Below are 72,089 nucleotides of genomic sequence, written 5' to 3'. Positions count from 1 at the left end.
TCAGTAAGTCAACAAAGATCTCTTAAGGCATTTAAACCAACTGTTGCTGCTTAAAACTGATGGAAACAATACTGATTGTGGACGGATGCATCCTTGTAGGATTCCACGTGGGAAGTGTGGTAGCAGGTTAGGGATACAAGTGCGTTTAAGGAAATGGGTTTTAAACTCCCAATACAGACTATCTCACTGACAAATGTGCAGTCTCTGGTGCATAAAATCGATGATCTCAGCGCCAGAAGCTGAATCAAAGGGACATTAGGATCACGTGTGTCCTCTGTTTCACGGAATCCTGGTTAACCCCTTCTGTACCAGATGCAGCGATTTAGATCGACGGGTTTACTATACACCGTTGGGATAGATCTATAGAGTCTCTCAAAAGCAGAGGTGGAGGAGTATGCCTCATGATCAACTCCTCTTGGTGCACAAATATATTGGTGCTGTCCCAATTCTGCTCACCAGACCTGGAATATCTGGCAGTTAAGTGCCGTCATTTTTACCTACCATGAGAGATTTGCTGGATCCTTTCAGTAGGAGTATCCATTCCACCTCAAGCCAATGTCCATCAGGCTTTAGATGATCTGACCAATGGGATCAACTACATGAAACAGCACACCCTAACACCTTCACCATTGTTTTGGGGGATTTTAACCAGGCCAGTCTGAAAAAAGTCACTAAGCAATTACCATCAACAGATCACTTGCAATATCACTGGAAACAACACACTGTACCTTTGTTACACCATCATCAAGAATGTCTATCATGCTGTTCCACACCCTCACTTCAGGAAGTCTGATCACCTGGCTGGACTTCTACTCCCTGAGCATAGTCAGAGACTGAGGATGGTGGCACCAGTAGAGAAGACCGAGAAGGTACGGACAAGGGAAGCACAGGAGCACCTACAGAACTGCTTTGAATCTGTGGACTGGACTGTATTCAGGGATCCACCTTTGAACCTGGATGAGAATGCTGCAGTTGTTACTAACTTCATTAAAACCTGTGTGGATGAGTGTGTGTCTACAAAGACTTACTGTACATTCCCAAACCAAAAGCCGTGGATGAACCGGGAGGCACATCATCTGCTGAAGTCTAGGTCTGTGACATTCAAGTCTGGTGACCCAGGCCTGCACCAGAAAACCAGGTATGATTTCATGGGCAAAGAGACAATTTTGAACAAGGATGGAGGCAATATCAGATGCACGGCAACTCTGGCAGGGTCTGCACGACATTACTTCCTACAAAGTGAAACCCAATAGCATGAATGGCAGCAATGCTTCACTCCCAGATGAACTCAACGCCTTCCATGCCCACTTTGAAAGGGAGAATATAACTACCGCTACACCTGATGACCCTGTGATCTCTGTCTCTGAGGCCAATATTAGGCTGTCTTTAAACAGAGTGAACACTCGCAAGGTGAAAGGTCCCGATGGAGTACCTGGTCAGGCTTTGAAAACCTGTGTCAACCAACTGGTGGGAGTAATCAAGGACATTTTCAACCTCTTACTGCTTCAAAAAGGCAATAATTATACCAGTGCCCGAGAAGAATAATGTGAGCTGCCTTAATGACTATCGCCAGGAGCACTCACATCGACAGTGATGAAGTGCTTTGAGAGGTTGGTCATGACCAGACTGAACTCCTGCCTCAGCAAGGACCTGGGCCCATTGCAATTTGCCTATCGCCACAATAGGCAGATGCAATCTCAATGGCTCTTTGCACAGCTTTAGACCACCTGGACAACACAAACACCTATGTCAGGATGCTGTTCATCGACTATGGCTCAGCATTTAATACCATCATTCCCACAATCCTGACTGAGAAGTTGCAGAACCTGGGCCTCTGTACCTCCCTCTGCAATTGGATCTTCGACTTCCTAACTGGAAAACCACAATCTGTGGAGATTGGTGAAAACATCTCCTCCTCGCTGATGATAACACACCCCTCAGGATGTGTGCTTAGCCCATGGCTCTACTCTCTATACCCATGACTATGTGGCTAGGCATAGCTCAATTCCATCGATAAATTTGCTGATGATACAACTATTGTTGGTAGAATCTCAGGTGGTGACGAGAGGGCATACAGGAGTGAAATATGCCAACTAGTGGAGTGGTGCCGCAGCAACAACCTAGCACTCAACATCAGTGAGATGAAAGAGCTGATTATGGACTTCAGGAAGGGTAAGACAAAGGAACACATACCAATCCTCATACAGGAATCAGAAGTGGAGAGAGTGAGCAGTTTTAAGTTCCTGGGTGTCAAGATCTCTGAGGATCTAACCTATTCCCAACATATCAATGAAGTTATAAAGAAGGCAAGACAGTGACTATACTTTAGGAGTTTGAAGAGATTTGGTATGTCAACAAATACATGCAAAAACTTTTATAGATGTACCGTGGAGAACATTCTGAAATGCTGCACCACAGTCTGGTATGGGGAGTGGGGGTTGCTACTGCACAGGACCGAAAGAAGCTCAAGTCAAGTCACTTATATTGTCATTTCAACCATAACTGCTGGTACAGTACACAGTAAAAATGAGACAATGTTTTTTAGGACCGTGTTGTTACATGACACAGTACAAAAACTAGACTGAACTACGTAAAAAAAAACACAGAAAAAAAAACTACACTAGACTACAGACCTACCCAGGACTGCATAAAGTGCACAAAACAGTGCAGGCATTACAATAAATAATAAACAGGACAATAGGGCAGTAAGGTGTCAGTCCAGGCTCTGGGTATTGAGGAGTCTGATAGCTTGGGGGAAGAAACTGTTACAGAGTCTGGTTGTGAGAGCCCGAATGCTTCGGTGCCTTTTCCCAGATGGCAGGAGGGAGAAGAGATTGTATGAGGGGTGCGTGGGGTCCTTCATAATGCTGTTTGCTTTGCAGATGCAGCATGTAGTGTAAATGTCTGTGATGGCAGGAAGAGAGACCCCGATGATCTTCTCAGCTGACCTCACTATCCGCTGCAGGGTCTTGCTATCCAAAAAGGTGCAATTTCCGAACCAGGCAGTGATGCAGCTGCTCAGGATGTTCTCAATACAACCCCTGCAGAATGTGATGAGGATGGGGGGTGGGAGATGGACTTTCCTCAGCCTTCGCAGAAAGTAGAGATGCTGCTGAGCTTTCTTTGCTATGGAGCTGGTATTGAGGGACCAGGTGAGATTCTCCACCAGGTGAACACCAAGAAATTTGGTGCTCTTAACGATCTCTACCAAGGAGCCGTCAATGTTCAGCGGGGAGTGGTCGCTCCGTGCCCTCCTGAAGTTAACAACCATCTCTTTTGTTTTGTTCACATTCAGAGACAGCTGCAGAGGATTGTAAATTTAGTCGGCTTCATCTTGGGTTCTAGCCTACAAAGTACCCAGGACATCTTAAAGGAGCAGTGCCTCAGAAAGGCAGCATCTGTTATAATGACCTCCAGCACCCAGGGCATGCCCTTTTCTCACTGTTACCATCAGGTAGGAGATACAGAAGCCTGAAGGCACACACTCAGTGATTCAGGAACAGCTTCTTCCCCTCTGCTATTTGATTCTTTAGTGAATATTGAACACTTAAACACTATCTCACATTTTTAATATATATTATTTGTTTTTGCACAATTTTTAATCTATTCAATATATGTATACTGTAATTGATTTACTTATTTATTAATTATTTTGTTTTCTTTATTGCCTTATAACCATCTAACAATTACAGCACAGAAACAGACCATCTCTGCCCTTCTAGTCCGTGCCGAATGCTTACTCTCATCTAGTCCCACCGACCTGCACTCAGCACATAACTCTCCATTCCTTTCCTGTCCATATACCTATCCAAGCCTTGAACTGCTGCTGCTAAGTTAACAAATTTCACAACACATGCCGGTGATAATAAACCTGATTCTGGGGTACTGGAGTATTACTAGAAATAATTTATAATAACCAAGAAGGTCTGCTAGTCTAGCACACCAAAGTCCTGGTCCTAACTGGTCTGACCGTAATTGGTCATGAGAGTTTGCTCTGTGGGAATTGGCTGCCATGTTTCCTACATAACATCAATGGTGAGCTTTCTTTTGGCTACGCTGCATTTCGAAACATCCTGGAAAGGATTTGTACATTTCTATATAAGTGAAAGCACCATTTTAAACTTGATTTCTTGGAGGTTTGCAGAGCAAGAGAAAGTTATAAAGATAAGGACGTGAAAGAGATTCAAAACTACAAAAAATATGAATACCCTGAAATTGAAATGTTGTCAGAGCGTGAGCCATTTCAGATGTAGAGTAATTATAACCCAGATATGGGCAGCAGATCAACCATTCACCTGTGCCTGAGTTTTCAAAGTATTCACAGCTATGCTTCCATCCCCATGAAAAGTTATTGCCCTCATAAGTTCAGTAGGAGAAAGTCACCAGACCTCTTGAACCCAAAGGAACAGGACTATATACTTAATATTCTCTTCCTTTTCCTGGCCAGTGGTGTAATGACATCAGCACCAAACTTCAAGACAAGTGGTCCCAGGTTGAAATATGGCCAGATCCTTGCACACTTCCCATCTGGACTGGGCTGAGCATCGAGCTAGAAACTCAGACTTGTTAAAAAAATAGAAAAAACTGCTAAAGAAATGAATTTGTGAATATAGACAATGGGAAAGAAGCACTACGAAACAGCTGTACATAATTAATATGATTTATAGGTTTAATACATATTTTAAATGTAATATTAGTCCTAATCAGTCCAGGAATGTCCTGTTCTTTGCCTCTGTTTTACCGCCTTTGTTCGTTTGATGGTGATTTCCTTGAAGGCATTATTTGAGTGTATTTGAGTGTAAGGGTACTTGATCAAAAAGTACATAAAGAGCAAACACGAGGAAATCTGCAGATCCTGACGAAGGGTCTCGGCCCAAAACATCGACAGTGCTTCTCCCTATAGATGCTGCCTGGCCTACTGCGTTCCACCAGCATTTTGTGTGTGTTGCCTAAGTATATAAGCATCTGCCTTTTCAGAAATCTAATAGCTTAGAGGATATCAAAAGAGAGAGGTTTGCTGCTGATGCAGTTTTGAATTTAGGGGCAAACATGGTATCCTGTGCTCAATATTGTTATAACCAAAATAATTCATAGTGTCTTTGAAAAACTGGAGCCCTTCATAGAGATGGTAACCAGAGCAGTTCCAAGCACAATGCTTGCTTCCTTTGGTGTGCTCCCTGCAATAAATGCTGGGACGTGGTTCAATCTGAACTAATGCTCGTCAGCTTCTACAGTCTGAAGCCAGGTCATAAAGGTAAATTCAGCCCACTCCCTATTCTCACACCTGAACCATTTTCCATAAGGAGGATAAAACAATGTATATTACACAAGTTTACACTCCAAAATTCCGAATGCCATGAGAAAAAACAGATAGTTTATTTTTTGTCCAAGGATTACACTTGTTATTAATGTGCACAATATTTCTGTGTACAAAACATATGAGAATGAGAACAGATGTTCTGTTCCAATAACAAGCTTTATTGCAATCAATTAAATGTCAAAATATCTTAAACGGTCTACATTTTAAATAAAACTACCAATTACAAAGAACTAACTACCTTAATTGTATGTGTAGGGCTCTCAGTACCACTAACTGTGGTGTTAACTGTTCAGGCTAACAAAATGGCTTCTCTGTATTGTTATAATGAAATAGCTTCTCTGTAATGTTACTTAATGTTGAAATGGGTTTCTGTGTCTGGAATGTTTGGGTTATGACTGCAGATAAGGGGGGGAACTAACCAATGGAGAATTCTTATGCTATCTTGTCTGTGTAAGCTGAGCGGGAGTTTGCGGTCTTTTTCAGGAGGCGAGGGAGAAGGACGGAGATGTGAGGAGTGGACAGCGGTTCCAGGGCGGCGGATACTGGACGTCGCCGGTTCGGACAGTGGCCGAAAGCTCGGAAGATCGTTGTGGATGGAACCGGAGGCATGAGCTCCAACATATTAAAATATTATGTGTACAAACTGATAAACTTACTGACTTGGTGCCTTTAGGTTATCTGTTTCTACTAAACTATCACTAAGAAATAACTATAAAGTTGTAATTACTCACTCGACTTTGGTGCATTGTCTGGTATTTGTGTTGCGAGAGTGTACTGGGGGGCATTACACTGTATTTACACAGAAGTATCGCACTATTGGAGGGGCGATGGCAGTTCACCCTAGGTAAATGGGGGGTAAATTGGGGGTACAGATGCTACATTTGTGGGGGCTCATCTGGGATTTGAATTTGTCAGATACGGTGTAATCCGCCCCGGTTTAAACAAGGAGAGATGGATTCAGATAAGATTGAACTCTGGTGTGAGATCGAGGGAGTACCGGTTAATCATGGCTGTGTATTAAGTGGGGTGGACATGCGTACCTCGGATGAAGTGTTAATTTGATGTTTGAGTACAGTCAGAGCTATCGGTAAGGTCGAGATTGTAGGCAGAAAGATTGGTAAAATGGGGGATTTAGGATTTGTGTTAGCGCGGATTGGTGCTGACGTCTTGGTGGTGGGACTGCCACCGTCTATCGGTGACCTCAGTGACACGGGGCCATGGGACGTGCACATTGTCACAGAGCAAAGGTTTGATGGGTCTGATAGGACACCAGAGGAGTTGCCAGTCACTGGGGTGGAGATTTTCAAGAGCCGGTCCTACGTTTTTGAAGGATGAAGGAAGGGAGTGGTCAGATTTGGAAAATCTCATTGGTCCCTCTGTCCCATGGAAGGGGGAGGGTTCGGAGTTGGTATCAGCCATTAACTCCTTGGTGAACAAGTGGGCAGGTCCTCGTCAGAAGTTAAGAATTTTCTCAGGCCGGACTCCCACCCCCGAAGGGGAGGATGATTTTGAGACCTGGATAGAGCACGTCTCTCAGCTGCCGGGTGAGTGGCAGTGTTCTGAGGAAGAGAAGCGGCAGACATTGGTTGACAGTTTGTGAGGGGTGGCAGCTGAGGTAGTAAAAGGCAGAAAGGGCAGCAACCCCTTGGCTACCTGGAGGGAGTATCTAGAAGCATTAGAGGAGGCTTTTGGTCTGATTGGGGGCACGGTGGAGATTTTAGGGGGGCTTCGGAACCTACGCCAGGAGAAAGGGGAAAAGCTTTCAGAGTATCATTTCCAGGTAGAGCGAAGGATAAATTGTTTGAGGTGATGGGGGTCATTTCGGAATCAGAGGTGAATCAGATAAGGATAGACCGGGTAGCCCCGGAAGCCCAGAGGTATGATGTGATTGCTACGAGTCTCCGGCAATCCCGTTGATCGCGGCCCCCCCCCCCATCCTTTGTTCAGTTGCTCAGAGAGGTGAGGGAGGAGGAGGACGCATTGGAATCGAAAGAGGCTCCGTCAGTACGGTGCAGTCCTCTGTGGTAGCCTCTTGTAGTGAAGTGACCAGGGCCAGCTCCAATTGGGATATAGTGAGGGGGGTCGTTGCAGGTGGGGTCCCTCCGCATGAGGGGACTGGCAGAGAGGGCCCTTCCCTGAAGGGACGGACTGTACAGAGGCCCAGGGGAGGTCGAGGCCCGTGAGACGAGGTATGTAACTGTGGGGAAGACGGGCACTTCAGGCATGAATGTGACCAGCCAGGAGCCACTCGGGGGGAGACTCCATCGGTGTCCCAGCAGGAAGGGGGATCGGGAAACCCAGTGAGGGAATGGCCTGGAGTCTCTGGGAAAACATGCTCCCAGCAATGTGCCACGGGATCCCTGAGAGGAGAGGACCCTATCCTTGAAGGATTGGTGGGACCCCTATCCAGCGTGCTGATCCAGATAGGGGGAATAGATGCAAAAGCCATACTTGACACTGGGTCGCAGGTCATGCTATTGTACCGGTCGTTCTACGATCAGTATTTGTCGCATTTGCCCTTGACGCCCTTCAGTGCCCTGGAAATTTGGGGTATCAGTGCTGGTGATTACCCATACGATGGGTATTTGTCCGTGAGGCTGGTGTTCCTCGAGGCCGAGGTGGGAGTGTCTGAGGCTCATGAGGCCTTGGTGCTGGTTTGCCCAGACCCAGTTGCGACTGGAGGCCTGTCGATTCTGGTAGGGACAAACATCCTTATTGTGCTGAGACTGCTGGGGGCCTGCAAGGAGAAGGTGGGTGAGGACGTGTTGGAGACCCTGTTCGTGCACCCAGTGTTTCAAACTGCCTTGAAGGAGGTGTGTGGTCGCACGGGGCGGGACACGACATTGGAAATAGGAATTGTATGGTGTGCGAAGTCGAAGACCAGGGTGGCATGGCCGGTGAAGTAGCGAGAGTGATGGGGATCCCCAGATACTCCGGAGTGCCTGAGGGTGAAGCCATTTTAGTGGAAATCCCGGAGGATCCCGAGGGGGACTGGAGACTCCTGGCTGGGGTGCAGGTGTGACCCGAGCTGCCGAAGCTCTCGGTGGTACAGGCACGTCGGGTGGTGGTGAGACCCGAGCTGCCGAAGCTCTCGGTGGTACAGGCACGTTGGGTGGTGATGAGACCCGAGCTGCCGTAGCTCTCGGTGGTACAGGCACGTCGGGTAGTGATGAGACCCGAGCTGCCGAAGCTCTCGGTGGTGCAGGCACGTCGGGTGGTGGTGAGACCCGAGCTGCCGAACCTCTCGGTGGTACAGGCACGCCGGGTGTTGGTGAGACCCGAGCTGCCGAAGCTCTCGGTGGTACAGGCACGCCGGGTGCTGGTGAGACCTGAGCTGCCGAAGCTCTCGGTGGTACTGGCACGCCGGGTGCTGGTGAGACCCGAGCTGCCGAAGCTCTCGGTGGTACAGACACATCGGGTGGTGGTGAGACCCGAGCTGCCGAAGCTCTCGGTGGTACAGGCACGCCGGGTGGTGGTGTGATTCGAGCTGCCGAAGCTCTCGGTGGTACAGGCACGCCGGGTGCTGGTGAGACCCCAGCTGCTGAAGCTCTCGGTGGTACAGGCACGTCGGGTGGTGGTGAGACCCGAGCTGCCGAAGCTCTCGGTGGTACAGGCACGCCGGGTGGTGGTGAGACCCGAGCTGCCGAAGCTCTCGGTGGTACAGGCACGTCGGGTGGTGGTGAGACCTGAGCTGCCGAAGCTCTCGGTGGTACAGGCACGTCGGGTGGTGGTGAGACCCGAGCTGCCGAAGCTCTCGGTGGTACAGGCACGCCGGGTGCTGGTGAGACCTGAGCTGCCGAAGCTCTCGGTGGTACAGGCACGCTGGGTGGTGGTGAGACCCGAGCTGCCGAAGCTCTCAGTGGTACAGGCACGCCGGGTGGTGGTGAGACCCGAGCTGCCGAAGCTCTCGGTGGTACAGGCACGTCGGGTGGTGGTGAGACCCGAGCTGCCGAAGCTCTCGGTGGTACAGGCACGCCGGGTGCTGGTGAGACCCGAGCTGCCGAAGCTCTCGGTGGTACAGGCACGTCGGGTGGTGGTGAGACCCGAGCTGCCGAAGCTCTCGGTGGTACAGGCACGTCGGGTGGTGGTGAGACCTGAGCTGCCGAAGCTCTCGGTGGTACAGGCACGTTGGGTGCTGGTGAGACCTGAGCTGCCGAAGCTCTCGGTGGTACAGGCACGTCGGGTGGTGGTGAGACCTGAGCTGCCGAAGCTCTCGGTGGTACAGGCACGTCGGGTGGTGGTGAGACCCGAGCTGCCGAAGCTCTCGGTGGTACAGGCACACCGGGTGATGGTGAGACCCGAGCTGCCGAAGCTCTCGGTGGTACAGGCACGTCGGGTGGTTGTGAGACCCGAGCTGCCGAAGCTCTCGGTGGTACAGGCACGCCGGGTGGTGGTGAGACCTGAGCTGCCGAAGCTCTCGGTGGTACAGGCACGTCGGGTGGTGGTGAGACCCGAGCTGCCGAAGCTCTCGGTGGTACAGGCACGCCGGGTGGTGGTGAGACCCGAGCTGCCGAAGCTCTCGGTGGTACAGGCACGTCGGGTGGTGGTGAGACCCGAGCTGCCGAAGCTCTCGGTGGTACAGGCACGTCGGGTAGTGGTGAGACCCGAGCTGCCGAAGCTCTCGGTGGTACAGGCACGCCGGGTAGTGGTGAGACCTGAGCTGCCGAAGCTCTCGGTAGTACAGGCACGTCGGGTGGTGGTGTGACCGGAGTGGCCGAAGCTCTCGGTGGTACAGGCACGTCGGGTGGTGGTGAGACCCGAGCTGCCGAAGCTCTCGGTGGTACAGGCACATCGGGTGCTGGTGAGACCTGAGCTGCCGAAGCTCTCGGTTGTACAGGCACGTCGGGTGGTGGTGAGACCCGAGCTGCCGAAGCTCTCGGTGGTGCAGGCACGCCGGGTGATGGTGAGACCCGAGCTGCCGAAGCTCTCGGTGGTGCAGGCACGTCGGGTGCTGGTGAGACCTGAGCTGCCGAAGCTCTCGGTGGTACAGGCACGTCGGGTGGTGGTGTGACCTGAGCTGCAGAAGCTCTCGGTGGTACAGGCACGCCGGGTGCTGGTGAGACCCGAGCTGCCGAAGCTCTCGGTGGTACAGGCACGTCGGGTGGTGGTGAGACCCGAGCTGCCGAAGCTCTCGGTGGTACAGGCACGTCGGGTGGTGGTGAGACCTGAGCTGCCGAAGCTCTCGGTGGTACAGGCACGTTGGGTGCTGGTGAGACCTGAGCTGCCGAAGCTCTCGGTGGTACAGGCACGTCGGGTGGTGGTGAGACCTGAGCTGCCGAAGCTCTCGGTGGTACAGGCACGTCGGGTGGTGGTGAGACCCGAGCTGCCGAAGCTCTCGGTGGTACAGGCACACCGGGTGATGGTGAGACCCGAGCTGCCGAAGCTCTCGGTGGTACAGGCACGTCGGGTGGTTGTGAGACCCGAGCTGCCGAAGCTCTCGGTGGTACAGGCACGCCGGGTGGTGGTGAGACCTGAGCTGCCGAAGCTCTCGGTGGTACAGGCACGTCGGGTGGTGGTGAGACCCGAGCTGCCGAAGCTCTCGGTGGTACAGGCACGCCGGGTGGTGGTGAGACCCGAGCTGCCGAAGCTCTCGGTGGTACAGGCACGTCGGGTGGTGGTGAGACCCGAGCTGCCGAAGCTCTCGGTGGTACAGGCACGTCGGGTAGTGGTGAGACCCGAGCTGCCGAAGCTCTCGGTGGTACAGGCACGCCGGGTAGTGGTGAGACCTGAGCTGCCGAAGCTCTCGGTAGTACAGGCACGTCGGGTGGTGGTGTGACCGGAGTGGCCGAAGCTCTCGGTGGTACAGGCACGTCGGGTGGTGGTGAGACCCGAGCTGCCGAAGCTCTCGGTGGTACAGGCACATCGGGTGCTGGTGAGACCTGAGCTGCCGAAGCTCTCGGTTGTACAGGCACGTCGGGTGGTGGTGAGACCCGAGCTGCCGAAGCTCTCGGTGGTGCAGGCACACCGGGTGATGGTGAGACCCGAGCTGCCGAAGCTCTCGGTGGTGCAGGCACGTCGGGTGCTGGTGAGACCCGAGCTGCTGAAGCTCTCGGTGGTACAGGCACGTCGGGTGGTGGTGAGACCCGAGCTGCCGAAGCTCTCGGTGGTACAGGCACGTCGGGTGGTGGTGAGACCTGAGCTGCCGAAGCTCTCGGTGGTACAGGCACGTCGGGTGGTGGTGTGACCGGAGCGGCCGAAGCTCTCGGTGGTACAGGCACGTCGGGTGGTGGTGAGACCCGAGCTGCAGAAGCTCTCGGTGGTACAGGCACGTCGGGTGGTGGTGAGACCCGAGCTGCCGAAGCTCTCGGTGGTACAGGCACGCCGGGTGCTGGTGAGACCCGAGCTGCAGAAGCTCTCGGTGGTACAGGCACACCGGGTGATGGTGAGACCCGAGCTGCCGAAGCTCTCGGTGGTACAGGCATGCCGGGTGCTGGTGAGACCCGAGCTGCCGAAGCTCTCGGTGGTGCAGGCACGCCGGGTAGTGGTGATCGTCAGGAACACCACGCAGCGGGAGGTCACTTTTACACAAGGGATGCCCCTGGCGTATTTGTTCCCGGTGACGGTGATGCATAGTTCCCCCGTGAGGCTCGCGGGGGGAGGGCCTTTGGAAAACAGGGGTTAGTTGACCGCTGGGGCATTTAACTTTGGGGCCTTGTCTGTGCCGGAGAGTTGGAAGCAGAGGATGGTGGAGAAGATGTTGATGCTGAAAGATGTATTTTCCCTAGATGAGTTTGACGTGGGCTGTTCCAGGATCACTCGCCACACCATCTGGGTGACTGAAGACACCCTGTTTTGAGAAAGGTCACGGCGACTGGCCCCTGCAGAAATGGACGATGTGTGGCAGCATTTTAGTAAGTTGAAGGAAGCTGGGATAATTTCGGAGTCCTGCAGCCCTTATGCGTCCCCAATAGTCATGGCCAGGAAGAAAAATGGGAAGATTCGTATGTGTGTGGACTATAGGACCCTGAATAGGCACACCATCCCTGACCAGTATACGGTCCCCAGGGTCAAAGACGCACTGGCCTGTCTGAGTGGGGCGACGTGGTTCAGTGTGTTGGATTTGAGGAGTGGATATTACCAGATCCCGATGAGTGAGGCAGATAAGGAGAAGACGGCCTTCATATGCCCTCTGGGATTTTACCAGTTCGAAAGGATGCCCCAGGGCATATTGGGGGACCCTGCCACTTTCCAGAGGGTCATGGAGAAGACCATGGGGGATATGAACCTGCTCGAAGTGCTGGTATATTTGGACGACCTGATAGCATTTGGATCCTCCTTGGAAGAACACGAAGCGAGGCTAAAGAAGGTGCTCAACCGGCTGGAGGATGAAGGGTTAAAACTCTCCCTGGACAAGTGCCTGTTTTGCCAGATGTCTGTTAGCTGTGTTGAACATATAATCTTGCGGAACGGAGTAGCTACAGACCCGGCTAAGATCGAAGCAGTGACCACCTGGCTGAGACCCCAGACTGTGAGCGCTCTGCGCTCGTGTTTGGGGCTCTGTGGATACTACCGGAGATTCCTGAAGGGCTACGCCTAGGTGAGCCATCCCTTAAACCAGCTTCTGCCTGGCTACCCCCCTCTGGGACAGAAAGGGAGAAGAAGACAGGAGGCTGGAGGATATTTGAACCCATCAGATCCCTTCGGACAGAGATGGGATGACCAATGTGAAGTGGCTTTTCAGTCACTGAAGGAGATACTGACTCAGGCGCCGGTGCTGGCTTTTGCAGACACCCGATTGCCCTATGTGCTACACTCCGATGCCAGTCGGGAGGGGTTAGGGCCATCTTGTATCAGGATCAGGGCGTCGGGCTGAGGCAGATAGCATTTATCTTTCTTTCTTTTTCGATCTTTTTATTATTATTATTAATGTCAACATAATAAGATTGATACATAGATAATGGGATTACAAACATACACATTTCAACTGAACATGAAAGAATACATAAGCAATAGTCACAGTATAAATGAGTCTTCCCAAATCATGGACGATACAAGTAACAAATAAACAAGGCAAACCTAGGTATATCATAATATATATTAAAAAGAAACAGAAAAGAGAAAAAGAAAAAAAAATTATGCAAGAAAAACTAATTTAACAATCTAATAACTAATAAGGAAGAAAACGAAAAAAGAAAAAAGGGAAAAAGAAATTGAAAAAAAAGGGCTGTTTATAATATCTAACAAAAATACAAAATCATCAGTGTCGTCAACTCCGATCCTCTCAACATATGTAAAATCGAAACTGGAAAAACAAATAGGCTTGGAACAGGGTCACATTACCATCACATGAAAATATTGAATAAATGGTCTCCATATCTTTTCAAATTTAATAGAAGTATCAAATACAACACTTCTAATTTTTTCTAAATTTAGACATAACATAGTTTGAGAAAACCAATGAAATACGGTAGGAGGATTAATTTCTTTCCAATTCAACAAAATAGATCTTCTAGCCATTAATGTAAGAAATGCAATCATTCGACAAGCAGAAGAGGATAAATGGCCTGAATCCATCATTGGTGAACCAAAAATTGCAGTAATGGGGTGAGGTTGTAAATCAATGTTCAATACCGTGGAAATAATATCAAAAATGTCTTTCTAATATTTTTTCAAAAGCGGACAAGACCAGAACATATGAGTTAAAGACGCTATCTCAGAATGACATCTGTCACAAATAGGATTTATATAGGAATAAAAATGAGCCAATTTATCCTTGGACATATGAGCCCTATGCACAACTTTAAACTGTATTAATGAATGTTTAGCACATATAGATGATGTATTAACTAATTGAAGAATTTTATCCCAATTCTCAATAGGGATAGTAAGGTTAAGTTCTCTTTCCCAATCATTTTTAATCTTATAAAAGGGCTCTGAACGTATCTTCATAATTATATTGTAGAGTTTTGGTATTAGCCCTTTCTGAGAAGGATTTAGTTCAAACAAATTCTCCAAAATACCTGAAGACACAAGATTTGGAAAGGTAGGAAGTACAGTATTTAAGAAATTCCTAATCTGTAAATATCTAAAAAAATGAAATCTAGGCAAATTATATTTATTAGATAATTGTTCAAAAGACATAAAACAATTATCCAAAAATAAATCGGAAAATCGTAGTAATCCTTTAGTCTTCCAAGCTGAATAAGCTTGGTCTATAATAGAAGGATAAATAAAGCAATTGGATACACTAGGAATATTTAAAACAAACTGAGTCAACCCAAAAAATTTCTGAAATTTAAACCATATGCATAAAGTATGTTTAACTATTGGATTGTCAATTCGTTTCTGCAATTTAGAAAGAGCAAAGGGAAGAGAAGACCCTAAAATAGAACCCAATGAAAATCCTTGTACAGATTTAATTTCCAGGTTCACCCAATGAGGGCTAAAAGATAAATCCCAATCCTTTAACCAATATATCAAATATCGGATATTGACTGCCCAATAATAAAATCTAAAATTAGGCAATGCCAATCCACCTTCCTTCCTTGCCTTCTGTAAATATTTTTTACCTAATCTAGGATTTTTATTCTGCCATATTTATGAGGAAATTTTTGAATCAGCATTAGCCCAAAAAGATTTTGGAATAAAAATTGGTACCGCTTGAAATATATATAAAAACTTGGGTAAAATAACCATCTTAATAGCATTAATCCGACCTATCAGAGATAAAGATACTGGAGACCATTTATGATAGCATTTATCAGCCGGAGTTTGTCTCCCTCCGAGAGGAACTATCTCACCCACAAGTTGGAGTTCCTGGCATCGAAATGGGCAGTAGTGGATAAGTTGAGTGACTATCTCTGCAGGGCCAAGTTTGAGGTGCGGACGGACAACAATCCGCTCACCTACATCCTGACCTCGGCGAAACTGGACGCCACTGGTCATCGTTGGTTGGCCGACCTGTCTGCATATGCTTTTAGCCTGAAGTACTGGCCGGGGAGCCGGAATGTCGATGCGGATGCTCTGTCTCGACAGAAGATGAGGACGAGGAGTGGGAGAGCATTCCAACATCCGGGGTGAAGGCCACGTGTCAGTTTCCTATCACCCTGCAGGCCGAGGAAAAGGAGAGGCCAGGTCATGCAGTGGACCCATTGGGGGCGTCCGATGACACCCTACTCCTAGTTTACTGTGTCATGACTGCTCTGAAGACCCCGCAGCTGCCAGAGTTGAGTCCTGGGGAAATTGTAGCTGCTCAATGAGATGACCCTGGCATTGGCACTATTTGGTAAGCAGTTGAGAAGGGGGACGTGGCCCGGGTGGAGAAGACACAACAGGGCTCAGTGTCTCTGTTACTGAGGGAATGGCCTCGGCTGAGGTTGAAGAACCAAATGTTATACCGGGTAACGTCACCGACCTCAGCGTTGGCAGCTGGTCCTGCCTGAGAAGTATCGGAGGGTTGTGATAAAGTCACTGCACGATGACTCTGGACACTTGGGGGTGGATAGGACCTATGGGTTACTCAAGGACCGGTTTTATTGGCCCCGAATGAGGTCAGAGGTCGACGAGTATTGCAAGTCCTGCATACGTTGCATACGCCGGAAGACGCTGCCTGTGCAGGCTGCTCCGTTGTCACACTTGCAGAGTGCGGGGCCTTTGGATCTGGTGTGTATGGATTTCCTGGCCATAGAACCCGATACCAGCAACACAGCAAATGTCTTAGTCCTCATGGACCATTACACCAGGTATGCTCAAGCATTCCCCACCAAGGATCAGAGGGCGACTACAGTGGCAAGAGTGCTGTAGGAGAAGTCTTTTGTTCATTATGGCCTTCCCCGGCGGATACATAGTGACCAGGGACAGGTTTTCGAGAGTAAGCTCATCTATGAGTTACTGGATATGCTGGGAATTGAGAAATCGAGGACCACACCCTATCATCCGCAAGGTGACCCCCAACCGGAGAGGTTTAATCGGACCCTGCTAGACATGCTCAGGACGCTGGAGATCAGCAGAAAGAGTCAATGGAGTCAACATATTGGACATCTGGTTCACAGCTACAACTGTACATGCAATGACGCTACTGGGTACTCGCCCTATTATCTGATGTTCGGGTGCGAGGCAGGGTTGCCCATTGACCTCTGTTTCGGGACGGCCGCGGGTGAAGTATCGCCAAAACCTTACTTGAAGTAAGTGGCTGATGTGAAGAAGGAGCTGCAAAGGGCTTTTGAGTTGGCTGGGGAAGCAGCTGCCAAGCAGAATCGGGAAAATAAGAAGCGGTATGACCAGAAAGTGAAGTTCTTCCAGCTCCTGCCGGGGGACTGAGTCCTCATAAGGAATCTGGGATTGCCTGGAAAGCACAAGCTGGCTGATCTCTGGTCTATGGCTGATCTATGTGGTGGAGAATCATTTGCCCAACTTACTGGTTCTCCGAGTGTGACCCGAGGATGGGAAGGGGCCCGTCAGGATTCTCCACCGGAATCATCTGTTGCCCCTGGGGCAAGACGTACAAGTAGAGCAGGAGCCCGAGGTGCACCGGCTGCACCTCGTACCAGGACTTTGCGTCCACGCAGGGTAGAGGAAGAGCCCACACTGGGAGAGGCGGGCCCCGGCCCTGCCCCTGTGAGGGATACTGACTCAGAGGATGGTGCCTCGGATGATTGGTACAAGCTGCCGTTCGCTGATGCCCCTGTGATGGAGGGGGAGGCTCCTGGCCCTTCCCCCACTGGGTTAGATGGGGTAAAGAGGGCTAGTGATGGGCTTCGGGAGTACCACAGGGCATTGGAGAGGAGGATGGTGGGGCCCAAACAAGAGATGGAGGGTTCCGAGGTGCAGAGGGGTTTGGGTGACCTCTCACAGGAGGGTTTGCCTCATAGTTTCCATGAGTCTCCTGTAGTGTCCGAGGTGGAGGAGTTAGAAGAGGGAGTGCGCAGGTCTCAGAGAAGTAGGCACTCCCCAGATAGGTTGGCCTATGTAGCACCCAGGGAACAGGGTGTGATCTCCACTGTTTTGGGGAGTTATGTCACTGCTTTCTGCACTTGGGTTGGGCTTTGTGCTTTGCAGGAAGGGTTGGCAAATGATCTGAGCATCATGAGGGCATGACTATATTTGGTGGGGGAGGATGTAGGGATCCCAGTACCAGTAACTGTGGTGTTAACTGTTCAGGGTAACAAAATGGCTTCTCTGTAATGTTACTTAATGCTGTAATGTGTTTCTGTAGCTGCAATGTTTGGGTTATGACTACTGATAAGGGGGGAACTAACCAATGGAGAATTGTTATGCTATCTTGTCTGTGTGAGCTGAGCGGGAGTTTGCGGTCTTTTTCAGGAGGCGAGGGAGAAGGACGGACGTGTGAGGAGTGGACAGTGGTTCCAGTGCGGCGGATACTGGACGTCGCCGGTTCGGACAGTGGCTGAAGGCTCGGAATGTCGTTGTGGATGGAACCGGAGGCATGAGCTCCAACGTATTAAAATATTATGTGCACAAACTGACAAAATTACTGATTTGGCACCTTTAGGTTATCTATTTCTACTAACCTATCACTAAGTGATAACTATAAGGTTGTAATTATTTCCTCGCCTTTGGTGTATTGTCTGGTACTTGTGTTGTGAGCATGTACTGGGGTGGGGGATTACACCATATTTACACCGAAGTATTGCGCTATTGGCGGGGCAACAGCAGTTCACCCTAGACGAACGGGGGTAAATTGGGAGCACGGATGCTACATATGTACTCTCTCAAATTGGTGTTGTTTTGAATTTGGTGTTTAAAATCATTTTTATTCATGGCTTGGGGCTCCCTTATGAAGCAGACTCTGGAAATTCTACCTGAACCAATTGTTCTAATTCTCCTGCTATGAGGTAGTTTGTATTAACAGTTTTCTGTAAAAGCAGTGTCCCATGCTGGAACATGTGTATTTGCTTCAGCTAAGATAAGGACACATGTTGTCCAGCTTAGGGATGTGTTTCAGCCAATCAAGATTGTGGGCTGTGAAGAAAGGTTCTGGAGAGCTGTGGGGAAGAGTTTTCTGAAGAGCAGTAGTCTAGTTTGGGGTCTTTTATAATAGCACAGATAAAACTTCCAAGCAATTTGTTATCTCATTCAGATACAGCTATTGTACCTGCTTGTTGTGTAAGTTTGAATTACTTGTACCATATCTCTTCAAGCAATTGGCAAAATGCAGAAGAAGGGGAGCAGTTTCTGCACAGCATGCAGCAGAATCCAAAGCACCAACAACAGGTGCGTGGCCCTTTATCCATTGGACTTTATGCAAGTGCTGTTGTAACTGAAATAAAATGCCAGAGGTATTGATTTTTCAAATCAACTTCTGGAACAATAAAATAAAATATAAATACATGTGTTTTGTAAAGTGTCTACAAAGTCTAATGACATCAGACATTACATGAGAATTGTTACTTGTTATATATTTAATATTTGAGTCATATTGTAAATATATTGTTTGATTAAGCATTCATTGTTTGTTTAAACAATTGTTTAAATAATTTGTAACCAGTTATATGCAGAAATACGTGAGTAACATATGTCATTATGCCACCACATCATATGTGTGAACTTCAATAAAAATAAAAATGAAACATATATGTTTTCTGGGGCTCACATCTTTTTATTTCACTTAGTTCTATGTTTTGCAGTTACAAAATTAAATAGTGTCAATGAGGCAGTTTCAAGACAAATTCTAAGAAGCCTACCTACCTGGTGAAGCCCAGCAAGGGATTCAAGTTTAAAAGAAAACACAGCAAGACATTAGTTTTTAAAAAAATGGAGAGAACATTTTTTTCTTCAAAATGGCACATGTTCTTCGTAAGAGGAGAGAAATGTTTGAGTTTTAAAAAGACAGAAAGTGGACGAAACTCACGGGTTAAGAGTACTTGGTGATGATAATAATGATAAATCTGAAAAAGCAGAAATCGCCGCCTACGTTGAAAAGATAAATTGATAGATCTGTTTGTCTGCACCACATATAACTGGTTGATGTGTACTGGGACAATTGATAGATCTGTTTGTCTGCACCACATATAACTGGTTGATGTGTACTGGGACAATTGATAGATCTATTTGTCTGCACCACATATAACTGGTTGATGTGTACTGGGACAATTGATAGATCTATTTGTCTGCACCACATATAACTGGTTGATGTGTACTGGGACAATTGATAGATCTATTTGTCTGCACCACATATAACTGGTTGATGTGTACTGGGACAATTGATAGATCTATTTGTTTGCACCACATATAACTGGTTGATGTGTACTGGGACAATTGATAGATCTATTTGTCTGAACCACATATAACTGGTTGATGTGTACTGGGACAATTGATAGATCTATTTGTCTGCACCACATATAACTGGTTGATGTGTACTGGGACAATTGATAGATCTATTTGTCTGCACCACATATAACTGGTTGATGTGTACTGGGACAATTGATAGATCTATTTGTCTGCACCACATATAACTGGTTGATGTGTACTGGGACAATTGATAGATCTATTTGTCTGCACCACATATAACTGGTTGATGTGTACTGGGACAATTGATAGATCTATTTGTCTGCACCACATATAACTGGTTGATGTGTACTGGGACAATTGATAGATCTGTTTGTCTGCACCACATATAACTGGTTGATGTGTACTGGGACAATTGATAGATCTATTTGTCTGCACCATATATAACTGGTTGATGTGTACTGGGACAATTGATAGATCTATTTGTCTGCACCACATATAACTGGTTGATGTGTACTGGGACAATTGATAGATCTATTTGTCTGCACCACATATAACTGGTTGATGTGTACTGGGACAATTGATAGATCTATTTGTCTGCACCACATATAACTGGTTGATGTGTACTGGGACAATTGATAGATCTATTTGTCTGCACCACATATAACTGGTTGATGTGTACTGGGACAATTGATAGATCTATTTGTCTGCACCACATATAACTGGTTGATGTGTACTGGGACAATTGATAGATCTATTTGTCTGCACCACATATAACTGGTTGATGTGTACTGGGACAATTGATAGATCTATTTGTCTGCACCACATATAACTGGTTGATGTGTACTGGGACAATTGATAGATCTACTTGTCTGCACCACATATAACTGGTTGATGTGTACTGGGACAATTGATAGATCTATTTGTCTGCACCACATATAACTGGTTGATGTGTACTGGGACAATTGATAGATCTATTTGTCTGCACCACATATAACTGGTTGATGTGTACTGGGACAATTGATAGATCTACTTGTCTGCACCACATATAACTGGTTGATGTGTACTGGGACAATTGATAGATCTATTTGTCTGCACCACATATAACTGGTTGATGTGTACTGGGACAATTGATAGATCTATTTGTCTGCACCACATATAACTGGTTGATGTGTACTGGGACAATTGATAGATCTATTTGTCTGCACCACATATAACTGGTTGATGTGTACTGGGACAATTGATAGATCTATTTGTCTGCACCACATATAACTGGTTGATGTGTACTGGGACAATTGATAGATCTATTTGTCTGCACCACATATAACTGGTTGATGTGTACTGGGACAATTGATAGATCTGTTTGTCTGCACCACATATAACTGGTTGATGTGTACTGGGACAATTGATAGATCTATTTGTCTGCACCACATATAACTGGTTGATGTGTACTGGGACAATTGATAGATCTATTTGTCTGCACCACATATAACTGGTTGATGTGTACTGGGACAATTGATAGATCTATTTGTCTGCACCACATATAACTGGTTGATGTGTACTGGGACAATTGATAGATCTATTTGTCTGCACCACATATAACTGGTTGATGTGTACTGGGACAATTGATAGATCTATTTGTCTGCACCACATATAACTGGTTGATGTGTACTGGGACAATTGATAGATCTATTTGTCTGAACCACATATAACTGGTTGATGTGTACTGGGACAATTGATAGATCTATTTGTCTGCACCACATATAACTGGTTGATGTGTACTGGGACAATTGATAGATCTATTTGTCTGCACCACATATAACTGGTTGATGTGTACTGGGACAATTGATAGATCTATTTGTCTGCACCACATATAACTGGTTGATGTGTACTGGGACAATTGATAGATCTATTTGTCTGCACCACATATAACTGGTTGATGTGTACTGGGACAATTTATAGATCTATTTGTCTGCACCACATATAACTGGTTGATGTGTACTGGGACAATTGATAGATCTATTTGTCTGCACCACATATAACTGGTTGATGTGTACTGGGACAATTGATAGATCTATTTGTCTGCACCACATATAACTGGTTGATGTGTACTGGGACAATTGATAGATCTATTTGTCTGCACCACATATAACTGGTTGATGTGTACTGGGACAATTGATAGATCTATTTGTCTGCACCACATATAACTGGTTGATGTGTACTGGGACAATTGATAGATCTATTTGTCTGCACCACATATAACTGGTTGATGTGTACTGGGACAATTGATAGATCTATTTGTCTGCACCACATATAACTGGTTGATGTGTACTGGGACAATTGATAGATCTATTTGTCTGCACCACATATAACTGGTTGATGTGTACTGGGACAATTGGACAGTATTTCGAAGCAAATGAATTAACCACTGAAAAGTGAGGGCCAGTTTTGCTGAGTGAAATTCATGGAAGAACATAGAGTTTGTGTAGAGGCTTAACTGCTCCAGCCAAACCAGCTGAAATGAACTTTGCTAATACTGTGAAAGTAATACAGGGACATTTAGAACCAAAACCATTATTGATTGCAGGGCTCCAGGGCTCCGTGTTCAGGTGTCCCAAGATCGAGTCAAGACTTTGGGTTCTTGTCCTGCCAATGTGCCTCATCTTCTGCAGAAGTTCCATGTCTAGTCCTGCAGCCAAGCCTCGAAGAACCCAAGCCATGTCCAATCCTGTAGCTGCATCACATCCTTGCCTAGTTTTGGAGTCCTAGCCCAGGCTCCTAGTTCCCAGTTCCTCGTCCTGGTCCTGCTTTCCTAGCCAAAGTCCTAGCCCAAGTCTGTGTTCCTGTCCCAGCTCCTAGTCTGTGTCCAGTCCTGTCCCTAACGCTAGTCCAGTCCAGTTCCTAGTTCTTCAGTGTCTGTGTCTTGCATTTGGGTTTGCTCCCAGCGCCCACCTTATGACAAATTGTTAGTGCAGAATGGTGTCCAGAGCTGTTGGAACCCCTTCCTGCATTGCCAGAGTCAGCTCCTACAGCCATCATCGAAGAGTCACCAGAACCTAAGGTTATTTCAGAGCCACAAGCCTCACCTGCAAAGCAGAGTGACACCATCTTCCCCCCACCCACTTATCAGGAGAGACGTTATCCCACAAGAGTAAGAAATCCTCCACAGTGATTAATTCTTTAGGCCTGAATGGAACCATCTAAAGTTTGCTATGCTGTAGGTGTCTTTGTAGTAATACTGTGCATACAGTTGAGATGCATTCTATATAAAATTGGAGTTCATAGCTGTGCAAGGGTGAATGACAGGTGTTCAAGGTTTCAGTGATATTTGAATTCTAATTTAAATATTGTTTGAATAAGCATTCTTTATTTAAATAAATTCATGATGGATAATAGTTAAAAGTATAAAATGGCATATATAATTAAGCCACAATGTCATATGTACATGCCTCACTAAAATTAAAAGCACATTCTCCTGGGCTCCCATCTTTTTCTTACAATTATTTTTATGCTTTGTAGTTACAAAACATAACATTATCAACAATGGCAGAAGAAAGCCCTGCATTTCTGTCATGGTTTCACAATCCGGAGTACTTCACTGCCAATGAAGTGTAGTCACACTTCATTGTAAATGTAGGAAATGCAGTTGAGATGCATTACTATACAGCTCCACATATAGTAATATGATATCCAGTCCAGTTAAAAATCATCAAAGTAGCAAGGGATAGCTCTATTGCTCTCATTCCAAATCAAGCCATACGATCTTTCACCTACATGAATAGAGTGGTTTTGCTTGCATTTCTCAGCCATGACAGTGCAGACCTCAGCATGTCTTTTATCATAAGCTAGTTATAAGGAAGTCCTAATCTGATATGGCGGCATCCAGCAGCGTATTCCACATGCACCGTGAGGCCATTCAGCCCATCGAGTCTGCTCCGCCATTCAATCATGGGCTGATCCAACTCTTCCAGTCATTCCCACTCCCCTGCCTTCACCCCATACCCTTTGATGCCCTGGCTAATCAAGATGCTATCTATCTCTGCCTTAAATACACCCAATGACTTGGCCTCCACAGCCACTCATGGCAACAAATTCCACAGATTTACCACTCTCTGACTAAAGTAATTTCGCCGCATCCAGTTCTAAAAGGATGTCCTTCAATCCTGAAGTCGCTCCCTCTTGTCGTTAAATCCCCAACCATGGGAAATAACTTTGCCATATCTAATCTGTTCAGGCCTTTATGTATTTGGAATGTTTCTACGACATCCTCCCTCATTCTCCTGAACTCCAGGGAATACAGCCCAAGAGCTGCCAGATGTTCCTCATACAGTAACCCTTTCATTCCTGGAATCATTCTTGTGAATCTTCTCTGAACCCTCTCTAAAGTCAGTATATAGTTTCTAAAATAAGGAGCCCAAAACTGCACACAATACTCCGTGTGGTTTCACGAGTGCCTTATAGAGCCTCAACATCACATCCCTGCTCTTATATTCTATACTTCTAGAAATGAATACCAACATTGCATTCACCTTCTTCACAACCATCTCAACCTAGAGGCTAACCTTTAGGGTATATTGCACAAGGACTCCCAAGTCCCTTTGCATCTCTGCATATTGAATTCTCTCCCCATCTAAATAATAGTCTGCCCGTTTATTTCTTCCACCAAAGTGCATGACCATACACTTTCCAACATTGTATTTCATTTGCCACTTCTTTGCCCATTCCCCTAAACTATCTAGGTCTTTCTGCAGGCTCTCTGTCTCCTCAACACTACCTGCTCCTCCATCTATCTTCATATCATCAGCAAATTTAGCCACAAACCCATTAATCCCATAGTCCAAATCACTGACATACATCGTAAAAAGCAGCAGTCCCAACACCGACCCCTGTGGACCCCACTGGTAACCGGCAGCCAGCCAGAATAGGATCCCTTTATTTCCACTCTGTTTTCCACTGACCAGCCAATGCTCCACCCACACCAGTAACTTCCCTATAATTCTATGGGTGCTTATCTTGCTAAGCAGCCTCATGTGCGGCACCTTGTCAAAGGCCTTCTGAAAATCCAAGTACACCACATCTACTACATCTCCTTTGTCTACCCTGCTTGTAATTTCCTCAAAGAATTGTGGTAGGTTTGTCAGTCAGGATTTTCCTTTTAGGAAACCCTCCAGGAAACCCTCCAGGTACCCTGTAATCTCATCCCTGACAATTGATTCCAACAACTTCCCAACCACTGATGTCAGTCTAACAGGTTTATAGTTTCCTTTCTGCTGCCTCCCACCCTTCTTAATTAGCAGAGTAACATTTGCAATTTTCCAGTCCAGTCCATTTACAATTTTCCTAGTATCTTCTTTGATATTAGTCGCCAGCTTCCTTTCATAATTTATCTTTTCCTTTCTAATGACCTTCTTAGTTTCCTTCTGCAAGTTTTAAAAACTTCCCAATCCTTTATCTTCCATCTAGCTCTGGCTTCTTTTGCTTTTACTTTGGCTCTGACTTCACTTGTCAGCCATGGTAGTGTCCTTCTTCCCTTTGAAAATTTCTTCTTATTTGGAATATGTCTGTCTTGCACTTCCCTCATTTTTCACAGAAACTCCAGCTATTGCTGCTCTGCTGTCCTTCCTGCTAGTGTCCCTTTCCAGTCAACTTTGGCTGTTCCCATCTCATGCCATTGTAATTTCTTTTATTCCACTGAAATACTGACACAGTGGATTTTATTTTTTCAATATGAACTCGATCATATTGTGTTCATTGTTCCTTAAGGGCTCCTTAACCTTAAGCCCACCCACCCTCTATGTGGGAAAACTGCATCTCAGCTCTCCTTTAAATATTTCCCCTCACCTTAAACCCATATTATTGGGTTTTCAACTCTGCTTTCAATTGGAAAAAGGCTGGAATTGTGTACCCTATCAGAGAATTCATGAATTTATAAGCATCTGTAAGGATGCTTCTCAGCCTCCTGTGCTCCACTGAGAACAATTTCATCCCATCCAATCTTTCCTGCAACCACAGCTATTCCAGGCAACATCCTAATGGGTCACTTCTGCACTCCTTATGGTGCCACCACCATTTCATGGTGTGGTGACCACAGTCAGACACAATATTCCTAGTGTGGTCTAGCCAATCTCTTGCACAGCTGCAACATGATTCTCATGTTTTAATGCTTTTTCTCCCTTTTTTTTAAGTGATGGAACCATTTCAACTTAGTGAAAGTTTGGACAATGTCAGCAAGTGCATTCGTTATCTCCATCACTGTCAACTTTAAAACACAAGAATCAAAACAATTTCATTCCTGTTCATTTCTACAATACTTTTTTTATTCACAATTACATTGAGCTCCTCAGTCATCAAAAATCTGTAGTTCTCTATGATGGAGACAAAAGAGACTGCAGATGCTGTAATCTGGAGCAACACATGAGATGATTGAAGAACTCAGCAAGTTAGACAACTGGATACCAAATGAAGGGTCTTGACCCAAAGCATTGACTGTTTAGTTTCTTCCATTGATGCTGCCTGAATTCCTCCATCATCTGTGTGCAGCCTCTCCATTATGTCCACTGAGCTATAAATGTTAACGTAGCCTTTTGTCATCAGCACATACAGTGTGTCCACACTGCAAGTACTGTCTATATAAAGGTATTTATCCTGGTATACAATTTAATTGGGTCACAGAGGGTGAGAGATCCTGGAAACATTGTAGTTTATATCCACTTCTCCCTTTTGTAGACTGGAAGCAAAGGAAATATGTAGAAACAGGCTACAAGACTCTGCCATTGAGAAAGATCAGCTATTTACATCAGCTGCTTTCCTCATGTACTAGCATGTCCACTGATGAAAACATTCAATTTCAATCTATTCTTTTGACTTCATCTGTCAAAAACAGCCTGGGTTTTGTGAGCTAGAGATTAAGTGAAATATGCATTTTATGCAATGCCTTTGTTAGTCTGGTGTGAAACACCAAGCAACAATATTCTATTACCCATAAATCCCAAGTATCTTAGCAATACTTTTTGCCTGTTAAGTCCCTCATCTGCTATTTGTGCCACGGTGAAACTCATAGACAAAGTTAGTTGACCTGTAGATCATGAGGTGTGGAACCAGAGATTACAGGAGGGCAAACAAAGGTTCGAGCCCGAGACAGAGGGGCAAGAGTCAATCAGGAAGAGGAGTGAATCAGGATCAGTGAATAGACAGAAGAGGCAATCAAATTGGGCATACAGGAAGGCAGATTTGGATGGGTTATCAGAGTAGGATTGGTGGATAGATCAACATGAGGATGGGCCAGGATTCAGGGCAGATTATTGTAGGATGGTAGCAGAGATTTTGTTCAAGAGTAGAGCTAAGAGGCAATTATGAGGAAATCTGCAGATGCTGGAAATTCAAGCAACACACACAAAATACTGGTGGAACACAGCAGGCCAAGCAGCATCAATAGGAAGAAGCATGGTTGACGTTTCAGGCCGAGACCCTTCATCAGGACCATTTGTCCTGATAAAGGGTCTTGGCCCGAAACGTCGATGGTACTTCTTCCTATAGATGCTGCTTGGCCTGCTGTGTTCCACCAGCATTTTGTGTGTGTTTCTAAGAGGTTGAAGGTTACATGATGAAGTAGGGTGGAGCAGTGATCGAGAGCCTGAGGAGGTAGGGAGGGCTGGGAGCTGGTGGTGTGGTGAGTTGGTGATGACACTCCTTGGAAGACGATGGTCACCTCAAACTCTGCAGCAGGGGTCAAGTGGAGTCACTCATTAATGCCAAACATACAGTGAAGCCCTGTTTTATTGTGTGGGCTGGAGACCATTTAGGGTATGAATTAGAGAAAATAATTTTGTATTAGTGAAAATTGTAACCTTTGTTGAAATTGTTTGATAAATGCTGTGGCATTTTGCGTATTTGCATTTATTCACACAGAATATAGAACAAAATTTCAGAAGTGTTGTACTGGCATGCAAGAAGTTTTGATGAAATTGCACTTTCTATTATAGTAACATTTGAATTGTGTAAACAATGATTTTCTTTTGTGGACATTATTGCATATCAACCAACTTCCCAAGGAATTCAGACTCAGATCAGTCGACACTTCTTGTACGGCATAGAAATCAAATCTACAATTGTCCAATTCATCTTATTAAGACATCTGAATCTATATCATCTATATTTCTTGAAATACACCTAATATTTCAATAAACTGTCCATTAAAATATGCTGTTTCTTGTATCATGAACCTAAACCCTTAAATGCCTTCATTCCAACCTCTCATCAAACTTGTGGCACTCAAAGTTTAACAGCTGCATTTAATTTTTAAGCCACATCTACCACTTTACAGATATTAAACTCTATCTCCAATGTTTTTGAACATTCTACTGTCTGTCCAGTATTCCGTCTAGTTTCTTTTATAGTTACTACAATTCCTCTTTAGCATTATGTTCAAATTTAAACACTATTATTTCTATACAGTGAACAGACTAGTCCTAGACCCTGCTCTATGGGATTCAATATTGACTTACATTCTGAGAAACTGCTCTTAACTCCTAGTTTGCTTCTTGTCTTTCAAAGAGGTTTTGATCTTATTTTCAACATTCTACATGAATCTGGGTCCTCATATTGCACATTTCACCACAGACTTCTCTTTAACTCAGCTAAATACTGTGTTGTATAATTAATAGGGGGTGTAGTTGAAGGCAGTCAAAGACCATCTCTACAGGATAGTTTTGCGAAGGTGCAGCATTGTCCATGACAGATTCGTACAAGTAGAAAGCGTAGCGAAACCTGATGCTACTGTAGAGCAACCCCTGTGTTCTTTGTGTAAATGTGGACAACTGGTCTCTGCTATGTCGTGATCTTTGAGCTGAGTGAGAGTCTGGCCATATGTCTCCAGTATTATGAAAGCACCCTAAAGGAATATTAAGAACCAGAATTTATGAGATTATAAAGCTCTAAGACAATTATTATTCTTTTCATTGAAATCGATAAGGCTCAGCAAAATGAGTAGTTGCAGCAAACAAATCCTCATTTTTAAGTGTATTTTGTTTTTGAGGTATTGCAGAAGAAAGTTTAATGTATTAAATTGAAATTGATCGCTTTTTAATCTCCATTATATTGTCATTCTTGCTTTGGGTGTTAGAAGATCAGAACTAGCATCCACTTTAATGCTAACTGTAAATTGTCTCTCCAGATTTTGTGTGATTTCTGTTGGACAGATACCTCATATTGAAAGAATTTTTTTTTGCTGAATTGCATTTATAGCAATTTTAAGAAAAATATACAGCTCCAAACATTTCAGAAATATAGGAGACCAGTCATTCTGAGAGAGAAACACTAACATTTAGGGATGTGCCCCTTTATCAGAGTACTGAATGCTTGGATGAAATATCAGAACTGTGGAAATGTTCAGGCAAAGAAACTCTCAGGTGTAATTAAGAGCCATACAGCCATAATGTGTAGCATTACACTAAGGAAATTAATTATCCTCAACGATTAGCCTCTTTCAGAAGTTGATGGAACTGTACCAATCATTTTCTCATTTTAATGTAACGCATAATTTGAGAATAATTTTACTTTCATTTCCAAATGGCTTGTTAGTTAGATTAATCCAGAGCTGAACCTAGGAGCTGGGACCTAACAATCATTTTCTCTTCCATACAAATGCACATTTGTTGTTGTTAATAAAAATCCCAGGAATCTCCTTCTTTTCATCCTAATGTGGAATTCCAAACAACCAACTCATTTTCATGTTTTCTTTAGCTATCAAATTACAGAAAATAAAGCCCTGTTAAAATTCATGAATTGCAATAAGCTAGCTCTCTCTTCACATCAGTTCCCCTCCCATGCCGTGCTTAGTGACATAAGGTAAGCTTCCATTTCAGCAGATTCTTCCATTAAAGCCTTGGACAAATGGTTCCAAAGGTGCAGATGTCTTCTTAACATAATTTGGGCCTTTGCTGCAAATATCATGTTTCAGTTTAGCTCCATAGACAATTCCTCCAAATGCAAAAGTTCAGAATGCAACAGCGATTTGCAATTATATTGCACCTTTAATTAAGTAACAATCCCAAAGCTCTTCATAAAAGCAAAATAGAAAAAGAAATCAGTCCCAAGTCACATAAGGACAAGTTAAGCTCAAGGTAGAATTTAAGATGATCCATGAGAAGATGAGAAATTTAAATATAATTTAACATTTGGAATTGCATGGATTTGTTGAAGCAAGGCAGTGTCCAACTAACTTAATCCAATGTTTTGAGGAGGTAACAAAGAGGATCGAAGAAAGTAGTAGATTTAATGTATTTCATATAATTTTAATATGGTGCTTAAAATCATATATGGCAGAATTGACTACAAATATTGGAAGTCAAAGGAATCCAAGGGAAAGCAGCAGATTGGATGAAAAGCAACACACACAAAATGCTGGTGGAACACAGCAGGCCAGGCAGCATCTATAGGGAGAAGCACTGTCGACGTTTCAGGCCGAGACCCTTCTCAGCCCGAAACGTCGACAGTGCTTCTCCTTATAGATGCTCCCTGGCTTGCTGCATTCCACCAGCATTTTGTGTGTGTTGCTTGAATTTCCAGCATCTGCAGATTTCCTTGTGTTTGATTGGATTAAAAATTAGCTTAATGGGAGAAAACAAAGGGTTATAGTTAAGGGCTCCAAGCAAGTAGCTCCAGATTAATTCCCTTTCATTTTGTCATATATATTAAAGGCATAAATTTAAAATGATAGATGATAGATAGTGCCAAAGTGTTTCCGTGATTCCAAATTAGCAGCATGATTGATAATATTTCAGCTGCAGAGGTGCTCCCAACATCCCTATCATTTGCTGTATATGCCTCACTAAAATTTCACCTTCCAAAATCCACTACCTCATACTTGTCTAGACTAAATTCCATCTGTCACCATTACATCTAACTTTCCAGCTGATCTGCGTCCTACTGTATCCTTAGACAACCACCTTCTCTGGTCAGAGTCCACGAATTTTCAAGTCACCTGTAAACTTAGTTAATTAGACTATCGACATTCTCATTTGCATATATTACAAACAACGAAGGTCCCAGTACTGAGCCATGCCTTACACCATGTTACAGATTTGCAGTTAAAAGCAGCTCTCCACCACTACCTCCTATCACTGTTAAAATCTTCCTTGTATTTACAATGCATTAATGAGCACACGAAGAGCTGAACAATACAAGATAGTGGACTGTAAGCAGAGAAGTGAGAATTGCCAACATTGCTCCATTTTTGGTGGACATTGTAAATTCACATGATTTTTGATTCTATCTATTGTTCAACTTTTATGACTGTGCAAACTCTTAGAAAAGACTTAAACAATTGACCTAATCCCAGGCTTTACATCGAACAGTTTTGGCTTTTTCAGGAGTGTATCCAATTCACCTTTCAAAGTTGTACTATTAAACTGTCCCACCACTCTTTTAAACTGTGAAGTTAATACCATAATAGTTCATTGTGTCAAAAAGAACTTCCCTTTTTTCCTCAGATGCTTTTGCTATTTACATATTGTACAAAATCTCAAACATCAAACCTTCTAATTACTTGCATGAGACCAAATTCCATTCCATTCTTATTCATACAAACTCTCAATGATCCAACTCTCATTGTCATCGTCTATATAATGTGAGTATCTATCCATTACAATTATATATAATTCTAAATCCATTTCCCACTCATTCAGTTTGTGTTACAATGCTTGTCAATGTGTGTGTTTCTTCTATCTAATTTAATGCCTTAACAGTAATAGCAACATTTCCAAAGTGATTCATACTTCTAGGTTTCAATGGATTTAAAATTCTAATAATTTTGTTTCAAAAGTATATTTTTACTGAGTGCATTACTAAGTGACTCAAATCAATATTAAGTGGCCTATACCAAAGATATTTGCCAATTGATCATTGATATCTATAGGTCTCTCTAATTGCTATCTATAGGTCTGAAGTTACCTGGTACTGGAATTAGATGTTTTGACAGATTAGTTATGGATTATAGAAATTTGGGCTATTTTCTATATTTCCTAAAGCTTTTTTTTGAGGGGTAAACTATTTTGGTCCTGATATTTTGCAGTTAACAAGCTAACTACACAACATATTTAGTTATTGATAGATAACTACCTGGAACAGGAACAACTGCTTTACTTTTTCCTTGATTTCTTTATAAAAAAAATTGAGCAAAGGAATCGGAACGAGTTTATGGATTTTGAGTGATGTCACTGAACTATAGCTGCAAAGTAGTTCCCTTAAATTGATCTGGTGTTACTAAAGTTTAGGGCAAATATCAGATGATAAATAGTTAGTGATTCTTTTAAAAATGATGAAACCCAGATGTAAATTTATTGTTTATTCTGATAGTTAGCATTAATGAGTGGCTTCAATCCATATAACAATAGAAGTAAAAATGACAACACTTTGGCATTGGATCTTACAAAATTTGGAGTAGCTATGTAAAATTGTTTTTAGCTTTAACCTTTTAGCAATAAACACTTCTGGGGGTTAGTAGAGAATATCCTTCATGTTGAGTGCTCCCTTTTAGGATATTCAATTATTAATAACAGTGATCTCTCGTACTCAGCATAAATATGATTAGAATTAGCACTAATCATGTCATATTGAGTGCCTCTTATGTCAGCTATTCAGCACAGTCATATCCACCATGACATCATCTCTCGAGGTCACAGACAACTCTGACCTTTTCCTCATGCACAGTTTTTCTACTGCCTTGGAAGCTCTCCTGAATTGATTTGAAATGTTGACTCTTCTCTTTATGAGGCAGTAAAATTGATAATTATTCAGATGGGAGCTGACTGTTGAGTGAAAAATCAATGCCACCAGCTCTCTGTTGTGTATAAAATTACTTCTGAGATTCTGGATGGAATGGATGTGCAAGCTAAAAGCAGCAGGCAGGGGATCATAGAGAGGATTAGATGGACAGCATTATAAGCCCCGAGGGCAGATTTTCAGTGGGTGGGAGCACACCGGCAGGGGGTCATTACCAGCAATGATATGACTCAGTGATCATCTGTTTACATTACTTTGCCATCAGGTTATAAATCTGAAATGTATGGAGATGGAACTCAGGGCTTCACACTGCACCAGCACCGTGGATGATTAGATTTACTCTCATTGTCACACTGAGATAAAAAGAAGAATGTTATTGATTATTCATCTGTTAGTCATCAAGTATGTTTTTAAAGACAATTAAACCTTATTGAACACAATGGCTGTTAATAGTCACTGATTAATCTTTTAGCATGTTGATAAGTAATATTTCTGAATGACTTGCAAATTGTTTAATAGCTCTGATAAGACTCTAATGACTAATACCACAGTTTAGTGAGAATATATCAACTTCTTAAGTTTAGTGTCTGGTACCCTACTAAACACCATGATATGGAAGGCTCCACTAAGCCAACTAAGGGTGTAGCAGAAAAGACTGCAGTGAGCCTTAACAAAGTGACTAAAAAAAACTGGAGAAATAAATGTGTGATCCTATTCTAAAGCACATCCCTCTATTCTGAGGCTGTTTCCCTTGGTCCTAGATTCCCCCACTATAGGAAACATCTGCTCCACATTAACTCTACATAGTCCTTTCAACATTCAATAGGTTTCAATGAGATCTTCCTCAATTCTTCTACATTCCAGTGAGTACAGGCTCAGAGTTATCAATCGCTCCTCATTTGATAAGCCTTTCAATCCCAGAAACATTCTTGTGAATATCCTTTCAACCATTTCCAATGTCAGCATATCCTTTCTTAAATAAGACTACTCACAATATTCCAAGTGAGACCTCACCAGTCCTCAGCATTACATCCTTGTTTTTATATTCTAGTTCTCTTGAAATGAATGCTAAAATTGCAGTGGTCTTCCTCACTACCAACTCAACCCAGATTTTTGAAACTTCTCCCCATGTGGAAGATAATCGATGCTTTTTCTCCTTCTACCAAAGTACATGACCATACATGACCATACATGACCATACATGACCTCAGCACTATATTCCATCTACTTCTTTGCCCAGTCTCCTAATCTGTCGAAGTCCTTCTACAGACTCCCTGCTTCCTCAGCCCCTCCACCTATAGTGTCTATAAGAAGTATTCCCCCCTTTTTTCATGTTTTATTGTTTTACAACAGGAATCACAATGGATTTAATTTGACTTTTTTTAACAGTAACCTACAGAAAAATTTGTTTGCGTCAGTGAAAGCAGATTTTGACAGTGATCTAAATTAAGTACAAATATAAAACACAAAATAATTGATTCACCCCGTTCAAGTCAATATTTAGTAAATGCACATTGCCCCTCCACCTATAGTGCCTATAAAAAGTATTTAACACCCCCCCTTGGAAGTTTTCATGTTTTATTGTTTTACAACATGGAATCACAGTGGATTTAATTTGACTTTTTTTGCACTAAACAGAAAAGTATTTGTTTGTGTCAGTGAAAACAGCTCTCTACAAAGTGATTCAAATTAAATACAAATATAACACAAAATAATTGATTACATAAGTTTTCATCCCATCAAGTCAGTAGTTAATAGATTCACCTTTGGCAGCAATTACAGCCTTGAGTCTGTGTGGATAGGTCTCTATCAGCTTTGCACATCTGGACACTGCAATTTTTCCCCCATTCTTCTTTACAAAACTGCTCAAGCTCTGTCAGATTGCAGAGGGATCATGAGTGAACAGCACTTTTCAAGTCCAGCCATAAATTCTCAATTGGACTGAAGTCTGGACTCTGACTTGGCCACTCCAGGACATTAACTTTGTTGTTTTCAAGCTATTTTTGAGTAGCTTTGGCTTTATACTTGGGGTCATTGTCTTGCTGGAAAACAAATCTTCTCCCAAGTCACAGTTCTCATGCAGACTGCAACAGGTTTTCCTCCAGGATTTCCCTGTATTTTGCTGCATTCATTTTACCCTCTACCTTCACAAGCCTTCCAGGGCCTGGTGCAGTGAAGCATCCCCACAACATGATGCAGCCACCACCATTCTTCACTGTAAGAATGGTGTGTTTTTGATGATGTGCGGTGTTTGACTTGTACCAAACATAACATTTAGTTTGATGGCCAGAAGCTCAGTTGTGGTTCATCAGACCATAGGACCTTCCAGTTGACTTCAGAGTCTCCCACATGACTTCTGGTGAACTCTAGTCAAGATTTCATGTGAATTTCTCAACAGTGGCTTTCTCTTTGCCACTCTCCCACAAAGACGCAACTGGTGAAGTGCCCGGGCAACAGTTGTAAGCCTAGTCTCTCCCATCTCAGCCACTGAAGCTTGTAACTCCTCCAGAGTTGTCATAAGTCTCTTGGTGCCCTTCTGTGCTAGTCCCCTTCTTGCACAGTCACTCCATTTTTGAGGACAGGAATTTACAGAGGCACCATATTCTTTCCATTTCCTGATGATTGACTTAACTGTACTCCAAGGGATATTCAGTGACTTGGAAATTTTCCTGTATCCATCTCCTGAACTGTGCTTTTCAATAATTTTTTTGCAAAGTTCCTTGAAGTGTTCTTGTGTCTTTATGGTGTGGTTTTGCTAGAATACTGATTAACCAGCAGTTGATATAGATGCATTTTTACTACAATCAATTGAAACACCTTGATTGCACATGGTGATCTCCATTTAACTAATTATGTGACTTCTAAAATCAATTGGCTGCATTAGTGATGGTATGGTGTGTCATATTAAAGGGGGTGAATACTTATGTGATCAATTATTTTGTGCTTTATATTTGTAATTAATTTAGATCACTTTATAGAGATCTGTTTCATTTTGACACAAAATAGTCTTTTTCTATTGATCAGTGTCAAAAAACACCACATTAAATCTACTGTGATTCATTGTTGTTAAGCAATAAAACATAAAAACTTCCAGGGGGAGGATAAAAACATTTTATAGGCATATCGTCCACAAATCCAGCCACAAATCCATCAATTCCATCATCCAGATCATTGACATGCAACATAAAAAGAAACACTAAACCCTGAGAATTAACACTAGTCACCAGCTGCCAACCAGAAAGGGCTCCGTTTATTCCCACTGTTTGCATCCTGCCAATCAGTGAATCCTCTATCCATGCTAGTATCTTTCCTATAATACCATGAGCTTCTAGCTTGTTAAGCAGCCTCATGCGCAGCACCTTCTCAAAGTACTTCTGAAAAGCCAAGTACACAACATCCACCATATCTCCTTCGTCTTTCCAGCTTGTTGTTTCCTCAAAGAATTCCAACATATTTGTCAGGCAAGATTTTCCCTTAAGGAAACCATGCTGACTTCGGCCTATTTTATCATGTGCCTCCAAGAACCCTGTGATCTCGTACTTGCCAATCAACTCCAACATCTTCCCAACCACTGAAGTCAGACTAAATGGCATATAATTTCCTTTCTTCTCTCTTCCTCCCTCCTTGAAGAGTGGAGTGACATTTACAGTTTTCCAATCCTCCAGAACCATGCCAGAATCTAATGACTCTTGAACAATCATTACTAATGCCTCCACAATCTCTTCAGCTACCTTTTTCAGAACCCTGGCATGTAGTCCATCTGTTCCATTTGACAGGATAAGGTCTATCATATTATGATCACTGTCACCTAATGGGTTTCTGGGCCTTCAATTCCCTAATCAAATTTGGTTCATTACACAACACCCGATCCCGAATAGCCTTTCCCCTCCTGGCTTTCATGACAAGCTGTTCTAAAAAGTCGTTTTGTAGGCATTCTACTAATTCTCTCATAATATTGCCTTTTTGAAATGCTTTTTCTATCTCCCATTATAATTTGTTGCTCACATCCTATCTACTTTTTGGAGGTTTGTATATAACTCCCATCAGGGTCTTTTTACCCTTAACATGCTTAACACTACCCACAAGGATTCTACATCTTCCAATCCTATGTCACCTCTTTCTAAGTATTTGATTTCATTTTTTACCAACAAAGCCATCCACCTCCTCTGTCTACCTGCCTGTCCTTATGTTACAATGTGTATCCTTGGGAGTTAAGCTCCCAACTATGATCTTCTTTCTGCCACAGCTCAGTGATGCCCTCAACATCATACCTGCCAATCTCTAGATAGATAGATAGATAGATAGATAGATAGATAGATAGATAGATACTTTATTCATCCCCATGGGAAAATTCAACTTTTTTTTCCAATGTCCCATACACTTGTTGTAGCAAAACTAATTACATACAATACTTAACTCAGTAAAAAATATGATATGCATCTAAATCACTATCTCAAAAAGCATTAATAATAGCTTTTAAAAAGTTCTTAAGTCCTGGCGGTTGAATTGTAAAGCCTAATGGCATTGGGGAGTATTGACCTCTTCATCCTGTCTGAGGAGCATTGCATCGATAGTAACCTGTCGCTGAAACTGCTTCTCTGTCTCTGGATGGTGCTATGTAGAGGATGTTCAGAGTTTTTCATAATTGACCGTAGCCTACTCAGCGCCCTTCACTCAGCTACCGATGTTAAACTCTCCAGTACTTCGCCCACGACAGAGCCCGCCTTCCTTACCAGCTTATTAAGACGTGAGGCGTCCCTCTTCTTAATGCTTCCTCCCCAACACGCCACCACAAAGAAGAGGGCGCTCTCCACAACTGACCTATAGAACATCTTCAGCATCTCACTACAGACATTGAATGACGCCAACCTTCTAAGGAAGTACAGTCGACTCTGTGCCTTCCTGCACAAGGCATCTGTGTTGGCAGTCCAGTCTAGCTTCTCATCTAACTGTACTCCCAGATACTTGTAGGTCTTTACCTGCTCCACACATTCTCCATTAATGATCACTGGCTCCATATGAGGCCTAGATCTCCTAAAGTCCACCACCATCTCCTTGGTCTTGGTGATATTGAGACGCAGGTAGTTTGAGTTGCACCATATCACAAAGTCCTGTATCAGTTTCCTATACTCCTCCTCCTGTCCATTCCTGACTACAAGATCTGCACTACAAGATCATCTATCTTATTCTGCATACTGTGTGCTTTCAAATACTGTATAACACATTCAGTATTGTATTTGTCATCCTTTTCAATCTTGTCCCCATGTTACACTGCAACTCATCCCATGAGGGGGAATTTCTTTACTCAGAGAGTGGTAGCTGTGTGGAATGAGCTTCCAGTAGAAGTGGTAGAGGCAGGTTCGGTTTTGTCATTTAAAGTAAAATTGGATAGGTATATGGACAGGAAAAGAATGGAGGGTTATGGGCTGAGTGCAGGTCGGTGGGACTAAATGAGAGTAAGTGTTCGGCACGGACTAGAAGGGCCGAGATGGCCTGTTTCTGTGCTGTAATTGTTATATGGTTATATATGACTGCTATTTTACCCTTTCATCTGCCGTTCCTTTCTGACAGTTTCACTGTACACTACATCTACCTGCATACCAACTGTCCCAAATCACCCTATTCTTACCCTCACTGGCACATGGCACAGGCTGAAATCCAAAGAATTATTTGTCTACGTAACTCCCTAAGTTCCCTCTTCAGAAGCTCTTTCCTTTTCCTACCTATGTCATTGGTGCCGATACACACCAGGACGACCAGCTGCTCATCCCCCATCTTTAACATGCCACAGACCTGATCTGAGACATCCCTGATCTTGGTAACATACCACCCTGGTGTCTCTTTCCCATTTCCATAGAATCTCATGGCTACTCTTCCACTCCCATATCACTACTGAAGTCCTCTTTTCCATCCGTTCCTTTCTGAGCCAAGGCGCCAGACTCAATGCCAGAGACCCAGTAATTGTGACTCCCTCTTGGTACCCTCCCAACAGTACCCGAAATGGTATAATCCCTTTAGTGTGAGGGTCCAGGATTGGAGGGCCTCTGAATAAAGGGACATGCCTTTAAAATAGAGATGAGGAAAATTTTCTTCAGCCAGAGGTTGGTGAATCTCAAAGTCATACAGTTATACAGCATGGAAACAACCACAATGTCCCATCCAAGCTGGTTCCTTTGCTAGTGCTTAGTCCATAACCTTTTAAACATTGCCAATTCTTGTCATTGTCCAACTACCTTTTATATGTTGTTCATGCCTCAGCCACTTCCTGTGGCAACACACTCCATGTAGATACGACCCTTCCTGAAGATCCGATTTAATCTTTAACCACTTACATTAAACCTATGGCATCTTGTTCTTCATTACCCAAATCTCCAAAAAAGACTCAGTGCATTCATCCTATTTATGTCTGTCATGATTTCATACACATCCACTATATTATCTCTTAGTCTGCTACGCTCCAACGAATGAAGTCCTACCTATCCAATCTCTCCTTGTAACTCACTCCCTTAAGTCCTTGTAAAATCTTTGTAAATATTTTCTGCACTCTTTCAAATTAAATAACATCTTTCCGACAGCAGAGTGGCCCAAACTAAACATAATGCTCCAAATGCAGCTTCACCATCATCCTGTACAATTGGACCATGAGCTCTCAACACTTACATCAGTATCCTTCAGCACTCTGTCTACCATTGGTTTCAGTGAAGCAGCCGTTTGTAATCTAAGGTCTCTGCATTCTGCAACACTCTCTGGGGCTCTGCCATTCACTAAGAATACCCTGCAATATCTTACATTTAGCTGAATTAAATTCCATTTGCCATTCCTTGGCCCATTCATTCAGCTGATCAAGATCACCTTGTAATGTTTGATAACCACTTTCATTGCCCATTATACCACCTATTTTAGTGTCATCTGCAAACTTACTAATCATGCCTTGTACCTTCTTAGCCAAATAATTGATATAGATGACAAGCAATAGGCCCAGCAATGACTCCTGAGGTGCACAACTAAGGATAGACATCCAGTCCAAGAAACAATGTCCACTAACACTCTTTGCTTTTTAACCATTTGGCCAGCTCTCCCTGGATTTCATGTGACCTAACCTTCCAGAGCAGCCTGCCATATGAAACATTATTAAAGCCCTTAAAGCCCATATGAACCACACCTACTACCCTGTCCTCCTCGAATGTCTTAGTCATATTAATAAACAACTCAATCCAGTTTATAAGATGTGATCTCCCATGTGCAAAGCCATGCTGACTACCCCTAATCAATCCCTGTATTATCCTTAAATCCTCTTCGGTAACTACCCACCACAAATGTTGGATTTACTGGTTTATAGTTCCCAGGCTTTTCTTTGCATCCATTCTTAATAAAGGCACAATACTTTGCTACCTCCAGTCTAATGGCACCTTAGCTGTGGGTAATGATGATGAAACATCTCAGCCAGGCTTCCCACAGTGTTCTTGGACATCCATAATCAGACCCCGGAGACTTGTCTACCTTCATACCATAAGAGATAGGAGCAGAATTAGAAGTACAATTTGGCCTATTGAGTCTGTTCCGCTATTTCATCATGGGTGATCCAATTTTTCTCTCACTCTCAATCTCCAACATTTTAAGACATCCAGCAAATCCTATAACCATATAACAATTACAGCACGGAAACAGGCCATCTCGGCCCTTCTAGTCCGTGCCGAATGCTTACTCTCACCTAGTCTCACTGGCCCGCACTCAGCCCATAACCCTCCATTCCTTTCCTGTCTATATACCTATCTGATTTTGCTTTAAATGACAATACCAAACCTGCCTCTACCACTTCTACTGGAAGCTCATTCCACACAGCTACCACTCTCTGAGTAAAGAAATTCCCCCTCATGTTACCCTTAAACTTTTGCCCCCTAAGTCTCAACTCATGTCCTCTTGTTTGAATCTCCCCTACTCTCAATGGAAAAAGCCTATCCACGTCAACTCTATCTATCCCCCTCATAATTTTAAATACCTCTATCAAGTCCCCCCTCAAACTTCTATGCTCCAAAGAATAAAGACCTAACTTGTTCAATCTTCCACTGTAACTTAGGTGCTGAAACCCAGGTAGCGTTCTAGTAAATCTTCCCTGTACTCTCTCTATTTTGTTGACATCTTTCCTATAATTCGGTGATCAGAACTGTGCACAATACTCCAAACTCGGCCTTACCAATGCCTTGTACAATTTTAATATTACATCCCAACTCCTATACTCAATGCTCTGATTTATAAAGGCTAACATACCAAAAGCTTTCTTCACCACCCTATCCACATGAGATTCCACCTTCAGGGAACTAGGCACCATTATTCCTAGATCACTCTGTTCTACTACATTCTTCAATGCTCTACCATTTACCATGTATGTCCTATTTGGATTATTCCTACCAAAATATAGCACCTCACGCTTATCAGCATTAAACTCCATCTGCCATCACTGAGCCCACTCTTCTAACTGGCCTTAATCTCTCTGCAAACTTTGAAAACCTACTTCATTATCCACTACGCCACCTATCTTAGTATCATCTGCATACTTACTAAACCAATTTACCACCCCATTATCCAGATCATTAATGTATTTGACAAACAACATTGGACCCAGTACAGATCCCTGAGGCACACCACTAGTCACCGGCCTCCAACCTGACAAACAGTTATCCACCACTACTCTCTGGCATCTCCCATCCAGCCCACTGTTGAATCCATTTTACTACTTCAATATTAGTACCTAACGATTGAACCTTCCTAACTAACCTTCCGTGCGGAACCTTGTCAAAGGCCTTACTGAAGTCCATATTGACAACATCCACTGCTTTGCCCTCGTCAGCTTTCCTTGTAACCTCTTCAAAAAATTCAGTAAGATTTGTCAAACATGACCTTCCACGCACAAATCCATGTTGACTCTTCCTAATCAGACACTGTCTATCCAGATAATTATATATACCATCTCTGAGAATACTTTCCATTAATTTACCCACCACTGACGTCAAACTGACAGGCATATAATTGCTAGGTTTACTCTTAGAACCCTTTTTAAACAATGGAATCCTGTATTAAATCCTGTATTATAATATCGACTATCACCAATACCTCCCCATTTATTGTTTTAGTTCCAAGCTCTTCATGTCTTTCTCCATCATAAAAAATAGAAGAAAAAAATCATGAAGGACCTTTCACATCTTCTGGGGCTCCATGCAAGATTGCCTGTTTTGGTCTTTGAGGGGATCCAATTCTTTCTCTAGCTCTCTATTTTTCTCTTATGTGAGTGGAATTTGTTGACACAAAAGGCTGCAATGGTCAAGTCATTAGGTGTAGTTAAGGCAGAGATCAGAATCAATATTAAAATCAGGTTTATTATCACTATTGTGAAATCTGTTTTGTGACAGCAGCACAGTGCAAAGATCAGGATTAGATCGTGGGAGCATTGGTAAAGTTGGGGGGTAGGGTGGGGGAGCAGGGCTGCACAGGTACTGTTCATAGTTTTCACTTTGCTTGGATCAATCCTTTTGCTTGAGCCAAAATGGATGGCCCAAATTCAGCTTTAAATTTAGAGTTCGAGTTTGAAATCTATTTGCCATAGTTTGTCTCTGTTTATGAAGTTATAATTTGTTTGCTTCAGAGAGAATGTTTGAATGGAAGAGAGCTCAGCTCACCCTGTGAGAGTACAATTTCTTGTGATGTTGCTCCATGTTTAGTGATTCTTTCAACTAGCAGAGGCAGTTTGAGCTATTTCCAATCACATTTTCCAAATGGTGACCCTGCCAGTCTCCTGCTTCCCCAGTATACAAAACCTGTTTCTTGGCCTAAATTTTGCCAGACTATTTGATCTCAGTACGTTCTGAAGTTCTCTTTTCCTCCCCAGCAACCAGTCTCTCTTCCATGGAAGATATAACATATGTTATGCTATTTGGCTGCTGTTGGAGTTGGTCTTCGGGGCTGAAGCCCTTCTCAGATTACTGTGCTACAAATTAGCTTTAGCTGTGTTTTTTTGACTGTTGATTCTGGGTGAAAGCCACTTAAAAGCTATTTCACATGTTTGAGACCACCTTCATAATTTTTTGCAGAAGACCTGAATGAGTTTCAGCACTAGTGGTGGCACCCGTTTACTGCTCCAGAAATAGGTGAAATCCAGCTTCAAAGAAAAGTGATCTATTTTCTTTTATTTCAAAATGAACAGATGCTGTCTTTGTCTCACAACATCAACTTTTTTTAAATGACATCCAGCTTAATTAATTAAACCTATTTGTAAAATACTTGGTTGTAATATTTCATCCCATTTATATGCTTTGTACATAGTTTCTTGACTTTTAATTTCTGATGGATGGAATGATAATGGAGTGAATGGAAAAGACAATTTGCATTGCTGGTACAATGATCGTGCCTGGAGGCTAAACAGCTGGTGTGTGTCACTCTAGTTATATTCTGCCAGCTTAATGGAGTTTGGGTGGCGAGGGAAAAGCTCTCAGATAGGGTCAGATTTTGGTCAGAAGGATGGATATGTTATGAAAAAAAGGTTGAGTAAGAAGACATTGCAGTCATAACTTCAAGACAGCTGGCACCTGCTACTGGTGCACAGTGGGGAAGGAACAGAGGTCAGGAGGCATTTGTTCAGCACTCCAGTCAAAGTGCAATGTGACCTGAAGATTAATCAACATTAACTATTTTCTGTATTTTGTTTAAAGAAGACTGCTTTTTGTCATTAACTCCATCACCCAGTCTGTATAATGTACAAATGCAAATGTATCTTTGTTCCCATGACTTTTATTGTGCTTTCAACAGATTTTGGCAAAAGTTCATGAAATGTAATGTGATTTAGCAACTCCCAATAGAAGCTGATATAACATTATTTGGGCTCTTATCTTAAAAGGATTTCAAAGCTTATTGCAAATTTGAGAATATTCACTGATTACATCACTTGGTAAAGATCGATCCTTAGCTTAACACATCTCTAGGAAATGGTGGGACGATTAGCCTTTGTGCTCCTGGAGCAAGGGAGATATCTTGGCTGACGGTATTGTGGTGCGAGCAAAGAAGGACTTTTCAGTGTCCATTGTGTACAGAATCCATCTTAGTTGCGATTTTCCTCAGGCATAGAAGTGGGTCTCACAATGACAATGAGCTTGATGGTTGTAAAACTCACCCTCACAAAAATCAATGTTTCAGAATAAGGGTGGAATTGCTCTTCAGCAGCTACTTCTCATACTTCTTGTGAGGCGTTTGACCCATCGTCCACACTGGCTCTCGGAGAAGTCCCATCAATCCTCAATCACACACACAAAATGCTGGAGGCACTCAGCGGGCCAGGCAACACCTATGGAAAAGAGTAAAGAATCAATGTTTCTTCAGGACTGGACAGGAAGGAAAGAAGTCGGAGTAAGAAGTAGGGGTGAGGGGGCTGTCCCCCTTCACGTGCCCATTAATACTCCTCATTCTGTCACCAGTCACCGACACGAGGAGTGATTTACCGTGCCCAGTTAACCTGCCAAGCAGTGCTTTAGAGATGCGGGAGTAAATCCGAGCACGCCTGAAGAGACTGCAGTCAGAAGGAGAATGTGTAAACTATGTACTGACAACACTAAAGGTCAGGACCTAAGTCACCAAAGCTGTCAGTCAATAGCACGACACGCGATACAACTAGGCTGACTTTTATTGCTTCTTAAAATATTTAACCATACGGTTTCTACTATGTTCTAAAAAGAGAAATAACAGGTCATGGGAAACTCAGTGTTCTTCGGTTATGGATATTTATTTATTTAGTGAGATACAATGGTGACCAGGCCCTTTGGCTCTTCGAGCTGTGCCTCCCAGCAACCTCCAGTTTAACTCTAGCCTAATCATGGGACAACTTACAATGACCAATTAACCTAATAACTAGTGCATCTTTGGACTATGGGGCGAAACCAGAGCACCCGGAAGAATCCCACACAGTCACGGGTAGAACATACAATCCCTTTCAGGCAGCAGTGGGAATTGAACCTGGGTCACCGGTACTGTAAAGTGTTGTGCTAACCACTACACTACCGTGTTGTCCTTTTGATGGAGAATGTGCTGTTTCACTGTATACTACATGTGTTTTCAGTGTTATAACTAAGTTCCTTTAAAGACATGAAGTATTAAAATGGAGCAAACTTTGAAGAAAGTGAAAGGGGAAATGAGATAAACTGAAAGTAAGCATATCTCAGAATTATTTTGCCCATACAAAGCAAACTCATGCTAGTGCAGTAGTTATACTGTAAGAAACTAAAACAAAGATGTTGGAAATATTCAACATTACAAGCAGCATCTGTGGCCAGTGAAACAGAACTAACATTTTAGGGAGAAGCTACCTGACTTAGTACTCTGATCCTGGCCTGATCTGATGGACTGCATAAAACAGTAGAGCCATGCTATTCTTTGTTCTCACTTTGACAGCTGGTTTACAGGGTACAAAGAGAGGCTTGTGAGGCTGAAAATAATGTCTTCCTAGTAAAGTTTTTAAAATAGTGGGTGAAACTCTGAGAAGCATAAAGACATGGAAGGAAGATAGTGATGAAAATGGTCATCGATGGGTCTTTCCCAACACCATGAAACCTGGCTCTAATCTGCACTTCTCAATTACCTGGGACTTCGGCGTTCTGTTCAAAGTTTATTATATATATATTGATAATATATTACCATATAGCATCCTAAGAATTATTTTCCTTTCAGAATTCTCAGTAAATACAAAGAAACACAATAGCATCAATGAAAAAAAACTGCACACAAATATGGACAAATAATCGATGTACAGAAATCAACAAATTATGCAACTACAAAATTGAAAAAAAAAGAATGAAGTGAAGTTGCCCACTTTGGATCAGAAACCTGGTGGTTCAGGGATAATAACTGTTTCTGAATCTGTGGTGTGAGACTCTTGATGGCAGTAGTGAGAAGAAAGCAAGGTCTGCATGGTGGGGATCCTTGATGATAACCTCTGCTTTCCTGCAACAGTGCTCCTCCAAGATGTGCTCAGTGGTGGGGAGGACTTCATCTGCGCTGAATCCACTATGTTTTTTACAGCCCTTTCCATTCAAGGGCATTGGTGTGACTGTGATTTGGAGTTAAGTGTAGTCTAGAATGACTGGACAATTCTTTTGCTCATCTTTACATTTTGGTCTCAATGGACCTGAGAGAGCCATCAGGCTGTCAATCTCATGCCTTGTGTGTAAGTTAGCACCTCTGATATTGCAGCACTTCTCCAGAATTATCTGATGAGTCATCCAAAACATTCTTATGTCACTGGGGCAGAGATTGAAACCATTATGTCCTCAATTAGAAGTAGAAATGGTTATATCTGGACACTTGCTGACACGTCTGCTCACATTTAAATATATTTCCAAATAAATTTTTCACCATATGCAGAAAATATTTGAGCAAGTTTTATATTTCCCACTGCCATAAAACCCTAAGACACTGGAGCAGAATTAGACCATTTGGCCCACCATTTCATCATGGATGATTCATTTCATTCTTCAGCCTTCTCTCTTTCCGTCTTCCCATAACCTTTCATACACTACCGACCTCCACCTTAAATGCAGCCAGAGATGTGGTCCCCACGGCTTCCTGTGGCATCACTCTCTGGCTAAAGAACATCCTCTTCATCTCTGTTCTAAATGAATGTCCCTTTAGTCCTAGGAAAGGAAACATCAAAAGAAATATCCTCTTTGCATCCACTCCAACTAGGATTTTCAACATTCAATAGGTTTCAATGAGATCCCTGCTCATTCTTCTAAATTCCAGTGAGTAAAGGCCTAGAGTCATCAAATACTGCTCATATGATAACTCTTTCATTCTCGTGAATCCACTCTGAACCCTCTCTAATGTCAGCATATCTGTTCTTAAATACAGGGCCCAAAACTGCTCACAATACTCCAAGTGAGGCCTCACCAGTGCCTTAAACAGCCTCAGCTTTACATCCTTGCTTTATATCATAGCCCTCTTGAATGTGGTCAGATATTCACATAAGTCTTAAAACTAGATAAAGAGAAACCAATTAAATAAATAACACAAAACATTGTTGATTTATTGAGAAAAATGATCCAATATTACATGTATTTGTTGAAAAATGTATGCAAACCTTTGCTTTTAGTAACTGGTGTGACTCCATTATGCAGCAATAACTTCAACCAAATATTTCCAATAACTGTTGATCTGTCCTATACATTGTCTTAGAGGAATTTTAGGCCATTTCTCCTTACAAAACTACTTCAAATCTGGGATGTTGGTGGGTTTCCTTGCATGAACTATTTGCTTCAGGTCCTTCCAGATTGCTATAGGATTAAAGTCAGGACTTTGACTCTGCCTTCCAAGACACAAATTTTCTTCTTTTTAAACCATTCTGTTGTTGATTTACTCCTGTCTTTCGTATCACTGTCTTGTTGCATTATCCAACTTCTATTAAGCTTCAGGTGATGGACTGCTACCCCGGCATTCTCTTGTAAACTGTCTTGGTACAATTTTGGATTCATTGTTCCCTCAACAATCGTAAACTGCCCAGGCCCTGAGACAGCAAACCAGCCCCAGACTTTTGTCTCATCTGTCCATAGATTATTATCCCAGAAGCATTGTAGAATATCCAGGTAGTCTTTTTCAAACTTGACACATGCAGCAATGTTTTTGTTTGGAGAGCAGTGGGTTCCTCTCTGGTGTCCTTCCATGAACACCATTCTTGTTCAGTGTTTTTCTTATAGTGGACATGTGAACAGACTTTAGCAAGTTCTAGAGGTTTCTACAGGTCTTTTGCTGTTACCCTTTAGTTCTTTTTCCCATTATTCAGCATTGCACATTATGTTCTTGGTGTGATCTTTGCAGGACACCCACTCCTAGGGACAGTAACAACAGTACTGAGTTTCCTCCATTTGTAGACAATTTTTCTAATTGTACACTGATGAACACTCAGGTCTTTAGAAAAGCTTTTGTAGCCTTTTCCAGCTTCATGCATCTCTATAATTCTTCCCCTAAGGTCCTCTGAAAATTATTTTGATTGAGGCATGGTGCACATAAATAGATCTTTGTTGAGTAGAACAGGATTTCAGTAACCTGACTTTGTGGGCCTTTTGTGGGCAGGGCAACTCTACAACCCACACCTCCAATCTCATCTCATTGATTGGAACACCTGACTTCAAATAGCTTTTGTAGAAGACATTACCCCAGAGATTCACATACCTTTTCCAACAAATACATGCAATATTGGATCATTAATGATCTGGATGATGGGGTGGTAAATTGGATTAGTAAGTATGTAGATGTTACTAAGGTAGGTAGCGTTGTGGATAATGAAGTAGGTTTTCAACGCTTGCAGAGAGATTTAGGCCAGTTAGAAGAGTGGGCTGAAAGTTGGTAGATGGAGTTTAATGCTGATAAGTGTGAGGTGCTACATTTTGGTAGGAATAATCAAAATAGGACATACATGGTAAATAGTAGGGCATTGAAGAATGCAGTAGAACAGAGTGATCTAGGAATAATGGTGCATAGTTCCCTGAAGGTGGAATCTCATGTGGATAGGGTGGTGAAGAAAGCTTTTGGTATGCTGGCCTTTATAAATCAGAGCATTGAGTATAGGAGTTGGAATGTAATGCTAAAATTGTACAGGACATTGGTAAGGCTGAATTTGGAGTATTGTGCACAGTTCTGGTCACCGAATTACAGGAAAGATGTCAACAAAATAGAGAGTACAGTGAAGATTTACTAGAATGTTACCTGGGTTTCAGCACCTAAGTTACAGGGAAAGGTTGAACAAGTTAGGTCTTTATTCTTTGGAGTGTAGAAGGTTGAGGGGGGATTCAAACAAGAGGACATGAGTTGAGAGTTAGGGGGCAAAAGTTTAGGGATAACACGAGGGGGAACTTCTTTACTCAGAGAGTGGTAGCTGTGTGGAACGAGCTTCCAGTAGAAGTGGTAGAGGCAGGTTTGATATTGTCATTTAAAGTAAAATTGGATAGGTATATGGACAGGAAAGGAATGGAGGGTTATGGGCTGAGTGCAGGTTGGTGGGACTAGGTGAGAGTAAGCATTTGGCACTGACTAGAAGGGCCGAGATGGCCTGTTTCCGTGCTGTAATTGTTATATGATTATATGGTTATATATTTTTTATCAATAAATAAATGAACGAGTATAATGTTTTTGGCATTATTTATTTAATTGGGTTTTCTTTATCTAGTTTTAGGACTTACATGAAGACCTGATCACATTTTAGGTCATATTTATGCAGAAATAGAAAAAATTCTACAGGGTTCACAAACTTTCTAACACCACTGTATAGATCTATTTCTTTAAGAGCAATGACACCCCCCCCCCACCACCACTAGCACAATGTATTCATCTGTTGTCTGTGCTTGCACATTGTTCTCTCTCTCTGCGATGTGAATACACCAGTTAAAGCCATTTCCCATGTGCGTGCTTTCAGTTAATATATACGTAGCTGTGCATACACACACAACAAATTAGCAATGAGTATGACCCTGAATTTCAGAGAATATCACCAACTGCACAGACAGTTACAGGACAAAACAGTGAGAATAAAACAGAGCGAGAAGGCCATCACTGATGCCAACAAACGCATCAGTAACAGTGAAAGACCCACTGAACTTAAAGTCAGAATAATGTGATGATGGCTTCATTTGGGCAAGTTAACAAATTTGATTGCGCTATTGAAGGTTGGAAGTCATATATTGAGACAGTTGAACTGTATGGTGAAGCGGACAATGTTGTGGAGCAAAAGAAAGCGCACTCTTAGTTGAAAGGGTGCAAGACGTACAGACTCTTACACTACCTAGCAACCCCTGAATCTTACAAAGTCACTTGAGTCCTAAACCACTGCTAATAGCTGACAGATTTAGATTTTACAAAAGAAGCCAGTCAAAAGAAGAAAGCATTTAAAAATATAGAAAACCTACAGCAAAATACAAGCCCGTTGGCCCACAAAGTTGTGCCGAACATGTCCCTACCTCAGAAATTACCATGCTCACCCATAGCCCTCTATATTTCTAAGCTCCATGTACCTATCTGAAAGCCTTTTAAAAGACCCTATCGTATCTGCCTCCACCACCATTGCTGGCAGCCCATTCCACACACTCACTACTCTCTGAGTAAAAAACTTACCCCTGACATCTCTGTACCTACTCCCCAGCACCTTAAACCTGTGTCCTCTTGTAGCAACCATTTCAGCCCTGGGAAAAAGCCTCTGACTATCCACACGATCAAAGCCTCTCATCATCTTATACACCTCTATCAGGTCACCTCTCATCCTCTGTCGTTTCAAGGAGAAAAAGCCAAGTTCACTCAACCTGTTTTCATAAGGCATGCTCCCCAGTCCAGGCAACATCCTTGTAAATCTCCTCTGCACCCTTTCTATGGCTTCCACATCCTTCCTGTAGTGAGGCGACCAGACCCAAGCACAGTACTCCAAGTGGGGTCTGACTAGGGTCCTATATAGCTGCAACATTACCTCTCAGCTGATAAATTAAATTCCACGATTGATGAAGGCCAATACACCGTCCGCCTTCTTAACCACAGAGTCAACCTGCGCAGCTGCTGAATACATTGCAGAACTCACAAACTTTCCCAGTCCTGTGACTTTCTGATGCATTGAGGGACAGGATTTCATGTGGTATACATAGTCAAAGCACTTTAAAGAGGCTTCTATCCAAAAGAGACCAAATTTTAGAATGGGCATTGACCATTTCAATGTTGTTCGAGACTGCAGCAAAGGATGCAGCAGAACTACAGAAAAGGTTAGAATGTGAAATGCACAAAATTTCCCTGAATGGTGCAAAAACACAAAGATGTTATCGATGTGGCAAATCCTCCCATGATGCAAACGATTGCTGGTTCAAAAATAAAAGTCTGCAGAAAGTCACAGACAAGGTCACATAGAGAGAGTGTTCAAGGCAGACAAAAAGCACAATCGAGTGAAAGATCTCAAAAACAAAACTAAGCAAATGCATAAAGTTATCAAATATAAAACAAAATCAGACAACATAGAGTCTGACAAAGGAGAACTGTCATGCCTAGAACTGCAGAGTATAACTGAAGCAGATCACAAAATCATCTGGATCACAATAGATGGGTGTGTATAGTGTAAAACTGAAAATGGAGCTGGATACAGGGTCAGCTTTGCCCATAATTCCAGAGGCTGACTACAACAGACTGTTTTCTAAGATGCCATAAGAGAAGACCTCAGTGGTGCTAAAGACTTACACAGGTGAAAAAGTGTCTCCCAAAGGCAAACTGGAAGTGAATGTGACGTAGAGGCTAAACACAACAATTAGAGCTTTATGTATTAAAAGTGGAGAACCAGCACTTTTTGGATGTGAATGGTTGAGAAAAATCCAACTAGACTGGCAAATGATCAAAGCTGCCAGTGAGACATCAGCGGGCAATGGCAGCACTAACCAGAGACTGGCACAGCTGCTTCATGCTACTGAGAAGGTGTTTGAGAAAGGAATTGGTAAACTCAGAGGCATGAAACAATAACACTGAGATTCCATAAAGGGTGTCTAGTGCCTTATGCACTAAGTCCTAAAGTGGATGCAGAACTGCAGAGGTTGAAAGCATCTGGAATTCTCTCCAAGGCTGAGTGGAGTGATTGGACCTTGCCCATTGTCCCAGTGGTCAAGAAAGGGAAGGCTGGAACCATTTGCCTAGGTGGGCATTTCAAGGTGAGCATCAGCCCAGTGCTGTATACTATGCAGTATCTCTGCCACAAGTAGAAGACATTTTTGCATCTTTGGCAGGCAGGGAGAGATTTTCAAAGATTGACTGTCATGGTTCTGGTTGGCTGTTCCCCTTTAACACTTCTTTCTCCCTGATCATGCCCCAATTTCAGTCAATTGCTGCTAGTTGTCCAATAATCGTACACCTGGCTTTCATCAGATTCTGGGAAATAAATACGAGGACAACTCTATCACAGGTTGCCAGTTCATTGGTCAATTCTCGTGTGATACTTCCTTCCCTGTTCCGATTAAAACCGTTAGTTCTCTGCTCTAGTTTCTAGAGAGTCCCTGTGAATCTCATCTCCTTGTCAAGATCCCTCTGGTTTCCTGCTCTACGCCAGCCTCCCCAACTGAGTCGATGTGCCAGTCTCCCGCACTTGGGTTCTCCTCCGTCGCCTCTGTGTAACATTGACTGATCAAAAGCCTATCTGCAAATGCAGATTAAGGAGTCAAGAAGGAAGTTCCTCACAATCAACACTTACAAGGGACTGTTTCAGTATAATCATCTCATGTTTGGTGTTGCATCAGCTCCAGCAATTTAGCAAAGAGCAATGGGCCAAGTGCCGTAAGATTTCCCAGCAATACAATGTTACCGGCAACAATGATGAAGAGCACCTTCAGAACTTTGGTAAAGTGCTTACCAGGCTGAATAAGTATGGTCTGTGAGCAAAGAGAGAAATCTGAGTTCTTCAAGAATGAAATCTCATTGTGGACATGTTATTGACAAGCATAGCTTAAATCTCAAGAAAAGATTGAAGCAGTGCTATAGGCAAAATGTGTCACAACTCAGGTCATACTTGGACCTCGTATACTACTACCACCGGTTTCTCCTAAACACTGCTAAAGTGCTACGTGCATTGAACATACTGTTACAGACAGAAGCAAAGTGGGAATGGTCAGATAGATGTGTAAAAGCATTCAAGGAAACCAAGAGACTAATAACATCTGATGAACTGCTCACATATTATGACCCATGCCTGCCCATCAGACTGGCGTGCAATGCATCCCCTTATGGCATTGGAGCTGTTTTGTCACACATCATGAAAGATGGATCTGAATGCTCGATTGCATTTGCTTCAAGATCACTGATGAGCTCAGAGTGCAACTATGCACAGGTCAACCCAGACGCCCTTAGACTAGTATGGGGAGTAAAGAAGTTCCACCTCTACCTCCTATGGACAAAAGTTTATGCTAATGACAGATCACCAGCCATTTTCAATCCCAGGAAAGGAATTCCAGTGATGACTGCTACCTGGTTACAACATTGGGCACTATTCCTAGGAGCCCACTCTTATGACATAGAGTTCAAGGTATCAAACAACAACAATTCTGATGGCTTATCATGTCTTCCACTATTGGCAGCTGAAGAAGAAAAGTATTCTTACTGTGACTCAGCAGAAGTGATCCAGACCACATTGGTGGGCCAGTTGTTGGCAACAAATTCCAAGGTACAAAGGGAAACGAGGAATGACCTGACATTGTCAAAAGTCTGTGAAATCACCATGCAAGGATGGTGAGCTCATAGTAACTTTGTTTCTGGAATTCTCAGTGAGACAAAACCAACTGTCTATATGTCAAAGAACACAAATGTGTGGATCTCATGCTGGAGTTCCCTCCAAACCACACACCAGAGTGTTAGAATCTGTACAAAGGACACCTGGGTACAGTCAAGCTGAAGATCCTCACCTGGATTGTGATGGCTGAGAATAGATAAACAAATTGAAGACTTGGCCAAAAGTTGTTGAGGATGCACTCCCACTGGCACTGTTACACATGTGGGAGTAGTCGTGGTCACCATGGCAAAGAGTGAATATTGACTTTGTTGGGCTATTCATGGACTGCATGCTCCTGATTGCTCTGGCTGCTCCTTCAAAGTGGCCGTAGTCAATCACCTCAGCAAAGACTGTCTGTGCTCTGAGGAATATCTTTGCCAGAAATGGCTTATCATAACAAATTGTGAGTGACAACGGACCACAGTACATGTCAGAAGCATTCATGAAGAAATTTCAATTCATCTCCTTACCACCCAGCAATGAATGGGTTAGCTGAAAGGTTTATCCAAACCTTCAAGAAGTCCATTAGAGTAATGGACAGGGAGAATATTTCTCTACAGTACAAGGTGGATTTCTTTTAGTGTATCGAAACTCTGTTCATGCAACAACAAATCAAACAGCTGAAATATTGTTCATGAACAGGAATCTGAGATCTCGCATAGACCTGCTGAAACCAGATCTGCAGAAGGAAGTGCAAAATAAACACTTAAGCCAGTTGCCAAGTGAAGCACAAGGAGCTTCAAGGTGGGGAGGAAGTTCTGGTGTGTGATTACTGAGAAGACAAGTAGATTAGCTGCAAGAACTGGACCACTGATGTACACAGTGTATGTTGGAGATCAGACGTGATGTGGACCGGATACTGGATGCTCAACCAAAGAACACACCTGAGTGGATTGCTTCCAACAAGACAGGCCCATTACAGTCACTGGACCTGCCTCTCAGAGATGGTGTCACCAACAGCATTAACACTGGGAACCGAGAATATTGTCTTAGAGAAGACACCTGCCAAACCTGATGTCACTTCACAGGTCCAGAGGCACTATCTTGAAAGAAACAGGATCCTGAAACATTAGAACTGTGTAGTTATGGACTGTTATTGTGAAAGCGTGTTTATTTGTAATATAGGTTTATGAAAGGGAAATTGAATATTTTGCACATCTATAGTTTTATGTTGCATTAACCAAAAGGGGGAGGAAGTGTAATGTATGGATCTATTTCTTTCAGAACAATGAATTCCCCCCTCCCTCTTAGCACTACATATAGATTTAATATCTGTGAATTCGCTGTTTTCCCTCTCCCTCTCCACCTTGGATTTTTGAATTTTCTCTCCATTTGGAAAATAGTCTATGCTTTTATTCCTTCTACCAAAGTGCATGACCATACACTTCCCAAGACTATATCCCATCTGCCACTTTGCCCATTCTTCTAATCTATCTGAGTCCTTCTGTAACCTCTTTGTTTCCTCAACACTACCTACCCTTCCACCTATCTCTGTATGATCAGCAAACTTGGCCATAAATCCACCAATTTCATCTTCAAATCATAGGCATACAACATAAAAATAATCGGTCCCATCACAGACCACTGTGGCCAACCTGTAAAGAATCCCTTTATTGCCACTCTTTGCCTCATTCAATCAACCAATGCTCTATCTATGCTGATACCTTTCCTGTAATACAATGGCTCTTGTTAAGTAGCCTCATGTGTGACACCTTCTGAAAATCTAAGTGCACAACATCAATCAATTTTCTTTTGTCTATTCTGCTTGTTATTTATTCAAAGCATTCCAGCTGATATGTCAGGCAAGATTTTCCCTTAAGGAAACCATGTTGACTTTGGCCTATTTTGCTATTTTTGACTTCAACATCTTCCCAACCAGTAAGGTCAGACTAACTGGCTGATAATTTCCTTTCTTCTGCCTTCCTCCATTCTTCAAGAATGGAGTGACATTTGCAAAGTTCCATTCCTCCAGAACCTTGGCAGACTCTATTGATTTTTGAAAGATCATTACTAATGCCTCCAAGATCTCTTCAGCTACCTCTTTTAAAGCCTTGGGGTGTAGTTCATCAGATCCAAGTGACTTATCTACCTTCAGACCTATCAGTTTCCTGAGCACCATCTCCCTGGTAATAGCAGCTGCACTGACTCTGCCCCTTGACTCCCTCAAACAACTTCCACAGTGATGCAAAATACTTTTTTCAGCTCATCAGCATTTTTTGTCCCCATTATGATCTCTCCAGTGTCATTTTCTAGTGATCCAATATCTACACTCATCTTTTACTCTTTATATATCCAAAAAAACACTTATGGTATCATTTTTGATATTATTGGCTAGCTTACCTTCTTATTTTATCTTTCCCTCTTTGTGGTTTTTTCATTGCTTCCTGTTGGTTTTTAAGAATTTCAAATCCTCTAACTTCCCACTAACTTTTCCTCTACTATATGACCACTCATTCATTTTCATGTTGGCTTTTGCTTCCCTTATCAGCCACAATTGTGTCATCATGCCTTTAAAATACTTCCTCTTCTTTGGATGTATCTATCCTGCAGATTCTGAATTGTTCCAGAAACTCCAGCTATTGCTGCTCTCCCGACATCCCTACTAGTGTTCCCTTCCAAGCAACATTGGCCAGCTCCTCTCTCATGCCTCTGTAATTTCCTTTCCTCCACTGTCATACTGATACATCTAACTTTGGCTTCTCCCTCTCAAATTGCAGGGTGAATTCTATCATATTATGAGTCTTGTTACCGAAGAGTTTCATTACCTTAAGCTCCCTAATCATATCCGGCTCATTATACAACACCCAATCCAGAATTGCTAATCCCCTCGTGAGCTCAACCACAAGCTGCTCTAAGAAGCCATCTCAGAGGCATTCCACAAATTTTCTCTTAGCATCCAGTATCAACTTGATTTTCCTATTCTATCTGTATATTGAAAACCTTCATGACTAACAGAACATTGTCTTTTTAACATTTTTTCTATCTCCAGCTTTAATTTGTAGACCACATCCTGGCTACTGTTGGGAGGTCTGTATATAACTCCAATCAGGCTCTTCTTACACTTGCAGTTTCTTAACTTTACCCACAGGGATTCTACATCTTCCAATTCCATGTCACCTCTTTCTAAATTGATTCCATTTTTTTTTAAATCAGCAGTCACTCCCTCCTTTGCCTACCTGCCTGTCAGGTATTATAAAGGATATTAATCTCTACTTCCATCCCTCTGCCAAATTAGTTTAAACGCTCCCCAAAAGCTCTAGCAAACAATTCCTGAAAGGACATTGGTCTCCTCAGGACACATCCAACACCACATAAGGGAACCCAAGCTTGTATTTTTGATGAGGCCCAACCAAGGTCTTGTACAAGGATGCTAATGTACAGGAAGTTTCATTTAACTGTATAGTTGGTTTCCACAACAACATATCCCATTATTTTGTTTGTTTTCAACATTTTTTTGCAACATTGATAGTGAATGTTTTGAGATGCCCACAGCATTGCACATTGGTCACTTTATTCTCATCTGGGGTAAATTTAGAATCTTATGCGCTATATATTGGCTTGGTATTATTGTTACCCACATGCATTTGATGGTCATTATATTAAATGCTTATTGTATATCTAAATTAATTATAATCTTTTTATGTAAATCCATTCCTCCATCTAATCTAGATCCATTGTAATTTCTTTTTCTCCTCAAGAGTGCTGACATTGACATGCATTCGTGTCATCCATGAACTTGCAGACAATACCCTAATCACTTTCATCCATGTCATTAATATAATTCATGAGAATCAACAGTCCTAACACCGATCCCTGTGGAACTCCACTAATATTCAGTTTCCTTCTTCAGTACCATGCCTATTAATAATAGTTGTCTTCCTTTGAATGTCCAGCAGTTCCTTATCCAGTCAAGGATCTTTGCTTATTCAGGACTGTAAAATAAATGAATCTATTATTTTATACTATGTCAAAAATCTTTATGACAATCATAATATTCAGAAACTTAAAAACCTCAGAAGATTCAACTAGTTAATAGACAGAATTTTCAGTTAAATTCAGAATTCTCAGTTAAAAATTACTGAGAGGTGCAAATTTACATTACTTTGAGTATTTCAGGTGACTTCAAGTTGATATTTGATGGATTTCAAAAAGTAACAATTTTGTCAATTTATGCAATATGAAAAATCTTTTGATTTTCATAGCTTGATATATATATATAAATAGTACAAACTGTCACATTCTACATTTTCATTAAAGTATTTTTATGACATAAGCAGGCTCAATTGATCCATAGTAATTTTTCTGCAAATCATTTCAATATAGGGATGGGTAGATTATTATCAGGAAATATGAAGCAATTTGGGTAAATGGATTTGAAGGATAGTGTGTGCTTAATCTAATACAATCCTAGTACAGGCAAAGATATTCTGTTCTCATGTTTCCTGAAAATGTCAATTGATGTTTATGATCACAGGATTAACATTGGAGCATTTCCCCATTCTTGGATTATTCAACATAATATTCCTAAAAAAATCTTTTTCTTTCTACTTAGATTAGCAATGTGCCTAAACTTGTAACTGGTAATGAAACAGTACAACAGATAAATTTACATCATCTCCAGTGCCTTTATAAATATGTCATTATCGATGACACAGCCTATATTTTCTGTGAGTAATAGGCCTTCTGGGTAGGGTTCTGTTACATGAATTAAGTACCAAGTTACTTACTCTTTATCTTCAAACAGGTTCCATAGTGCAAAACAATAGCTTCTAATTACTCCTTAAGGTATTGGGGCTATCGAGTGATACATAGTTTTTTAACCATATCAAGACCTAGCCAGATTAAAACCAGCCCTTGGAAGAATTTGCCTGTAGCTGTTAACTCTAATTTTCATTCTTTGGTTTCATCTCTCTTTGCCCTGTCATTGATAACTAATAGTATTGTTCCTAAATGTGGACAATAGTGGAGCATAGAGATGTCAATTCCTTTCTTCACTTTGAATTGACTTTGTTGATTTTTATCTGAGCTGTGATCTAGCAGAAAAAATTGACCTCATTGGAATGATGAATGGTGATGTCATTAAGGATTCATTAGATGATTTGATTTGTTTTCATCCAGGTAATATGCTGCCAGAAGGTCTCATTAAACCAGAAGCTGGGGAACCTGAAGCCAACTGTAACATTCTACTGGCTAGATCAGGAGTTGGCCCACGGACTGCTCAGTTAATGGTATGGCTCCAAGACATAAAAAAGGTTGGGAACCCTTCTTTAGGATCACCTTTTAGAGCATAAAATGTGAACCTAGAGATTCTGATCTTTATGATCAAGTACGATGCAAGTCAAAGCTTTGATCTACCAGGTTACCAAATAAAACAAAGGACAAAGTCATTGTAGTTGGGGTTTTCACTTGGCTAACAGTTTACAGATGAAGTGCTGGGAAATAGGATTAATATAGAAGGGTACTTGAAGATTAGCATGGAGATGGTGGGTCACCAGGTCTGTTTCTGTTCTCTGTGACTCTAACAAGTATTGAAAATACAGAAGTTGCAATAAGAATTGGAAGGAAAAGTAGAAGCACATTCTATATAAGGATTGGTGGGAAGCATAAAAATATTAAAGTATTTTATAAACATACCTCGAGAAAAGTATCGTCAACAGAAAGATGGAGTCAGGTAAGAAGAAATTAATCTAGTGGAGGGCAGCAGCCTGACTGGGAAATTAATGAGTCTTCACAAAATAGTGGAAGATACTAATGTTACCACAGAAGGGAGGAGATCATGTAGAAAAATCACCACGTCCACAAAAATGCATAGCAAGCTGATTTTTTTAACATTTCATTTGTGAGATATGAACATTGAGTAAAGGCCACATTCATTGTCCATCCCTCATTGTCCTTCAGCTGGATGATTAAAGACCATAAAACCATAAGACATGAGAGTAGAATTAAACCATTCAGCCCATTGAGTCTGCTCCACCATTCCATCATGGCTGACCCCGGATCTCACTCAACCCCATACACCTGCCTTCTCCAATCCCTGACCAAGCTGGGAACTATCAACTTCCACCTTAAATATATGCACGGACTTGGCCTCCAGCACAGTCTGTGGCAGAGCATTCCACAGATTCACTACTTTCTGGCTAAAAAATATTCCTCCTTACCTCTCTCCTGAAAGGTCACCCCTCAACTTTGAGGCTCTTCCCTCCAGTTCACCTTTGGAAACATCCTCTCCATATCCACCCTATCTTGTCCTTTCAACATTTGGTAGGTTTCAATGAGATTCTCCTGCATTCTTCTAAATTCCAGTGAATACAGGCCCGAAGCTGCCAAAAGCTTCTCATGTTAACCCCTTCATTCCCAGAATCATCCTATTGCACTTCTTCTGGACTCTCACCAATGTCAACACATCCTTTCTGAGATATGGGGCCCAAAACTGTTGACAATACTTCAAGTGTGGCCCGACTAGTGTCTTATAAAGCTTCAACATTACCTCCTTGCTTTTATATTCTATTCCCCTTGATATAAATGCTAATGTTGCATTTATCTTCTTTACCACAGACTCAACCTGTAAATTAACCTACTGGGAGTCTTGCAAGAGGACTCCTAAGTCCCTCTGCACCTCTGACATTTGAACTTTTGCCCTATTTAAATAATAGTTTGCACTATTGTTCCTTTTACCAAAATGCATTATCACACAATGGTGTATTCCATCGGCCACTTTTTTGCCCATTCTTCATATTGTTTCCTCAGCACTATCTACCGCTCCATCTATCTTCATATCATCTGCAAACTTTACCACAAAGCCATCAATTTCACTTTCTAAATCATTGACAAATAATGTGAAAAGTAGCAGTCCCAACACTGACCCCTGAGGAACACACTTAGTCACTGGCAGGCAAACAGAAACGGCCCCCTTTATTCTCTCTCATTGCCTCCTACCTGTCAGCTATTGCTCTATCCATGACCGTCTCTCCCCTGTAACACCACAGGATTTTATTTTGTTAAGCAGCCTCATGTCAGAAAGGCAATGTCAAGATAATCATTGGGGATTTTAACATGAAAGTGGATTGGGAAAACCAGGTCAGTATTGGACCTCAAGAGAGAATTTGTAGAATGTCTAAGGGATGGCTTTTTAGAACAGGTTGTTGTTGAGCCCACTAGGGGATCGGCTGTGCTGGATTAGGTGTTCTGCAATGATCTGGAGATGATAAGAGAGCTTAAGGTTAAGGAACCCTTAGGGAACAGAGATCACAATATGATCAAGTTCACATTGAAATTTGAGAGGGAAAAAGTGTGTGTCGGTATTTCAAAAGAATTAAAGGACATTACAATAGCATGTGAGGGGAACTGGCCGAAGTTGACTGGAAAGGGACATTTGCAGGAAGGACAGCAGAGCAGCAATAGCTGGAGTTTCTGTGAAAAATGAGGGAAGTGCAAGACAGACATATTCCAAAGAAGAAATTTTCAAAGGGAAGAAGGACGCTACCATGGCTGACAAGTGAAGTCAGAGCCAAAGTAAAAACAAAAGAGAGTGCATACAAAGAAGCCAAAGCTAGTGGGAAGATAAAGGATTGGGAAGCTTCTAAAAACTTGCAGAAAGAAACTAAGAAGGTCATTCGGAAGGAAAAGATGAATTACGAGAGGAAGCTGGCAACTAATATCAAAGAAGATACTAAAAGCTTTTTTTAAGTACATAAAGGGTAAAAGAGAGCCATGGATAGATATAGGACCAATACAAAATGATGCTGGAGATATTGTAATGAGAGGTGCAGAGATGGCAGAGGAAGTGAATGCATATTTTACATCAGTCTTCACAGTGGAAGACGTCTGCAGTATATCGGACAATGAACAGTGTCAGGGAAGTGAAGTTTGTGCAGTGAAATTTACAACTAAGAATGTGCTCAGGAAGCTTAATGGTCTGAGGGTGGATAAGTCTCCTGGACCTGATGGAATGCACCCTTGGGTTCTGAAGGAAGTAGGTGGAGAGATTGCGGAGACATTAACAATGACCTTTCAAGAATCGATAGATTCTGGCATTGCAGCAGAAAACTGAAAAATTGCAAATGTTACTCTGCTATTTAAGAAGGGTGGGAGGCAGCAGAAAGGAAACTATAGACCTGTTAGCATGACATCAGTGGTTGGGAAATTGTTGGAATCAATTGTTGGGGATGAGATTACAGAGTATCTGGAGGCACGTGACAAGGTAGACCAAAGCCAGCATGGTTTCCTGAAAGGAAAATCCTGCCTGACAAACCTACTGCAATTCTTTGAAGAAATTACAAGCAGGGTAGACAAAGGAGATGCAGTAGACATGGTGTACTTGAATTTTCAGAAGGCCTTTGACAAGGTGCTACACATGAGGCTGCTTAACAAAATAAGATCCTATGAAATTACAGGGACGTTACTAGCATGGGTGGAGCATTGGTTGGTCGGCAGAAAACAGAGAGTGAGAATAAAGGGATCCTATTCTGGCTGGCTGCCAATTACCAGTGGAGCTCCATGGGGGTCAGTGTTGGGACCGCTGGTTTTTACGATGTATGTCATTGACTTGAACTATGGTATTAATGGATTTGTGGCTAAGTTTGCCAATGATACAAAGATAGGTGGAGGAGCAGGTAGCGTTGAGGAGACTTAGATAGTTTAGGGGAATGGGCAAAGAAGTGGCAAATGAAATACAATGTTGGAAAGTGTATGGTCATGCACTTTGGTGGAAGAAATAAACAGGCAGACTATTATTTAGATGGGGAGAGAATTCAAAATGCAGAGATGCAAAGGGACTTGGGAGTCCTTGTGCAGGATACCCTAAAGGCTAACCTCCAGGTTGAGTTGGTTGTGAAGAAGGCAAATGCAATATTGGCAGAGGTATAGAATATAAGAGCAGGGATGTGATGTTTAGGCTCTATAAGGCACTCTTGAGACCACACGAAGTATTCTGTGCAGTTTCAGGCTCCTTATTTTAGAAAGGATATACTGACATTAGAGGGGTCAGAGAAGATTCACAAGAATGATTCCAGAAATGAAAGGTTTACCTTGGAATTCAGGAGAATGGAGGGGGGGGGGGGGGGATCTCATAGAAACATCCCAAATGTTAAAAGGCCTGAGCAGATTAGATATGGCGAAGTTATTTCCTATGGTCCGGGATTCTAGGACAAGACTTCAGGATTGAAGGACGTCCATGTAGAACAGAGTGGTGGAGAAATTACTTTAGTCAGAGGATGGTAAATCTGTGGAATTTGTTGACATGAATGGCTGTGGAGGCCAAGCACTGTGTGTATTTAAGGCAGCGATGGATAGGTTCTTGATTAGTCAGGGCATCAAAGGGTATGGGGAGAAGGCAGGGGAGTGGGGATGACTGGAAGAATTGGATCAGCCCATGATTGAATGGCAGGGCAGACTCGATGGGCGAAATGGCCCACTTCTGCTCTTATATCTTATGGTCTTCTGAGTCGCACCTTATCTGAAAATCCAAGTAAATGACATATTCTGTTTCTCTACTCAGCTTGTTACTTCTTTAAAGAATTCCAACGGATTTATTAGGCAAGATTTCCCTTTACAGAAACCCTCCTGACTGACTTATTTTATCATTAGTCTCTGAGTACCCCAAAACCTCATCCTTAATAATAGACTCCAACACTTTCTCTACCACCGAGGTTAGGTTAAATGGCTATAATTTCCTTTCTTTTACCTTCTTCCCTTTCTAAAGTGCGGTGACATTTTGTCAGGACACTGAAGCAGGGATCCAATCGCAGACTTAGTACTGGGCACACTGTGATATTAGTTGAGTAAGAAATTGAGGTGCAAATAGAGTCAGTGTCAAAGTTCAGACAGATCAAAACATCTGGAGTGTGAAAGACCAGGGTAAGCATAAAACTGGGAAAAAAATAGTGGTTTTATTTACCCAAAATGTTTACAAACTCAACAGAACTGTTCTAGAGTCCAAACTTGAATCAGCTAAACAGAACTTGATTACAACAACATAGTAAATACTTCTCAAACCAAGAGACACCACTCATCTCCTGACTGGGTTTATATTCGATGCTGGCCAGTCCATAGTAAATTGCAGGGGAGGGAAAACATTCCTCTCGTTAAAAAGATACGGCATAAATGAAGTAGCTCCAGAGAACAGCCCTCTGGCTGTAGCAGAATGGCACAATCCAATTATCCAGCCCTCTCTACTTAGGCTGGTGTAACGCAACAGCTCAGTCCTTTGCCAGATTATCAGGAGGATGAGCGGCTACAGGACACTTTAATATGCCCGGTTGATGGTGTGGCTGGTAATTGCAGCTGCCACACAGTGAAATCCAAAAACCAGAATTAGGAAACAGGCAGAGTCAATATTTAGGCTGACTGACTGACTTCAGATATGAATGCTGGAAAGGCTCAGGAAAACTCACTGGCACAATCTGGCAACAAACAGGTGAAAACACAGGACTGAAATACACTGAGCAATAAACAGAGAGGCAGATGATAGGTGGAGCACAATGAGACACAGGTGGCAGCAATACAGGTAATAATGAGAAACAGGTGAGAGACGGAGTACTCAGTAACACAGGGGCCAGAGTAGAGCAGGAGCAGGGACAGGAGCACGTGGAATACAAAACCACAGACTGACGGCTAGGGGGAAACACACAAAAAGACAGAGTTCAACTGGAGGTACTGACGCATTTGCAATCTTCCAGTACTCCAGGACCACGCCAGAATCAAGAGATTCTTGAAAGATCATGACCAATGCATCTGTTATCTCTTCAGCAACCTCCTTCAGGATTCTGGGATGTAGTCCAGCTGTTCCAGGTGACTTATACACCTTGACCTTTAAGTTTGTCCAGCACTTTTTCCTTTGTAATAGCAATGACACTCACTCCTGCTCCCTGACTCTCATGGACCTCTGACACACTGCTAGTGCCTTCCACAGTGAAGACTGATGTCAAGTGCCCATTAAGTTCATCTGCCATTTCTTTGTCCCCCATTACTACCTCACCAGCATCATTGCCCAGTGGTCCAATATCAGCTCTCACCTCCCTTTTACTTTTTATATGACAGAAAAGAACTTCTGCTATTCTGTTTTATATTATTGACTAGTCTGCCCTCATATTTCATCTTTTCCCTTCTTGAAGCTTTTTTAGTTGCCTTTGATTTTAAAAGCTTCCCAATCATCCAACTTTCCACTCACTTTTGCTACCTTATATGCCCTTTCCTTGGCTTTCGAGCAGTCTTTAATTTCCCTTGGCAGCCACGGTTGACTGCCCCTACACTGGCACCTTGCAAACTATTCCCAGAAACTTCAGCCATCTCTACTCTGCCATCACCCCTACCAGTATCCTTCTCTAATCCACCTGAGCAAGCTCCTCTCTCATGCCTCTGTGATTCTCTTTATTCCACTCTGATACTGATACATGTGACTTGTGCTTCTCCCTCTCACATTGCAGAATGAATTCAATCATATCGTGATCACTGCCTCCTATGGGCTCCTTTACATTAAGCTTCCTCATAAGATCTGGCTTATTTCACAACACCCAATCTAAGATGGCTTTTTCCCAAGTAGGCTCAAGCACAAGCTGCTCTAAAAAGCTCTCTCATAGGCATTCAACAAATTCCCTCTCTTGTGATCTGACACCAACCTGATTTTCCCAATCCCCTTGCATTTTGAAGTCCCCCATTACAATTACCCTTATTACATGTCCTTTGCAGCTCCCCTTGCAATCTCAGCCCTGCATCTTGGCTACTATTAGGGAGGCCCATATATGATTCCCATAATGTTTTTTTACCCTTGCAGTTTCTTAACTCCACCCACAAAGATTCAAAATTTTCTGACTCTTTGTCACCCCTCTCTAAAGATATAATTCCATCTCTTAACAACAGAGCCACACCACCACCTTTGCCTTCCTCCCTGTCCTTTCAATACAAAGTATATCCTTTGTTTTAAACATCAAAGTTCCTAGCTATGGCCTTCTTTCAGTCATGACTCATTGATGTCCACAATGTCATACCAACCAATCTCTAACTGTACAATGAGTTTGTCCACATTATTCTAAATGTTAGGCACATTTAAATACAGTGCCTTCAGTCCAGCACTCTTTGTCCATTTGAATTTTGCCCTGTGGTACAATTTAACTATTTGCTCTGCCTGCTTTTGTACCCAATCATTGACTTGTCCACCCTTACATTTATGCTACATCCATCATCTATTTGTAAACCTGCTGGCTCATCTTTAGCTCTCTTATACTGGTTCCCATCTTCCTGTCATAAACCTCTCCCATCAGCTTTCGAGAATAGGTGAGAGTCAGTCACTTTGGTGTGTCCTGGCATCACAAAAGGCCTATTGGGTAATGCAGGTACAACTGGAACAAGACTTTGGTCACAGTTTGCCATAAGACTTCAGGAGGGCACGGAGCGACCACTCCCCGCTGAACATCGACGGCTCCTCAGTAGAGATCGTTAAGAGCACCAAATTTCTTGGTGTTCACCTGGCGGAGAATCTCACCTGGTCCCTCAACACCAGATCCATAGCAAAGAAAGCCCAGCAGTGTCTCTACTTTCTGTCCATCTCCCACCCCTCATCCTCATCACATTCTACAGGGGTTGTATTGAGAGCATCCTGAGCAGCTGCATCACTGCCTGGTTCGGAAATTGCACCTTTTTGGATCGCAAGACCCTGCAGCGGATAGTGAGTTCAGCTGAGAAGATCATTGGGGTCTCTCTTCCCGCCATCATGGACATTTACACTACACGCTGCATCCGCAAAGGAAACAGCATTATGAAGGACCCCATGCACCCCTCATACAATCTCTTCTCCCTTCTGCCCTCTGGGAAAAGGCTCCAAAGCATTAGGGTTCTCACGACCAGACTATGTAACAGTTTCTTCCCCAAGCTATCAGACTCCTCAACACCCAGAGCCTGGACTGACACCTTACTGCCCTTTTGCCCTGTTTATTATTTATTGTAGTGTCTGCACAGTTTTTTATGCACTTTACGCAGTCCTGTGTAAGTCTGTAGTCTAGTGTAGCTTTCTCTGTGTTGTTTTTTACATAGTTCAGTCTAGTTTTTGTACTGCGTCATGTAACACCATGGCCCTGAAAAAAGCTGTCTCATTTTTACTATGTACTGTAGCAGCAGTTATGGTCGAAATGACAATAAAAGTGACTTGACTTGATAAGCTGTTTATTTTGAATTGTACTTATTTACTTCAGTTTAAATTCCCTGGATGAATTTTTGGAATTCAAAATAATTGTTGAAGATCATTTGATATCAATAATTCTGCTACATAACCACCCCATACCTCATAATCCCAAATTTGAGGTGCAAAAATATAAAGGAATTGTGCACATGATTGAGGGATCCAGTACTTACATCATAGTGTCTGCATATTGAGAGAAATGATCTTTAAGTTCTGTGATGAACAGCCTAAATTACAGGCATAAGACTCATTGGGTAACCGAACAGTGTGATCAAGGCTTCACCCATGGTCCTTAGATTAGGTAATAACATGATGCAGGCTTCCATCAAAAAGAGAAAAATGTGACAGCCCTGACAGGGGACTCTGCTTCTCACGTTCTCCGTGATTGGGGACTCCCCAGCTCACTATGACAATGGAATATTTGGCTCACCTTCTTTGGGAAAACTCAACCACATGGTCTCCATAACTGGGGACTCTCTGCCTCTTATTCTCCATAACTGGGGACTCTCTGACTCACATTCTCCAGAACTGGGGACTCTCTGCCTCACATTCTCCATAACTGGGGACACTCAGCCTCACATTCTCCATAAATGGGGACTCTCTGCCTCACGTTCTCCATAACTGGGGTCTCTCTGCCTCTTATTCTCCAGAACTGGGGACTCTCTGCCACACGTTCTCCATAACTGGGGACTCTCTGCCTCGCCTCACGTTCTCCATAACTGGGGACTCTCTGCCTCTTATTCTCCATAACTGGGGACTCTCTGTCTCACGTTCTCCATAACTGGGGACCCTCTCCCTCACATTCTCCATAACTGGGGACTCTCTGTCTCACATTCTCCATAACTGGGGACTCTCTGCCTCAGGTTCTCCATAACTGGGGACCGTCTGCCTCAGGTTCTCCATAACTGGGGACTCTCAGTCTCACATTCTCCATAACTGGGGACTCTCTGTCTCACATTCTCCATAACTGGGGACTCTCTGCCTCACATTCTCCATAACTGGGGACTCTCTGCCTCACATTCTCCATAACTGGGGACTCTCTGTCTCACATTCTCCATAACTGGGGACTCTCTCCCTCACATTCTCCATAACTGGGGACTCTCTGTCTCACATTCTCCATAACTGGGGACTCTCTGCCTCACATTCTCCATAACTGGGGACTCTCTGCCTCAGGTTCTCCATAACTGGGGACCGTCTGCCTCAGGTTCTCCATAACTGGGGACTCTCAGTCTCACATTCTCCATAACTGGGGACTCTCTGTCTCACATTCTCCATAACTGGGGACTCTCTGCCTCACATTCTCCATAACTGGGGACTCTCTGTCTCACATTCTCCATAACTGGGGACTCTCTGTCTCACATTCTCCATAACTGGGGACTCTCTGCCTCACATTCTCCATAACTGGGGACTCTCTGTCTCACATTCTCCATAACTGGGGACTCTCTGCCTCACATTCTCCATAACTGGGAACTCTCTGCATCACATTCTCCATAACTGGGGACTCTCTGTCTCACATTCTCCATAACTGGGGACTCTCTGTCTCACATTCTCCATAACTGGGGACTCTCTGCCTCACATTCTCCATAACTGGGGACTCTCTGTCTCACATTCTCCATAACTGGGGACTCTCTGCCTCACATTCTCCATAACTGGGAACACTCTGCATCACATTCTCCATAACTGGGGACTCTCTGCCTCACATTCTCCATAACTGGGGACTCTCTATCTCACATTCTCCATAACTGGGGACCCTAAGCCTCACAGTCTCCATAACTGGGGACTCTCTGTCTCACATTCTCCATAACTGGGGACTCTCTCCCTCACATTCTCCATAACTGGGGACTCTCTGCCTCACATTCTCCATAACTGGGAACTCTCTGCATCACATTCTCCATAACTGGGGACTCTCTCCCTCACATTCTCCATAACTGGGAACTCTCTGCATCATATTCTCCATAACTGGGGACCCTCTGCCTCACGTTCTCCAAAACTGGGGATGCTCTGTCTCACATTCTCCATAACTGGGAACTCTCTGCATCATATTCTCCATAACTGGGGACCCTCTGCCTCACGTTCTCCAAAACTGGGGATGCTCTGTCTCACATTCTCCATAACTGGGGACTCCCTGTCTCACATTCTCCATAACTGGGAACTCTCTGCATCACATTCTCCATAACTGGGGACTCTCTGTCTCACATTCTCCATAACTGGGGACTCTCCGCCTCACATTCTCCATAACTGGGGACTCTCTGTCTCACATTCCCCATAACTGGGGACTCTCTGTCTCACATTCTCCATAACTGGGGACTCTCTGCCTCACATTCTCCATAACTGGGGACTCTCTGCCTCACATTCTCCATACCTGGGGACACTCTGCCTCATATTCTCCATAACTGGGGACTCTCTATCTCACATTCTCCATAACTGGGGACCCTCAGCCTCACAGTCTCCATAACTGGGGACTCTCTGTCTCACATTCTCCATAACTGGGGACTCTCTCCCTCACATTCTCCATAACTGGGGACTCTCTGCCTCACATTCTCCATAACTGGGAACTCTCTGCATCACATTCTCCATAACTGGGGACCCTCTGCCTCACGTTCTCCATAACTGGGGATGCTCTGTCTCACTTTCTCCATAACTGGGGTCACTCTGTCTCACATTCTCCATAACTGGGGACTCCCTGTCTCACATTCTCCATAACTGGGAACTCTCTGCATCACATTCTCCATAACTGGGGACTCTCTGTCTCACATTCTCCATAACTGGGGACTCTCTGCCTCACATTCTCCATAACTGGGGACTCTCTGCCTCACATTCTCCATAACTGGGAACTCTCTGCATCACATTCTCCATAACTGGGGACTCTCTGCCTCACATTCTCCATAACTGGGGACTCTCTGCCTCACATTCTCCATAATTGGGACCCTCAGCCTCACAGTCTCCATAACTGGGGACTCTCTGTCTCACATTCTCCATAACTGGGGACTCTCTCCCTCACATTCTCCATAACTGGGGTCACTCTGTCTCACATTCTCCATAACTGGGCACTCTCTGTCTCACATTCTCGATAACTGGGGACTCTCTGCCTCACATTCTCCATAACTGGGGTCTCTATGTCTCACATTCTCCATAATTTGGGATTCTCTGTCTCACATTCTCGATAACTGTGGACTCACTGTCTCACATTCTCCATAACTGGGGACTCTCTGTCTCACATTCTCCATAACTGGGACTCTCTGTCTCACGTTCTCCATAACTGGGGGCTCTCAGCCTCACATTCTCCATCACTGGGGAATCTCTGTCTCACGTTCTCCATAAATGGGGACACTCTGTCTCACGTTCTCCATAACTGTGGTCTCTCTGCCTCACTTTCTCCATAACTAGAGACTCTCTATCTCACATTCACCTTAACTTGGAACGCTCTGTCTCACATTCTCCATAGCTTGGGACTCCCTGCCTCACGTTCTCCATGACTGGGGACCCTCTGACTCACATTCTCCATAACTGTGGAATCTCTGTCTCACGTTCTCCATAACTGGGAACACTCTGCGTCACATTCTCCATAACTGGGGAATCTCTGTCTCACGTTCTCCATAACTTGGGTCTATCTGTCTCACATTCTCCATAACTGGGGACCCTCTGCCTCACGTTCTCCATAACTGGGGACCCTCTGTCTCACATTCTCCATAACTGGGGACATTCTGTCTCACATTCTCGATAATTGGGGACTCTCTGTCTCACGTTCTCCATAACTGGGGACTCTCTGTCTCACATTCTCGATAACTGGGGACTCTCTGTCTCACATTCTCGATAACTGGCGACTCTCTGTCTCACATTCTTCATACCTGGGGACTCTCTGTCTCACATTCTCCATAACTGGGGACGCTCTGTCTCACGTTCTCCATAACTGTGGTCTCTCTGCCTCACTTTCTCCATAACTAGAGACTCTCTATCTCACATTCACCTTAACTTGGAACGCTCTGTCTCACATTCTCCATAGCTTGGGACTCTCTGCCTCACATTCTCCATAACTGGGGACTCTCTGCCTCACATTCTCCATAACTGGGGTCTCTATGTCTCACATTCTCCATAATTTGGGATTCTCTGTCTCACATTCTCGATAACTGTGGACTCACTGTCTCACATTCTCCATAACTGGGGACTCTCTGTCTCATATTCTCCATAACTGGGACTCTCTGTCTCACATTCTCCATAACTGGGCACTCTCTGTCTCACATTCTCGATAACTGGAGATTCTCTGTCTCACGTTCTCCATAACTGGGGACCCTCTGCCTCACGTTCTCCATAAGTGGGAACTCTCAGCTTCACGTTCTCCATAACTGGGGACTCTCAGTCTCACGTTCTCCATAACTGGGGGCTCTCAGCCTCACATTCTCCATCACTGGGGAATCTCTGTCTCACGTTCTCCATAAATGGGGACACTCTGTCTCACGTTCTCCATAACTGTGGTCTCTCTGCCTCACTTTCTCCATAACTAGAGACTCTCTATCTCACATTCTCCATAACTGGGAACTCTCTGCATCACATTCTCCATAACTGGGGACTCTCTGTCTCACATTCTCCATAACTGGGGACTCTCTGCCTCACATTCTCCATAACTGGGGACTCTCTGCCTCACATTCTCCATAACTGGGGACTCTCTGCCTCACATTCTCCATAACTGGGGACCCTCAGCCTCACAGTCTCCATAACTGGGGACTCTCTGTCTCACATTCTCCATAACTGGGGACTCTCTCCCTCACATTCTCCATAACTGGGGTCACTCTGTCTCACATTCTCCATAACTGGGGACTCCCTGTCTCACGTTCTCCATAACTGTGGACACTCTGCCTCACGTTCCCCATAACTGGAGACCCTCTGTCTCACATTCTCCATAACTGGGGACACTCTGTCACACATTCTCCATAACTGGGGACTCTCTGTCTCACATTCTCCATAACTGCGGACTCTCTGCCTCACATTCTCCATAACTGGGGACTCTCTGCCTCACATTCTCCATAACTGGGAACTCTCTGCATCACATTCTCCATAACTGGGGACTCTCTGCCTCACATTCTCCATAACTGGGTACTCTCTGCATCACATTCTCCATAACTGGGGACTCTCTGCCTCACATTCTCCATAACTGGGGACTCTCTGCCTCACATTCTCCATAACTGGGGACCCTCAGCCTCACAGTCTCCATAACTGGGGTCACTCTGTCTCACATTCTCCATAACTGGGGACTCCCTGTCTCACGTTCTCCATAACTGGGGACACTCTGCCTCACGTTCCCCATAACTGGAGACCCTCTGTCTCACATTCTCCATAACTGGGGACACTCTGTCACACATTCTCCATAACTGGGGACTCTCTGTCTCACGTTTTCCGTAACTGGGGACTCTCTGTCTCACATTCTCCAGAACTGGGGACTCTCTGCCTCACATTCTCCATAACTGGGGACTCTCTGTCTCATGTTCTCCATTACTGCGGACCCTCTGCCTCAGGTTCTCCATAACTGGGGACACTCTGCCTCACATTCACCATAACTGGGGACTCTCTGTCTCACGTTCTCCATAACTGGGGACACTCTGTCACACATTCTCCATTACTGGGGTCTCTCTGCCTCACATTCTCCATAACTGGGGACTCTCTGTCTCACATTCTCCATTACTGGGGTCTCTCTGCCTCACCTTCTCCATAACTGTGGTCTCTCTGCCTCACTTTCTCCATAACTAGAGACTCTCTATCTCACATTCTCCATAACTGGGAACTCTCTGCATCACATTCTCCTTAACTTGGAACGCTCTGTCTCACATTCTCCATAGCTTGGGACTCTCTGCCTCACGTTCGCCATGACTGGGGACCCTCTGACTCACATTCTCCATAACTGTGGTATCTCTGTCTCATGTTCTCCATAACTGGGGACACTCTGCGTCACATTCTCTATAACTGGGGACCCTCTGTCTCACATTCTCCATAACTGCGGACCCTCTGCCTCAGGTTCTCCATAACTGGGGACTCTCTGTCACACATTCTCCATAACTGGGGACTCTGCTGCTCACGTTCTCCGAGATTGGGGACTCCCCAGCTCACTATGACTATGGAATATTTGGCTCAACTTCTTTGGGAAAACTCAAGCACATGGTCTCCGTGACAGGGGACTGTTCTCCTCACGTTCTCTCCACGTCACGTCATCTGTGAATATGGACTCTATTGCTCATGGTCTCTGTCACTAGGAACTCTCCGCCTCACGTTCTCCATAACTGGGGACTCTCTGCCTCACATTTTCCATAACTGGGGACTCTCTGTCTCACATTCTC

This window comes from Hemitrygon akajei, chromosome 15, assembly GCF_048418815.1.
Source record: "Hemitrygon akajei chromosome 15, sHemAka1.3, whole genome shotgun sequence".
Lineage (NCBI taxonomy): Eukaryota > Metazoa > Chordata > Chondrichthyes > Myliobatiformes > Dasyatidae > Hemitrygon > Hemitrygon akajei.
This window is presented reverse-complemented; position numbering follows the sequence as displayed.